Source organism: Manis pentadactyla, chromosome 10 (genome assembly GCF_030020395.1).
Source record: "Manis pentadactyla isolate mManPen7 chromosome 10, mManPen7.hap1, whole genome shotgun sequence".
Lineage (NCBI taxonomy): Eukaryota > Metazoa > Chordata > Mammalia > Pholidota > Manidae > Manis > Manis pentadactyla.
In genome coordinates this window covers 15,700,402-15,752,940 of record NC_080028.1, presented here as the reverse complement: position 1 = coordinate 15,752,940, position 52,539 = coordinate 15,700,402, and the positions used below count along the sequence as shown (strand labels likewise).

The window sequence follows — 52,539 nt, the reverse complement described above, 5'->3', positions numbered from 1 at the left end:
AAGGAAGGGCACAGGGGAATGGGGATTTGGGGAGTGAGGTTTGTGCCCTCTCCAACGTGACTCCCTCCAGTCTCACACACGAAACCTTCAGTTCCTGTAGAGATGTTGAAATCTCTACATCATACAAATATAGACAAAAACCTACATTTCTCTCTCATGTTTTGTGGAAATATGTGGAAGCATTGAGTCATGTTACAAGAATGGCACGGGGCAAAAAAACAAAGCCAAGGCAGGATGCAGACCTGGCCAATGGGCATGATGTGCAAATCCAGTCTCCCTGCTCCTTGAACGATGTCTTCCATGGGTCCCCATCCCCCATGGGGAGGTTGTTTGGCTTGGAATATTTTAGTGTAGAATACAAGATTCTTCCTGATCTATTCTAGGTCCTTTGCTTTCTTTATTTTGAGATTCCTTCAAGAAATGTGTAATGCTTACTTTATTATGAAATGGCAGCACATAGATTCTTTATTTTAATATTTGATTATCTACTTCTCTCTCCCATCCATCCCACTCCTGAAATGGCCCATTGTAGTAATGTGCTATCAATTCCCTGAGGATTTCAGCTTCTAGCTTTTTATATTAACTTTCTATCCCTCCAGGCCACATTATTATTATTATTTTTAAAAAAGACTTGGTTAGCTCTCTGTTACAATCGCCATAGTACCTCCTAACTCTCCTTTAACAGATTTCATATTATGAACCTGGCATATAGTAGATGCCCACTAAATATTTTCCAATGGAACATTTAGAGCAGAATATATAATGTTATGTTTGTTTTGTTTTTTAGGACATATTAGATTGTGACCCAATATCAGGATTCTTAGTGCGTGCTTAGCAAAATGCCCAGCTCAGAGTGGATGCTCAAAAGCTATTTGTTAAATGAATATCCACGAGAAAAATAATCTGTTCTCTACCTAGCCCAAGGGCAGATAATATCTATTTTGAAGGTTCTGAGGAGGATATAGGAAAACAATATCTTTGAAACTACTTTGAAGGTACGAAGTATCAATAGAAGGGACAAACATACTCTAGAGTTGTTTCCATTCTAAATGATATCATCCTGTTGATGAGTTAACCATGATAACCTAGAGAACTAAAACAACTCTGTACTTCTGCACTATTTCTCTGTAATGTCATGGTGGTTAGCGCCACAGATTCCACTGTGTCAGAATAGAAGGATCTGAGGGAGACGAACAGAAGACACAGATGGGGGTGGGGGTAGAGAGAGAGGGAGAGAACAAGACATGAAGATGCAAGAAGACTGAGCCCGAAGTAAAAGCAATGGCCGGTGAGAAGCTCCCAGTGGCAGGAATGGCTGCTCCATCCAGTTGTGTCAATTGTGCACTGCACAACCCCAGGGAGAGATATCAACCTCCTGGTTCATACTTAGTAAACAATTTCCCAACAGATGATGATACAGTTCTCAAGGAAGATAAGCTTTTGTTCTAATTCACGCAGAGTCCTCATTTACCTGGGTGAGGGGAGGAGCTGCTGTTCACTTTCACGTGCTGCCAGCACTGTAGCACTTCCAGGCCTGCTCTTCAGCATCACCCCCATAGTCACATCCTTATACTACACAGAATTTCCTTGTATGGGTGGGATTTTGGAAAAACCCAAAGAAAAAGCTCAGTGAGTGCTGGTTAGAAAGAAAGCACTATGCAGGGAGATACTGGTAAAAGATGGGGAAGGCAAGAAAAGCCTCAAGTCACCAGGAAAATAGTTAAGTACTTAGAGAATCCTGTGGGTGGGGGTTGGGGGTGGCACAGTGTGGTCCCTGCTATTTGCAAGATGTATGTTCAAACAGGTTTTAAAAAAAATATCGTAAGACAGGGTAACTCCAGCAGAATGGAGAATTGGGGTCTCTAATAGGTCAATATCTGTGTTATAATTCTAACCATATTAGATTTGTCTTTAAGATAAGTTCCCCTCCTGCCCCACAGACACTCAAGCCATTCTGCTGGTCCATTGTTTTTAAATGCACACACAAAAATGGGCTGCTGGTTTTGAAACTCTACCTACAGGGTAGGTCTGAGGAGTTTTGGTATGTAAATTTCCAGACAATGTTTCCAGGCAACTTGGAACCATCTTTCTCCCACCTGTAGTTCTTATGTGACTTTAGGAAAGATCCCTTAACCTCCCAGAACCTCAGGGACAAGCACCTGTCTTATGTATCCCATCAGTTCTGATTAAGATGAAACAAAGCAACACAACAGCAGGAACAAAAGGACACTTGGATGCAAACATCCCTGGAAAATCTAAAAAGCCATAGAGACAGAAGAGGGGATTCAGGCAAAAGCTGATTTTCTTATCCCTGGGCTTTGTGGGACCACATTCAGAGCTGCCAGGAACCCTGGAATAGGCCATCATTCCCTGCAGAGGGAAATGCAGGCTGACCTAAGTGTGTCCAGCTGCTCAGAAGTCTGGTGCCCACTGGGGCCCAGAAGGTGTCCAGCATTTCACAGCAAAGGTTCTCATTTTACTTGAAAGCACAGATTTCTCTGCCCCCTCACCAACCTCAGCATTTGTAATCTGGATTCAAAACCACGTGCAGTCATGCTGACCACTTTTTTTTTCCCTGAGATTGTCAAACTTTTGCAGCTAATTATCAGTTAGAGTTAGTGTCACAAAACCTGCAATTTTTTTTTGCTGGATTTTATTAAAATGCCTCTGACATCAGCCAGGGGCTGTGGTAAGTGTGCTGCTAGTACATGCACTGGGGTTTTTCCTTTTCCAGTGAGGAAAGCCCCAGCAGGCCTAATAAATCAGTACCATTAACTGGAATGGCAGAGACTTACTGTAAGTAAACGCTATCGCTTCCGCTTTTAAGAACAATGAACTTACTTCCTGGCTTTTCAGTTAGGAAGGCTTTTTGGAGCTATGAAGGAAAAAATGTAATGCGCAATTAATACACTAAGGAACAAGTATGATTAATGGCAGTTCAGAAGGATCCTCTAAGCTGATGCTTTATTGCCCAGGAATCTGCATTTACTGACATCCTCTGAAATTCTACCTTCTATGAATACTACAATGAGTACTCAGAATCCCAGAAAACACAAAAACATCATTTCACACTCTATGGACTTGGCTCAAGACTCAACTCTTCCTTGAATGGTGGAGTAGGCTAACAGACTGTGAATGTCTCTCAGTGTCTTCTTACTCTTTGCACTGAAAACTGCCAAGCGGTCAACTTCCTTCTGCAGACAACTTGCTGGAGTACAGGGAAAAGAGAGGGAGGGAAGGAAAGCAGCTTGTGTCCTAGTATAGAACTTGTTGACTTAGAAAATTCTAGAAGAGGTCATCACACCAGAACATATCCCCCACACCGCTCTCATCGGGACCCACCCCTCTCTCCGTCCATCCCTGGCCCCAGAGAACTAGGTTTCCCTTCTATCTGGAGCTCTGCATTTCTTGGCTTTTCCAACACAGTGTTTCACCATCTTCTTGGCTGTGTCCACATCTGACTGATCTTTTCTCCTTGGGTTTTTCCAAAATTCCACCCATACAAAGAAATTCTGTGTAGTATAATGAAGTGAATTTGGGGGTGATGCCCAAGAGCAATGGGCTGGAAGTGCTACAGTGCTGGCAGCACGTGAAAATGAACAGCAGTTTTCAAAACACCCCTCACCCAGGTAGTCCTGCCAGTCCAAATGAGGACTCTGTGTGAATTAGAACAAAAGCTTATCTTCCATGAGAACTTTACTATCATCTGCTGAGAAACTGTTTTAATAAATACATGAGCCAGAGCCAGGAAGTTGATATCTCCCCCTGGAGTTGTGCAGTGCACGTTGATACAACTGCATGTAGCAGCCATTCTGTCACTGGGAGCTTCTCACTGGCCATTGCTTTTACTTAGGGCTCAGTCTTCTTGCATCTTCATGTCTTGTTCTCTCCCTGTCTTTCCCCAACCCTGTTTCTTCCATTAATCTCCTTTAGGTTCTTTCTATTCTAGGTCCCCTTACTTTCTTCCTTTTACGATTCCTTGGAGAAATTTATAAATCTTTCTTATGCACTAACAGCACATAAAATTCTTGCTTTATTTTAGTGTTTTATTTCTACTTCTTTCTCCTGCCCATCCCACCCAAATCCAATGGTTACTGAAATGACCCATTGTGGTATTGTGTGAACAATTCCCTGAGGATTTCTGCTTCCAGTTTTTTACCCTAACTTTCTGTCCCCTCCATTCCACATTATAATAAGAGAAAAAAAGGACTTGTTTAGTCTCTGTTGTAATCCACATAGCACGTCCTACGTCTCCTTTAACAATGTTCATTTTATGAACCTGGCATATAGTGGATGTCCATTAAATACTTGCGATTGTAGACTGCATAATTCTATGTAGTTTTGTTTTCAAGATATACTGGATTGTGACCCAATATCGGGATTCATGGTGTGTGCTTAGCAAAGTGCCCAGCTCAGAGTGGATCCTCAAAAGATATTTGTCAATGAAATTTGTAAATTTGTTGTCTGTTATTAATAGATTTGTAATTAACAAAAAAAATTTTGTAAATTTGTTAAATGAATATCCATCAACAAAATAATCTGTTTCCACCCAAGCCCATGGAATCTGTGGAGCTAACCACCAGGATGTTAAACAACAGTGCAGGGGTTCAGGGTCATTTCAATTCTCCAGGTTATCATGGTCAGTGAATTCATTAATGGGATGAAATTATTTAGAGTGGAAACAACTCCAGAACATGTTAGTCCCTCCCGTGGACACATCATACGGTGAAAGTAATCTCAGGAACATTGTTTTCCTATTTTTTCAGAATCCTATGAAATAGATACTACCTGCCCCTCCCCCCACCACACCCCTTACAGATGAGGAAACTAAGGCCCAGAGAGATATAAGCAACCTGGCCAGGCCCTCACGACCACTAAATGATGGAACAAGAACTTGAACATAAATCAACTATGTCAAGTCTTCTACATTTTCCACTACATTATAGCTTCCCTGGTTCAGAAGCAGAACACCGTAACTCCAAGAAAGTTCTCTTTCCAATGTAGATGTTTAAAAAATATGTTCTCTTGCAAAAGCATAAAACACATTACTCAATACCAGTACAAGTCTTCAGTCTAGAATCCAGACCATCAAGTGTGCAGTGCGGCACACTTTGAAAGAGACCTCATAAAAACACAAAGTTGAAATTGTCTCTGAGGACTTGAGCTAAGTAGACTGAATCTAGTGGGGAAAATAAAATCTTTTCCCAGAGCTTCATGGGAGTGGAAAGTGAAAGATTGAGAGCTTGTGAGAAATAACAGATACTTTAAAAATGTTTGATTAGAAATAGAAGAATGGTAGAAGGGTTTTTTTTTAAAACAAAAATAAAAATGGTACCACATTTGGAACACATTTTTTAGAATCATGTAATTTAGAGCTGGAAGGGACCAGAAACAGCATCTAAAGATACCTTTCTTTGACAAAAAGTAGTAACATTTTGACTCACAACCAGGATCAGCTACATAATTTGTAGCCCCCCCACCCCAGTGTAAAATGAAAATGTGAGGCCCTTTGCTCAAAACTGATAAAGAATTTCAAGATGCAACCACAGATAATTAAACCTAGGGTGAGACCCTGATGAGCATGGGACACTGTATGATTACTGTGCAGGTCACACATATTTGAAACCAGCCCTGGTCACATTATTATTAATACCAGTACTTTACATTTTTATGATACAGTTTACACAGCCTTTTCAGATATCTAATTTGAGGTGCACAATGACTCCATGAAGTAGAATGAGCTTTGCTTTCATTTTAAAACATTTCCTCACAAGAATGAATTTACCAACCATGACATTCCAGTTGACTAAAATGATCCTATACCCTTTGCATCTTTTTGTTTAATATCATTATTCATTAGCAGTTTCTATTAGATTAAATAAGAAGCAGTTACATTCATTTGTTCATGTAAATTCATTCAACAAACTCTTTAGCGCCTACTATGAGCTGAGCACTTTGCTAAGCATTCCAGACATCTGATGTGAACTCAGCCATAATTCAGTGAAGCATGTGAATCACCATTCCAAATGTTCTGATGAGCATCCTGAGAATCAGAGAAATAAAGTTAGACGTTCAAGGTCACGGATTAGTTCCTGAAATAATTGGGATTAGAAAACTGGTTGCCAGACTGTTCTGGGATGTTCTTTTTAAAAGCATTCGAGTCTCTAAAATGAGACACAAATGTAAATTTCAAATTGTCTGCCAAGAAGATTAAAGCCAAATAGGAGAGTAAGTCACTCATCTTCCTTTTCTATCTTTCCTCTCTCTCTCCTGCTTCAGGTTCTACAGTAGAAAGTACAGAGGTATAGAGATGAAAGTTCCATACATTTTAGGAGATTGCCTAGCAAATGAATGAGAAGCACCGATTGCTCACTTAATATGCATGAGCTCATCCATACTTTGAGGCTGCCCTGCAAGGTGGGCAAAGCCATATGATTATTTCTGGCCAATGGACTACAAACAAAAGTCACGTATCTCATTTCCAAGCTGAGGTCACGAGAAGCTTCTTCGTGACTCTCTGACCCTCTCTTTGCTCGGTTCAGTGATCCCAGAGGGCAGGATGATGGAATTATTCACAGGGACTCTCAGGGATGGAAATTCTTTACCTTCTGAGGATGGCTTTAATGTTGGACCACAGGATGCCATCTGGAGTCAAAATAGCAGCATATGGCTCCCTGAATCACCACTTGGAAGGCCATGGGTCTTGCAGTGGATTTTATGTGAGCAAAATAAGTTCTCAGGTGAAAGTTACTGAGAGCTGAAGCTTTGTTCCTACAACATAACCTGCTTAACATAAAATATTCTCATCTGGTTTGCTTCCCCTTCCCCTGTTTTTGACCGTTAGTGTCTGTAATTAACATATGTAAAGACTTTCAAAATTCCTCCTAAGCTGCTTTTTTGTTTCCCTGGAAACTTCTGACATCTGGCCAGTTTCTGCTATTTTCGAAGGTTGATGCCTTAAACCATTTGATTTTCCATTAAAAACAGGCAAGACCCAAAAGGCTCAAGGACTTGAGAGCATCCAGACCAGGAGATTCAACAATTTCTAGGTCTTTCTAAAACAAATGATATGTCGGAAAAAAGTGGTTGCACACTGAAATGATAAGCAGATGATCAGCTATCTTACCAACCCAGGTACTTGTTTTCAGGGAAATTTTAAAAGGGAAAATGTTTTAGCGTGTTTTCTTTAGCCAGGGATGGTATAGGAAAAACTGAGCATCCCCAGGCATGACCATAAATCTCACACTTAAATTGTAATATAAAACAAATAGTTTTGAAAACATGATCACATGAGATGCGATCATTCTGTAAGTAATGAGACTGGCTTATATCTAAAGCATATAGAGGGCATGAGTTTTCCTCGGAAGGTGGCCAACCACAGGCTCAGAGCTTTGGCCAAAGAGATTGCTCCAGAAAGTTAGCATCTACAGCTGCTCTCTTTCCTTGCTCCACATGCTAACTGGACACAATTTGAGTGGGAAGCATGGCTTTTAGAATTTGAAGAACTGCCTGTTGCTAGTGATGTTCCCCAACTATGTAAGCTAACTCTCTAAGCCTCATTTCTCAGCTGGCAGGTGAGAGTAATAACTATGTCTACCTATACGAAGGGTGTGAGGAGTTAATGAGATGTAGAAAGCTCTTCGCCTGGTACAGAGGAAGTGCTCATTAAACACCAGGTATTATTCACAAGGACTCTCAGGGATGGAAATTCTTTACCTTCTGAGGATGGCTTTAATGTTGGACCGCAGGATGCCATCTGGAGTCAAAACTGGTGGAATAGCCTTACTCCTCCAACTCCCCAAACTCAAGGCCACGTAGGCCAACAAGAATGCTTCCTTTGTCAGTTAATTCCATGGGATCAAAGTGGCTGGAAGGGAGATAAGCTCTACACCATCTGAATTAGTCCTGGGAAACTAGTTGGGTTTCTAACAGGAAAGAAGGCGTTCGTGGCAGAAGGAGCAGCAGAGCAAATGTGGGAGCTGCTCGGGCAGGTGATAGGATGTAAAATAGTTTGGCTGGAACAAAGTGAAGGTGAGGCCTGAGACTTGACTGGGAGGTATTTTGCAGAGCATCTGGAATTCTTCCATGAAATACGGTTACCTCATTCCCTTGGCGGTGGGGAGCTGCTCAAAGTGTTCGAGGGACGCAGTCAGGGGCTGCCCTGACAGCGGAGGATACTGGAGGGGAAAGAGGAAAATAGAGGGTTTCTGAAATGGCCCTGCATTAGGGTGAAGGCAGTCAAGGAAGATGGATTTGAGATGGAATTCTCATGACTGGGAAGAAAGTGAATGGAGTTTACCAGGATCACCACGCTGACAGCCTGATACCTGGGACAATGTTGGTTCCACTTACCCAAACAGGGGAGATACAGGTAAAGATGTGCCCAGTACAGGAAGAAGAGGGGGAAGGGGGAGAAAAGAGTTTTACTTTGTGACATGCTCATCTTGGGATCACCGTGCGTTTGTGTGGGCTGCTCCAGGGTAACTGCAAAGTCCAAAATGTCCCTTGTTAAGAAGATAGCACTAGCCAGACTTGGGTGTGGGGAGAAATGGAGTCTGAATACAATGAATTTTATGACTTGCTGCTTTAACACCAACCTAGAGCTACCTGTGCTTGGACCTAACTCTTGCACTAGCAATTATTTGTGGCCTCTAAAGCGTTGCAGTCCTTGAACCGCTAACCTGGCCAGGGCAGGTGAAACAGATCTTTATCGCACCATTTGGTCACACAGTTACTAGTAACTATAATTTTTGTACATACACCAAGAACCCAGGTAAGAAGATTTGCCTGCAGGAAGACTAGGGGAAGTCAGCTGGAAACCTGGTCCAGGAAATGAAGAAAGTTAAAGAAAAGAAGTGAGAGCTACAAGCAGTGGCTATAATTAGATTCCTAAGAGAAAAGGGAACATGGGCTGACTCAACAATTATTAAGCTCCTTTTATATCCCAGGGTATGTGCTGACAATACTAAGATGCATGAACACATCCCTCGGCCCTCAGTCTAGTGGGAGAAAAGTCCAGAATAGATATGTTGATATGTTATAAGAAGGTATGCTGAGTTTCATGGTGATGGGGAACATTGTTTGGGCGCACACCATTCAACATGGCGCTTAAGAGTCAGGAAGTTCATTTTAAGTGAGACAACTGAGATTCCAAGAAGCTAAATGAGTTGCCTATAGTCACACAGTGTGATCATGAACTCTGCCTGGGTTACAAGTGACAGAAACCAAATTCAACTAGTTTGGGGGTGAGAAACCTATAATGAGTTTGTGATGGAAAAATACAGGATACAGGGATTGAGCTCGCTTCTTTCCTGGATCCAGATGCCCCGTCTAGATCTGCCTTTGACTCTGCCTTGTTTTGTGTGTTTCATCCTCAGAAAGTCTGTCCTCCATGGGTGGATGAGGGGGGGCGGCCCCCAGAAGCCACAGGCTCCCACGGTCCTTCCAGCTGAGAGCCCATATTGAGCCCCAGAGACATTCTGATGGGCCCTGCTCGGTTGCTTTGTACCAATCACTGGATCGAGTGGGGTTGTTGGCTCTGATCAGTGGCCTGCCACTACGGCGGGGCAGCTGATACCACTTCACTGGCATCCTACCCAGAATCACCTTCAGCAGGGACGGATTTTTCACAGTGAAATATATAGATTCCATCCCCAGAGGAAGGGGAAAAACAAATCCATGCTCATTGCACACACTTGAGCAAGATGCAGAGATGAGCTGAAAGCCCAGGTTGCCGTGCAGTGTCTGTGTCTTTCCCACCATGCAGAGCGCCCTCTCTCTGGATGCTGAGGCCAGGAAGAAGATCGGGTGACAGGGCAACTGAAAGGAAAGGCAGTAATCATCTGAGGGGGACAAAATACCCAAGAAGAAGTGAGTAGAAGAAGCAAGAGAAGTAGGATGTTGAGAGACTGTGGGAAACGAAAGCAAAGACTGAGGGGGAAAAAAGAGTGGCAGGGTCAGGGGAGCAATCCTGCAGCCTTCAGCACCCGCCTCTGGAATCCTGGCCAGAAGCTGCTGCTGTTTTTCAGAAAGCTTTTTCCCTTCTCCCCTGTTAAGAAGCTGGGAGCCAAATGCCCCATTAATCTTTCAAAAGGCCACTTTGGCTTCTCCTGGCAGAGCCGCGCGCATTTGGCTCGGCTCCCTCATATTTGCTCTCCTTCCCAAGAGCAATGGGACTTGGCAGACCCCCCAATACTTGTTAGGACTGCAGGGACCAATGGCCGTTACCACGGTGGCTCAGGTTTGCCTGAGCCCCGTGCAGGAAGGATCCTCCTACTGTACGCCTAGCCGGGCTGCACTGTACCATATTCTTAATTTCTCAGGCCCTTTAGCAGTGTGAGAAACCCAGAGTTCAAAAATAAATCAGAGCTCGATTTGCTACCGTCCCGTTAGGCAGCTGCCGCAAGCCTGCGGGCATGATGCAGGGTGTAGCCAAGGATGCTAGGAAGCCCCTTCTCCTAGCAGCGCTGACAGTCGGGGTGGACTAGGCAGAAAATACACGCATGAACTGAAGAGTCAGTGACAAAACAGTGGTGTAACCAAACCAAAAAAAACCCCAAATCAGTTTAAGTAATGTCACAAAAAAGATCATTTTGTCTCACCGAGTGTCTTTCATGAACCAAGGCCCTGCATGGTGAGGCCACAGGGTGAGTCACATGTGGACTATTTGGGGGACGCTTCCTCCCACTCCCAATGTTCCCTCCGTGTGGAAGGGAAACAGCGGGTGTGAAATGGTTGGCATTTCTTCACCCACTCCACCCTTGGAGAGGTCGGGGGGGGACAGTGAACCAGTTTAGAGAGTGCTGTGTAAGTAGCTCATTTGCAAAGACTAATGGGCCATGTTACTTTCAGAAACACCTTTCTGGCTCTCGGGGGTTGCATTAACCACTGGGAAGCCTCCTGGTATGTGAATTGTGTGCCCCCAAATTCATACATTGAAGTCCTGACTCCCAGTACTTTGGAAGTGAGTCCTGTATTTGCTGATAGGACCTTTAAAGAGGTAATTACAGTTAAATGAGGTCTTTGGGCGTGGGCCCTAATCCGCTATGACTGGTGCCCTTATAAGAAGAGATCAGGACACAGACGCACACAGAGGGAAGACCATGTGAAAATACACATAGGAGAAGACAGCTATGGACAAGCCAAGAGGAGAAGCCTTCGAAGAAACCAACCATGCTAACACCTCAGTCTTGGACTTCTGTCCTTCAGAATTGTAAGAAAATTAATTTTTGTGTCTTAAGCAGTGTTTGGTATTTGGCACAGCAGCCCTAACAACCTAATACACTTACTCTAGCTGGGCTACAATCCATGTCCGGACAAAGCTGTGAGACTTACACTTCCCCTTACTACCACCACTTCCATCACGCGGAAGGTTGCTTTGATTCAGCGTTCTCTGGATTACATTCACAATGAAGCTAAGAGCTGGGCCTCTATCTGCTGTTCTTTTTGTCCTATTTCTCACTTTGTTCAGATGTTGAGTGAAGAAGGAAGGATACTTGCTATTGGTTTTTCTCAAAAACTCTAGATGATTGAGTTGGGCAAGCCAGTTTAGACTGTGGTAATAAATAACCTCCAAATCTCAGTGGCTTAACAAAACAATCGATTATTCCTTGCCCACATTCTGTTATCAGCTTGCCTAGGTGGAACTTGGATTTTATGTGCCCAACGCAGCTCAGTGGGCAGACTCCACTCATCCTGGTCATTCAGTCACCCAGAGCCTCATCGCATTCTGAGGATCCATGGGCACCACAGTGGGAGGATGCAAACATGGTGAGCTGACCCTGACTCTTAACCATCCCTCCAAAAATAACACACATCACCTCCAATACTATCTCACTGGCTAGAGCAAATCAGCGGATCATGTCTGTCATCAAAGGAGGTGGGAAAGTGTAATTCCACCCTGCGACCAGAAGGAGGCGATATGGAAATATTTGTGAGCAGCCCTAACGACTGCCATACGGACTATCATTCCCACTCCCGAGGAGGGTACAGGAGGAGGGGGAGGAATTGTGCCCAGATTGTCATTTCTGAGTGAGAAAACTGACCTACTTGTGTGTGTACATGATCCTCCTGAAGGTCCTCAGTTGGGCAAGTTACTCCCCTAAGAAGTGAGGCTTTAGAAAGGGGAACTGCAGCCGTACCTCCGCTCATTCGGTTAACAAGTATTTGTCAAGCACCTGTTAATAGGCCAGGCACAGGCACTATCCTGAACCTTTAAGGATTTGGGGGATTCCTCACCTCCCACCCCCTAAATGCCAGTACAATCCCCTAATCATCGTGGAAAGAAAAATATCTCAACAGATTTCCAGTCTAAAGCAGGGTAGAATTATGGCAGAAGTGCCTTTTGTGCTAACTTTTCATGATAGAGAAAAAAATACCATTTTGGGGGAGAAACATTCATTTTATAGTGAGTTTGGTGTGGAGGAGAATTTGGGACAAAGGAAAGCAATACGTTTCCATCTCGAGGATCCAAAAATGAGTCGTGGAATATCCATGGAATGGTCATCACCACAGCTGGTAGGAACTTCAGAGAACTGCACCTTCAAATCCTTTATTTTACAGAGGACTGGGACCTGATTTCTGTAGAGACTTTTTTTTATCATGACTTCAGGAGGGGAATGAAAAAGCACCCTCTCTTTTTCTTTATTCTGATCACATAGTCCTCCTTCCAGCACTGCCCCCACTCCTGTACTGTACCTGCCTATACAAGACTTTGGGTTTGGATGGGTGGGGGCATGGGAGAGTGAGGGGAACAGCAGATTAAGAGGGAATATGGTGGCTGCCTTCTAGATGTGGCAAAGGGGAATTCAAACCACCGAAGGGCAAACCTGCAGTACAGTGGACCTCCGCATGGCCCATCCACGCACCCGGAGGACAGTGAGGCGATTCAGAAAGCACCTGTGAGTGCTGTTGAGGAGGAACTCAATGTAATCTCAAGCAGTATGATTACTCCTGTTCATATTTATAGTGTAGTTTCTAAAACGAGAAGCCTAAGGGGTCAGAAGAACTATGGAGAAAGAAGGCAGGAAACTGACTTGTAAGCATCATCAAACCTCCTTGGGTTTTCTCTTCCTCTTTCAGACTGACAACATGGTTTTTGAAAGGATGAGAAAGCACTTAGTTTGCATTAGCAGTTAGGTACTCCAGATGGTAGATCACCTGCTTCCAGATTTCAGCTGAGACTTGAGAATTTGTTTCATCTAAGTCCTTAAGCTAGTTTCAAGCCTTGGTCCCCGAAGCAAATGGAAGGTTATAAAAAAAACCTCCTGGTACAACTCCCAGGCTAAAAGACATATGCTACAAACCTAAGCTATTTTCATAGCTTCTACATTGGGGCTGCCCCAGAATTCTCAGAAATGGCTGAGTTGATCGGAAGGATCCTGGAGATTCATTAGGGGCAGGGTACTTATTTCTCTGCAGTATCTTGGGCGGATGTTAGCGGATCACGGGAAGGGTTTGTGGGATGGTTGCCAACAACACCAGGACGCAGGGAGTCGGTGCCGAAGTCGGTGCCAGCTGATGTGAGAATGCTCCTCTGCTCACCTCCGCAGGGACAGGCCTGGGGCTCCATGGACGCGTGCAGCGGGGAACACCACCCCTCCCTCTGCCACCCTCAGCAAGTGGGCACACACTTGCTCTGAGGAAGGAAGTCGAGTGGATGTTTCCATGTTCCTCTGGGTGACAAGTTCGTGTCCCATGTGCAGCTCTAATATGTATGTGGACATGGATCATTTCACCTGAGGACATTTTGTTCTAATTTTGGTGACCTTAAAACACCAGTTGGTGGAGATTCCTTCATTTCCTTTGGTCTAGGAAGTAGAACATAAGAGATGAATACCCAAAACCTATCACAAACTTTCTGACAGCCAGGAGTGAGACATACAATCCCTTTCCCTTAGTTCTATGCTGCAATAATTAGCAGAAAGAGAAAAATCAGTCTTTATGAGATAGGAGTCTGCCTTTGGAGCAGGCCAGTTCCCAAAGCCTTCTCTCAGGGTCCTGCCAGTTTTCCAAATTAGGAGCCAGTACGGTACTGTGCTCCCAGCACAGAGATGAGCGTCAGTTCCGGCTCTGCCACTTAAAAGCCCCATGGCCTTGGGTAGGTTCCTTTAGTCTTTATCCCTCATCTGAAAATGAGAATAAGGACCTTTGCTTATTCGACAGAGTTGCTATGGGTTAACGCGAAATGATTTTATGTAAGTACCACTTGCCCTAGATTCCATAAGGCTTTGCTACCAATAGGAACTGTGCAAATAAGCAGATTCTCCTGCTCACGTGTGGACCTGAGCCCCAGCCCTGGGCTAGGGTTCAGGAAGCAGGGCGGGTGGCAAGGTTTGCATGGGACTGGCCAGGGAGCTGCATCTAAGGGAGGGCTGAAGCAAGCAGAAGATCAACTCCAGGGGGCTCGGAGGGAGGTAGGATGCAGTGATGAGGCAGTGGGTTGGAAAAGAAATCCATCCAGTCTGAGCAGATAGGCTCCCAGTGATGGGTGGGAGGTAAGCCCTGTAGACTAGTCCCGGAGGCCCCAAAACACAGCATGAAGACTTTTCATAGAGCATCTGCAGACTGGATTCCAGCGAGGAGGGCGTTCTGGAGGACACTGAGTCAGCGTGAACGGTGACACAGGCTCTGTTGTTTGCACTTGCTCCCCTGTCCATCTGTAGGAAGAGGATGTAAGTTTTCAGACAATGTGTCCCTGGATAGGGCCAAGGTTCTTGCCATCTTGTTAGAGAAGTCCAAGGGTACTGTCAAGAGCCAGCTCAAGAAAACCTCATGAGGACTCTGACCCACCCATGTCACCAGGTTCTGGTCCCATCCAGCTTCACACCTTTGTGACTCAGGCCCATAATGAGACTGTGGTGTGTCTGCTCTATTTACCAGGACGCCTGCTGTGGATAGGAAAGCACCGTCCACCTGGAGAACCGCACAGGCAACGCACTGCCTGACCCACCCATCCCAGCAGCTCAGAGTTACTGATTACGGGACAAAGGGAGAAGAGCTCAGCAGACATGCATGCACAGGGCTTGTAACCAGAGGAGGGCTACCTGTGTTCCTGATTAGCGTTGTTTCCTTACTTACTCAGATATCTTGGTTGTTTTCAGGGCATATGGCTCTTGAGCCTTTAAAAAGACAACAACTCCAAGGATATCCACTAGCGCATTAATGCCAAGTACCAAGTGGACCCTTGAATTTAGTCCAGTGCCTCACTCATCCCCCAGGCAGCTGGGAGTCTACTTAATTATTTCCAGTGCTGATGGTGATAGCATGTTTTGTAAAGCAGAAATGAATCTTCACTGACCCATCTTTCATGATTGGACAGTTCCAAAACCATATGCCTGTCTTTGTTGACCCGAATGAGTTCCCCAGTTAGGGGCCCATGGGTGCAGGCTGACAGAAGATGCCATTCCCTCTCTGGTTCCACAGCTCCCCAGCCCTTCCTGCAGGACATGCCCTCTTTCCCGTCTCCACCCTGCTCTGGGTGGCCAACACCAATGGGCTTCCCTGCCCTCTGGCTTCCTGTTGGGTTCAGCCAATGGGAGACACCAGCAGGAGATGGAAGAGGAGAGAATTAAGTCGGGGTGTTTTTTCCCCCAGCATCCTCCTCATCAGGTTACCTTGGGCTGGCCACAGCCCTCTAAAGCTTCCCTTCTCTCCCCAGCCTTTTCAGGTTCCATGTTCAAGGAAATACACTTTCTCCTTGCCTAGGACAGATGGCAGAGTCTTAGTGTTTCTAGCTCCTGGGGAATTTGCTGTCTTCTGTGGTTTCCCCTACCTGATTTTTATTGAAAGTCCATTTATTTGACCCCTCCTGGTTCTAATGCCCACACTATCCCTTAACCTTGTGAACTTCTAGAAGAGTAAAAAATTAGCAATTTACTGAAAATGTTATGAGCTTCTAAAGAGAGAGGCAGTCCAACCCCTTCCTTGTTACTTCACCCTCTCTCCTCCGGAAGCTTGCTGCTGGCTTACTCATGTTGCCACCAGGCGTCAGCCCACCCAGTCCTCTGGGTCTTGGATATGGGCCCGGGCATGCCTGCAGAGTTGCTGCCCCCAGAGCCTCTGCTGAGGCGTGAGATTACCAGGCTTACTTGGGGCAAACGAAAGAAGTGCAGCCAGGCAGAGAGCCTGAACTGTGTTGATCAGGGAAGCAAAAATCAAAACTGGAGATCAACATCAGGCATCAAATCTGCAAGACAAGATGAAGCATCAACAGGGAGGTGAATCATCAGGGCAGAAGCGAGGAAGAGCAGAACTCAAGGCAGCTTGAAACAAGTTGATCAGAATAGAGGTCATGAAATGTGTGCAGGGGTCTGAGGCCCATTGCTACTTGATGGAGAGAAACTCTGAAGTAGGTGGGTGGAAGGAGACAGTTCATAAACCAGTGCATTTAATAAAAGCCAGCATCAATATATCTCACCCATGGTGGGGCTTGGGATTTTGTCAGGCTTCCAGTCCCAGGATTTGGTAGTGTGACCACGAGCCCTCAGCTCCCGGGTAATTCTTCTGGTTGCTGAGTAGACCAAGGGCCTCTCTGAGGCAGGGGGGAACCCTGATGTCCAAATCTCAGCTCTCCAGTCCCTAGTGGGCCCGGGCCATAGGATGGTCTTCTATTTAAACACCCTCACTAATCCTGAGCTCTTGCACTACTTAGTTTACAGCTACCCAGGCCACCTTCAGTAAGGCCCTGCTCTGCTGCCTACCTTCCCCCTCTCCCTGGACACAGGATTCTGCTTTGGTGACCCCACTTTTGGAAAGTGTCTTTCAGAATAATTTCAGGTGGGGAGTCCTGGGCCCCATCTCTCTGACTCCTGAGTAAAGAACAGGGATTTACTTCAACTTCCTCCCCCTTCTGTTGTGCATTATCCAAATTAACAGCCCCAGAATTTGGATAAAATCGTATATTATATCGTAATCTGCAAGTCCTCGGTATCCTCTGGAGGTTGGTCTTTTGCAGTAGGGTGAGTCTCCCACTCCACACGGGGTTTATGGGGTGGAGTTCTCCCTAGTCTCCTCCAGCCCTGTGTTGCTAAAAATATAGGATGCTTTGGGCCCAAGCCCATCCAGGTGAAAGTAATTTATAGCCTCCTTCCATCTACTTCTGTAAGGCTCTCCAAGCCTCCTGAGAGCTGTATGGGATGTTTTAAATATTTCATGGGGACTAAAATGAGTAATGTTGTAGCTCCTGGGGTTCCTTCGCAGTGGGGTCTAGCTCTCCCAGGTGTGGAGTACAGGGAGGATATCAACTTGCATTCCATTTTAACTGCTTTCCATACTCCAGTGCCTAGAGAGTTGGCCAGCAGCTATTCTCTCCCCTTAACATGCATAGAAATTGTAGAATGTCTATTGTTCTACTTACTCAGCAGATCTTTTTACAGGACCCAGGAGCAAAGTCCACAGGATGGGTACCACTCATACGCCATATCCCAAGAGTCCTGCAAGAAATCTCTGAAAAGAGAAAATTGTCCCAGGACTATGGCATGTATAGATCTGCATCTGTCTGGTCCATGGAATACCACAGCAGGCTCTGAGGTTACCTTCTTGTTGTGGCCACCCCTTGGGCAAGTTCTCATGGCTCCCAAATCCACACAACCTATGATGACAGAGTGTGAGGAATGGTCAATGGGTCAGCCCTAGTTGGCCACATACCTCTTTTCCTGCTCACTCGGTTATGTAGAAATAGGCTAGCTGGTAACCTCTATCATTCAGTACATTGCCTCTACCAAGAAATGGGAGCCTGTCAACAAACATAGATGTGCAATAACTTTATATGTATGTATTCCTTCCCCCCCAGGATAGGTAAGAACCTTATTTTTCCTTCCAAGTTAGGTAGGAATATTATTTTTATTTACTTCTTCAAGAGACACATTTGCTACGTTATACAATACACATAGAGCGGGAAATAGAAAATTTCTGGATGGTGATAGTGGAGTCAAAACCTACCTTTTGGTAATGTCCACTTTCCAAATATCATTGGTCTGCTTACTGGAGCCATCCAGAGAAAGCTTTCTCTCACAGAACAGCCTTTGCTATTAAAAAAAATAATGCTTTTTGTTTCCCTTCCGCTTATAGACATCATAATTGCTTTCGAAATATTTAAAAACAGCAATCATGTGGACTTTAGGGTAAGACAGGACAGAATTGAATCTGGAGCCCCTGAAGCCCATTCTCTTTCCTTTAATTGTCTTTAAAGCTGGGATAACAACCAGAAAGGCATAAGGCTGGTGAGAGGAGCTAACACAGGTAATCTGGTCCTGAGGAAGACTCAGTGATCATCTGGTGAATTTAAATGAGTGAACCAGATCTTAATCCCAGTGCATTTTAACTCCAAGTTTGGTTTATTTTCACTATGATGAGTTGCTACCAAACCCGATCAAATTGACAGAAAATGCTCTTTGGTTACTTATCCCTCCAACTATAATTTTTTCTCTTTAAAAAGTATAATAACACATCTGAGATCTATTAAATGGTGGTATACATTTCAGTATATGTTTCCGCTAATGCCTTAGTAAACAGAAACCACATGAATGTTGACTGCTCAAATACGGTAGCAGCTAGTCTGCCTTGAACGAGGCCCAATATAAAATTAAACATTGCAGGATTACAAAAAAAATGGGCCTATCAAAAATAGAATTCTAGTCCAGTTGCATCTGAATCAGTTTTCACAGTTAATGCTTTAAACCATTTCCTATTGTTTGGAATGAAGAAAGTTTTTAAAAGTCTAAGGTATCCTTATTTATATCCAAGGCAAGTTGTACCAGTTAGGAATACTTCTGGATGTCAATTTCAGTCTACTTAACTAATGTGGGTTAAACAATGGAAGAGTATTTTGTCATTATTTTCATATTTTCTCTAATAGAAACCTTTGTTCAGGGCAATATCTCTGTGTTTCATTTGGTCTTTTCCTCATGGTTGTAAGATGGCTGCCTTAGCTCCGGATATCAAGACCACCTTCAGTTAAAGAGCTAAGAGTCAGGAGGTAGGACTGGCCACATGCCACTATGTCCTTTATACCCAAAAAACAAGACATTATGCAGGAGCACAGAAGAGACTTACATCTCATGGCCAGCGTTGTGTCACAGGGCCATCACCTGCAAGGGAGACTGGAAAACTGAGGTTTTTACCTATGCCAGCCTCTGTAGTGGTGGCAGACAAGATAGAAAGAGATGGAGATGAGTGTTGGATTAGCCAGTCCCTAGTGTCAGTCATCCTGAACCTTTTAAACACGTTCACGGGCTGAGGCTTACTGCAAATCTCCCTAAATTAACTCTAAAAAGAAAAAACAGCATAGGTATCAGGCTACAGAGCAAAGGAAAACATCAGAATCAGACTCACCGAAGTTTAGGTGCTGGCTCTGTGGGATGGCTCTAGACAAGTCACTTCTCTTTGAACATCTATTTCCCAATCTATATATAACAATACTGTGTCCTAGAGTTATTGTAAAGATCAAATGAAAGAATATGAAAGCAGTTTTTATGCTGATTATTCCTCGGCACATGTGCATTATTATGGTAAAGATAATAGTGGTAAACAAGTTAAAAGAGGAAGGTGAGAGTCTGTTCTGTACTATACAGAATAGTCAGACCCATAGGTCTATGATAACTCAGGTCTTTTTTTCTTTCCTTCCATCACGCAAGTCATTATTTCACAGCCCACACCCCGAGGCTGTGACCTACGTGTGTCATGTTCAATTTCACATCTCCAGTGCCTAGTGCACAGTGGAAGGTGCTCAGGGAATGTTTAGTGAAAGAATGAGTTCCCCCAGAAGTGTGGACCAGTTGGAAAAAGAGGAAGTTGTTATTCTATCAAATGTGTTAGGAAAAGACAAAGTTTCTCAGAAAATTATTCAACAGCTATTTAAAAATAAATAGGCAAGGAATTCTGAGAAGTGATGGCAGGAGAAATATAGTTTCCAGATCTTCTCAAGTTTCTACAAAGCTGCTAGATACAAGAACAAAAACCCATGGTCTGCATTTACAAAAAAAAAAAACCCTAGGTGTTTTTCAAACATGAAAATACAGTGGGTGATGGAAAAACACCCACAAAACCACAAGATCTGCAGTGTGTCAACAGATCTGCTGGAAAAGGAAAGGAACAAGAGAATGACTGAAAAACGTGAGAACAGGAGAACCCTCAATAGCCAATGAGTATTCACTGAGAAGCACAGACACATAATTTGGGAAGAGCAGCTGAAATAGACATTCGAGAAGGATTCTGCCCCCTGGGATAAAGGCTCAGATTAAGAGAGTCACAGTAAGAACTGAAAACACTGGGTCAGTCTAGCCCCTATGAAATCTGGAAACTAACAGTCATTTCTCCCTTTTAGGACAGCCCAATGCTAAGAAAAATATGATGGGAGTGGAATCAAATTTAGAAGATCAGAGACAATAGTGATGAAGAAAGAAAGGTTCAGATAAAAGTAGAGGAAGGCAGGGTAAACACAGGAAATTTTAGAAAGAAACTGAAATTTTTAATATAACCTGAAAACTAGAGGAGAGAGCTCTGTGAAGTTAAAAATGTTATCTGAAGAAAGTCACCTTCTTTTATAAATCAGAGGGAACCAATTTCACATAAAAATGAGTGATATCAAACTATGAGATCAAGGTCCATGAAAAGTTATTTTAAGAAAAAGAAAATTAAGCCATATGTAATATCCCTATGGAATGAAGATATGCCAGAAATACATGTCGTCTGTAAAATAGATCAAAACTGTAACGTATTATTTCAAAATGAGTAAAAGACATTAAGAAAATGACATAAGAGATGAAAGAACAAAATACATCATAATTAGAAAACACCCTCAGAACCAGAACTGAAGAAATACTTCAAAATAAAGAATACATTTTGAAATGAGGACTAAATTATAAGGAACACAGAACACATAAACACAGCAAATGATGCTTTCAGGGAAATAGAAGGTGAAAGGAGAAATCTTTTTAAACCAAAAACAAATAAAGAGCTGAGAAGTGTTCGAGAGAACATTCTGACAAATATTGAAGACAGGTAAAGGAGACCCAATATATGAATAACCAGAGTTCCCTAAGGAAACCAAAACAAGGGAATAGAACAAATTCTAGAAACTCTAATTCAATAAAACTTTCCTGATATTAAATAACATTCAAAACTTCATATTTAAAGAGCATTTTGTATGCCTGAGAATATTAACATAGGCTGAGCAATAACAAAACATTTTACTAGATTTAAAAGACAAAGACAAAAAATCACTTGGGCATCCAGGGAAAAACAGCTAGTCACTTACCAAAGAAAGAAAATTAGACTACCTTCAGACTTTTGGGCCACATTTTACAGCAGAATAAAGTAGAATAACATATTTTAAATGGTAAGTCTAAATTTAACTATATTTACAATTAAATATAAATGGTCTAAAAAAGTTATTTCTCTAAGTTTGCCTTTCTCAGTATCCCTGCAAACCTTCACCTCCCCTCGCCTTGTTGCATTCAAACTCTGCCACGTGATGGTCGAGGGTCTTGGATGGGAGTGAGCTTCCTGTCCATTCCAATGGCAGCACACGTCTGCTTTGTATCAGTGCAGGATCCTGGGCTTGAATGTTTTCTTGCCGTTTCTCCAGCAGCAGAAGGGTTTTCCTAATTTCAGTGTAGCATATGAGGGTATGTTTTCTACTTATTCCCCTATTGCCAACCGTTGCATTAAAGTGGGGGAGCAGGACTCCCGGAAGATTCTTCTGCTTGTCTCACAGTAGTATCTGATCACCACCCTGCACAACTGCAAACCCAGAATGTAGGTAGGCTACTCCAAGTAATCATGCTCCAACTTTAAATCTGACAGAGCCTCCTCGCCCTCACTCTGTAGGGAGACTCTCACATCTCTTTTCAGGTCCCTGATCTTTCTCATAAGTCCTCTGTGCAGGCCCATGAAAAATAACTGTTGAGTACACAGGGGCTCCTATGTCTGTGACTTTGACACTGCAGCTCTGACCCACACTGGACATTTAAGAAGTTGTTTACATTTTAGTTGTTTTTACCCACGTTTGTGGCTACCACCCCTTCCTCCCACATTCTGACAAAGGTTAAATAAAACATGTTGCATGTCCCGTATCTTCTCAGAGGGGTTTATCAATCTTTGGAATTGAGTTTATCTGGTATGTTGAGATCTCGGATCTCTGATGGACTAAAAAGAATAAGCTTTTGTAGGTTATATGGCTTTTTGTTGTTTTTGTGAGGGTGGGAGTGATGTTCTCTCATAACTTTCTATATCATAAGTGAAAGTAAAGCTCCAATTTTAAAAAAACTTAGTTTTCATTTGGCAGTACAATATTAGTATTGTTATTCTGACTATTGGGTAATTACGTAATGTGAGATAAAGAAAATGAGTAATGATGGGATTCTCGCATTCATTACATCCTTAAGAACCAAGGTTTTTGGTATTAAAGAAAGATACATATATGATATGGAAGGAATTCAAGAAAAATCCTGTAACTCTGAATTTGAATTGGACACTATTATGAATTTATGAGATATTCTATATTTAATTATGTATTTATTTTCTAATTCCCAAAATGTCTAGAAACATGACTAATCTAGTTGCAGTAAACATCTGCAGTGCTCAAATTGTGATCTTCAAATATCATTTCCTACTATAAGAAACCAGGGTTTCTTGGAGAAATAGCTGATTTCAAGTTTGGGGTAGGAACTATGCAAGATGAGCCTAGAACATCTCATCCTCCCAAATAGAAAAGATTCTATCAAAGACTAATAGGATCATGTCAAGAGGACTCAGCTGCCAATCTTAAAGGGTTTCCATGGGCCTAAAATGGGACAACTTGAGTTTGAAAAAAGGTAATACAATGTATCCAAACTCATCAAATACGTTTACATTCATGAGTTCATAATGACATATTTTTTTTAAAGTTGAATTTCTCACTTTCAGAGGGTCATAGAGAACCAATTATCTTGAAAACAGGCATAAAAAAGGAAGGAATCAAGCATTTGTCCTAATTTTCATGTATGAACTATGCAACTGGGTAACCAAATAGTAGATGAGAAAAGCATCTTTTTATAAATTATTCCAACTACAAAATAAAGTGAGGTGTAGAATTAGAATGTCACCATTTTTCAATTTCCAATGAATTACTGTGTCTAGGCAAGAAGCCCCAGTGGCTGTTGACATCATAAAAAAGAGAGACAACCAGACATATGCTATCTAACGAAATAACATGCCACTTCCTACAGTCTTGCCAAAATGACTGAGGCAACGTTTTATTGGTCTCTGGATCCAGCTTCTGATTTGCAGATAACATAGAGGAGAGAGAAACATGTCGAACAGCACCAGGAGTACATAATCAGCAGAATCCAGACAATTCCACAGGTCAAACCACTACAGCTCTTTAACAGATAAATTATAAGCAAAAGCAAGGGATGGAGAGAAAGCCAACAGATTAAAAGAAAATTAAAAACTTACCCATTTTTTTAGAGTGTGTGAGAATAAATCGTAGTGCTAAGAATGTACACTTGGGTAACAAAATCATAAGAAACAGGGAAGCGATTAGTCTGAAAGTCAAGATAGTGGTTATTTTTGGAGAGGGGAAGGGGACACATGTGAAGGGCTTCTGGAGTATCTGGAAAATTTCTATTTCTGAGTCTGAGTGAGTGTTAGCCTTATAGTTCACTAAGCTATATGTTTGTTTTGTGTGGTTTCCTGCATGTGTATTTTATTTTACAATACGTTTTTTAAAAACCTGATTAACTTCAGAACACACTCTTGATTTCATCCCCCAAACAGAAAATTGCACATATATCTGTGTGTAAAAATAAAATACACTGTACATTTTTTTTAAAAGAATGAATAGGCAGGAAGCATATATTTAAGAATATGTTTTAGATCAAGTTGTATTTCCTAAATGCCTTTAATAAGACCCATTTCACAAAATCCTTTCCTTCCTTAAAAAATCCTTTTGGAAGATTCTGTGCACTTTTTTTCTACACTTGCCAAGCTAAATAGCTAGAAAGTATTTCCTTTTCAAAGTCCAAGGAACCTACAATCCTCTATATAATAAAAAGAAGGTGCATTAATGTTTCCATCTCCCACCCTTTCCCTCCATTTCAGAGAGGGAAAAATATATGTGCAGAAACATGCATACCCACGTATTTATGAAAGAAATGTGAATGCTATAATGCAAATGTAGAAGTGGCATTCAAAAGGGAAACCTTCTCCATGAAAAAGATAAATATCTTTCTCTGCAAGAGTTAGGGGGAAACAGTTCTATCCAAAGTTTAAAGGCAATTTTATTTGCCATCTGAGCTACAATTTCAAAGCCAAAATGTGAGCCTGATATGGGAATTTTAGCACCAACTGAAATTGCTGACATTTGAAAGGGGATTCCAGGCCTTCCTAAATCTTTTGAAGTTCCATTTTTCTTTGTTTTCAGATATCTTGACATAATCGGTCTATTGATGCCTGTGCTGTCTTGTGAATGAGGGCATTTGCTCACAATTCCAGGTCAGGGCAGGAGACAAGGAGAGGTTCAGATTCTTTTGACACCAGGGCGGCTGGTCAGGAAGTCCTCAAATATGCAGCAATGTGAACTTTTAGCTGAACTGTTGCCCAGTGGGACACCCGTTGGTTCAATCCCCATCTGTTCAGGTCTTCAAAGGCTGGGGGCATCTGTGCCCAGTGACCTGCATGGCTGGCCTGACACATCTCTTTCCCGTGGGGTGGTGGGGGTGAGAGACCAGATTGAAATAACTTACCCTCAGTTCTTGATTTGAGCCAGAACATATATAAGCCCCAACAAGATAGACAAATTTACCCCAGTTGCATTGGTCACTGAGGGAGCATTGGCTTGACCTGCTTGGTCCCCACATTTTGGGTTGGGTTAGGACCAATTATCATAGTAATGCTGGCATACACTTACATGGGTGTGAACATTATCCTTGTTTAATCATTACAACAACCATAAGGTAAATGGTGTTATCACCATTTTATAGAGGAAGGGAGGCACTGAGTGAATTCACTGAAGACCACATATTTGGTTGCAGAGCTGGGATTTGAACTCAGGCTGCTCTGGCTCCCCAATCTGTTCCTTAACCATGATGCTACAGTGCCTAAGGTTGAGGGGTAAACACAGGCATAGACATAGCTATATAGAGTACTGTCGATAATAGTTACCATTTTTTGAGCTTCTCCATGTATCAAGCAATATGCTAAACTTTACAAGTGCTTCATTAATTGTATACAGATAAGTGATAGATATAAAGATATGGATAGATAGGTATGGACATAGCCATGAAAGCTTAACAATTAAGAGCTAGCCTCCAGTCAGACTGTGTAAATTTAATCCCAGCTCCACAGTTTACCAGCTGTGTGACCTTGAGCAAATGATTAAATACTCCTAGGCCTCATCCAAAATATCCCCCTCATAGGGCTACTGTGAGAATTAAATGAATAATGTATGCAAAGCACATGATACAGTTTCTGGACAGACTAAATGCCCAATAATTAGTATTTTATTATAGATTATATATATAATATCAGATATGATATATATTAATTATTCTTTAATAATATTATTAGTAGTATTTTACATATACATAGATGGTCTATTTCTCAAGCAATTCAGAAAGCTTGGTAAAGAGGAATAACGTTCTTCAAAATTTGTCAGGGTCAAAGATTTCATACAAAACATATTTATGCTGACCTTGCCCATAGAGATCAATATTTGAGATATAAACCACCAAAGTAGAATGAGGAGGCTACAGTTGAAAATCAGTGTTAGGATTATAGACCACCCACATTGCTCAGGAGCACTGTTCTGGGCAAGGCAGGCCCCCAGCACTCTAGACAGAGGGCAGTTAACATTCAGCCCTCATTGCCATAGCAAGTGCCCCCCATCGGAGGATGCATGGAGGCCAGGGGATCAGATCACACTCTCCATTTCACCGATCTTTCATCACCTGGACTCTGGGCCATCTAAGGCCAAGTCTGTTTCTGTCGTTACAGGCCCTGCACAAGCATCTAGTATCCAAATCCCATTTGGTGTTTGAACAATACATTCCTATGCAAAGTAGATCTGATGGAATGGTAATGTAAGAGCAGGTAAAGCATATTGAGCAGGTACTTTGAACTGGGCTCCGTGTGTGTAAAATACTGTAAAAGCACTGTCTCTTTTGATCCTCATTGCTCGGACTCTCCTCAGGTCCCAAATCCATATATGCTGAATGGCAGAAGTGTCCTCAAGCCCAGAGCCAGCCATTTCTAAGGCTCTTGCAGGAAATCCTGCATTATAAGTTGTCCTCATTCTTCTCTAAACTACTGTTCACTATCTCTGCCTTTACTGCCATCCACACTCTACTTAAGGAAAGTTTCCAAAGAACTTCCTTCTCTGGGGATTGATTACTGGAAAATCGCTTATATGTCCATTTTTTCCCTCTGAGCACCCATAGCTCTTAATTCATAGCTTCAATATAACAGCACACTGAACACAGTCTTTTTCTCTTAGTAGGCAGTGACACTTTTCTGTCTATTCATCTTTCTGGCCCTAGCACTTAGCACAGTGCCCAACATATGTCAGGATCTTCATAAATATTTACAGAGAGAATACACATTGGATGAATGGTTAGATGCACATATGAAGAGATGTCTCAAGTGACTTCACTCTCTTTAACTGAGAAGTCACTACTAAGTCCCCTGTTGTTGATAACCAACAAGTGATTCAGTGAGTATAGTACTTAGCATAATATCTGACATAGAGTTGAGTAAGTTTTACTGAGTGAAAAAATACATGCATAATTCAGGCCTTAAGACAACAAAAATTATCTGGGAGATATATGTAAGCACCATTCTCCTAGTTCTGAAATATGTCACAAACGAAGCCAGATTAGCCAGATGCTGGGGACCTGGACTGCACCCCAAGAGGGCCTGAGGTGTGCTGTGCCGGCGTCAGCCTCTCCTGAAGTAGCTACAGGACTATGACATTTGCCGTCACCTGCCCTGTCAGGCTGCCATTGACGATCTTGCTCAGAACATGCAGAGCTGGGGTCCTGTCTGGTTTCAATACTAGGACTAGTTCTATTGCTGAGAAGCTGGTCATTTTTATCTCATATATTTGGTGAATTATGCAATTATCTTTATTCCTCCCTTCCTTTTATTTGGCTACTAAAAAGTTAGAGTTGGTTTTTAGCCAGTCATAAAAAATGGAAAGGTAATAATTTTTACCTTTAATAGTTTTTGTAATTTACTTTTTCAGTATTAGTCTTGGCTCACTTTCATTTCCTTCTTTCTTCCTTCCTCCCTCCCTCTTACTCCTTCCTTCCTTCCATACCTCCTCTGTTTCCTTGTTCTTTTACCTCCACTACTAATTTTATTTCTTCTCATTTATTTATGAATGGTGGTAAGCCATAAGGGATCATAAATGAAACTAAATTTAAAACAGCTTATGTCATTGTCCACAAAGCAAATGTGTTCAGCAAATATATTCTTATCCAGATACACAGTGATTTTTTTACCTCTTCTTGGTGTATTTAGTGTAGCCAGAACTAGAATCTTCCCTGGAAGGAGACAGAATGAAGGTATAAAATATTAAGAAAAATATATTTTAACAAGTCAATATCTCTCCCTGTGCATCGGTAGGTTGGATTAGCTCTCTTCTGACTCAGGAAAGGTAGTCACCAAGTATTTGTTTGCAGGAGGCAAAAAAAAGAGGAGGAAAGGAATATACTGGAAGAGATGAAGGGAGAAGGGAGACAAGGAAAAGGGAAATGGAAAAAGAAGGCAGGGGCTCATGCAGGGAGCGTGAGGGGAAATGCGGGGCATAAGGAGAAAGGTACAAAAAAGGTACGAAACATGAACTAATGGTTGAGTTTACCTTATCAGCTAAGAACAACACACTTGGACCCTCAGTTGTCTTTGAGAAGCTCTTTGGTGACCAGAAATAAGGGGGGATATCAGAGGTTATATTATCAGAATTTACACTCAAAGCTTTCTGCTAAAAGGTGATGGATCTACCCTATTCGATTTTAATACTGAACTAAGGAGAAAAGTCATAACCAGATTTTAGAACCACCGACTCAGACCTCCAACTCAGAATCTATCTTTTCACCCCACAATTTCCTGCCCTGAGAAATAAAAGCCAAAGCTTTTCTCTTCTAGTTCTCCTTGTGATAAAAATGCAGCCAAGTTTTCTAAAAAGTAATCTTAAATCTTCATATTTGTTTTATATTTTTATTAAATTCATTTCTGTCTGACAATAGTAGCAAATGAATTCATTGTAAAAAAAAAAAAGGCAAGACTGTATTAAAATAATATAAAAATGGCCTTTAACCTATCATGAAACAACCACTGGAAGTATTTTCAATTATTTCCTTCTAACTTATTTTCAGATACACAGGGTGAACACATGCAGCTATATGTACAATCAGTCCTTTACCTTCTTAAAATTTTAACTTAGTATGTCCCTATGTCAAAAAATATCCTTCAAATTTTTATTTCTTAATGTACGAGTTATAGTTATAGAAATATATTTTCTATTTTATCTGTTATTGAATTTTAGATAGCTTCTAAGGGGTGAAAATTCTGTATTTTCTTTAGTTTCTCTAATTGTAAGGTACTCAAATAATGGGGTTTTGGTGTGAGCATTAATAAGAGAATTGAAAGTCAGGTGGAAATACAGAAAACAGGGAACACTGTAGGATTAGGATTTAGAGACCAGAATAGGATTCAAGACATCTCTTGAGGTAGTGAATAGGGCTGCTCATCAATACCTATGGTTCTTCTCTCCCAGGGACTTGGTATAGATTGTATTTCTGCACTTTTCTACCTTCTGATTTTAGGCATGGCCATGCGACTTGCTCTGGCCAATGAAATGTGAGAGGAAGTAAAATGTGCCATATCCAGGTGGAAATATTGACTGTGTATGGGTCTTCCCATGCTCTTCCCATGCTATAGTGGATGTTTTGGGGTGTCCTGCCCCATTCTCTGTTACCAAGCTACTTCAGCCTCCCTCAGGGGCGGTAAGTGCTGCTTCCTGAGTTACAGCTCCCCTCTTCTCCAGAGAATTGCCCTAAATCCCAGAGGGACTACACAGTCTCTCCACCTTGAGGGACAGCCAGCTATGAATGACCAACTCCATGGTGTAATTAATGCTTATGAGCTCCTTATGGGACCAGGCTGAAGCTAGTCTCCAGCAAAGTCCACATCTTTGCTCAGTTTGCTTTTCCTGCCTAGCCCTGTTTCTCTTATACCCCTTTCCAAACAGAACTCCCTCAATAAGTCACTGCCACAAGAATCCACATCTCGGTCTTGGCTTCTGGTATCCCACCCTAAAACACCTTCCCAGGTGACATGGGGGCACAGTGTGGGAACCTCAGTTGGAGGACTTTGCCCTCAGTGCTGCCCAGAGTAGACTGGACTTTCAGTGTGCACATGTAAGTGAAAGGTAAGACTTGTGGTGCTAATACATCAACATTTGGGGGAATGATGAGTCTCTTCTGACTAATAGAGTGTTACAGATCGACCTTAATAGCAGGAGTTTCTAGATCTTCTTCCTGGACTCATGAACTGATTTGGCTCAGCTACGCACTCCGTCTCTGCTTCTGTTTTGTGTGTCTCACTTCACCCACTGCAAACTAGCTACCTCTTCCTCTTCTCCGCCCTCTGCCTCCTCTTCTATAATCTTAGTATTAGATGACTTTTAGATCCAGCTTGGGCATGACTCCTTAGGCTTCCTGGTCTACCTCATGGATGCTATCTATTGCATCAGCTTCAGCTCTATTTCCAACCTAGTTTTCTATGAGTTTTCCAATTCCAATTCCCAAGAGTGAGAATCTGAATGGCCAACTTCATTCTTGGGCTTCTGGGGAGTCTCTGTCCTGGCTACCTTTGAGTGAAGTCAGCAATAGCCTAGACATGAAGCACATGGTTATTTAGTGTTACCCCAGATTTCCCAGAAATGGAAACATTCTGATATGGATCTATGACTTGAAACTGGGCCATAGCTCCAAAAGGAAGAGCTAAATGGTTTTTGGTCTTATACGCAAGCAATTTTCTCTTTGGATTACTTCTTTGCCATGGAAGTCACTGTCAAATTGACAGTAGAGTCAGAAGAGACTAGGGACTCCTTTCATACCCGAGGGAATTGCTGTCTCCTGCAAAAGGCCAACTGGGAGCCAGGCATATCGAAATCCATAAACAGAGGCATGTGTCCTCCACAGGCAAAAGAAGTCCTCATAGCTCACATGATAAAATGAGCCCAGATAAGAAATTAGGAATAATGCTCAAGTGTCTGAATTATGCTTTAGAGCATCTCTTCATGGCAGATCGTGCCTGAGAAAGCATTCCAAGATTAGGGACCCTGTCCAGGTGCCTGTTACCAAAGATATCCCTAACAATCATGGTCCTGTACATGCATGCACCATCCATCCATTCAGTCATTCATTAAACAGATAGTTATTGAGCACCAACCACATGCCAGGTATGATTCTTGTTCCTGTAGACAAATCAAATAACAAGGCAGGTAAAACCACTGCCTTCACGGAGCTTACGTTCTAATTCAGGAGACAGTCAATGAGCAAAGAGGTAAATGATAGGTCAGTTTCTGATGACTACACAAAAGAATGAAGCAGGGTAAGGAAACTAAGAGCAATTGAGTTAGGGGTGGTATTTTAAATAGGATGGTCAGGGAAGACCTTATTGAGAAAATGATGTGAGCAGGCCTGAGTGAAGCAAGGGAGAGACCCACTGAAAAATCCAGAATAGAAGGATGCAGGCAGATGGTATAAATGCCCTGAAGCAGGAGCATATCTGGAAAAACAATGCAGGGAGAAACACACAAGGCAGAGTGAACAGTTTGAGTGAAGATCCTGAGGCAGGAAAGTACTCAGCAAATTCAAGTAACCCAAGGTGAGGTCTTCTGAGTGCAGCTCAGGGAGTCAAAGGAACAGTCAGCAAGTTGCTCATCTGGTAATAGGCAGGGAGAAAGCTTTGCAGACCCCTTTGTAGGCCATGCTATGGATTTTATATTTTATCTTACTGGTAATATGTGTCAAAAATTATTTACTATGGTTGAGTTGAGGGTTAATGATGACTTGGTAGGGAAGGAGGGAACTATGGAAATGGAGAGAAGTGTTTAGGGCCAAGGTCCATTTTGGAAGTATGATGGACAGGACATGGTGATTGATTGCAGGTGGGAAGTGAGAGGAGGGAGGTGACAACAATGGCTCTCAGAGGTCTTTAGACAGCTGGTGAGCAGAGATGTCATTTACCAAGAAGGGGAACTGTCAAGGGGAAATAGATTTGGAGAGGGAAGGGACATTAATCAGGTTTAACTTTATTAAATATAATAAAGTACTCTTACTCATATTTGATGACATGTAAACACACTTAGAGAAGTTATTTCATTCGCTCAAGATCACATACCTAGTAAGCAAAGGAGAGTGCTCTCATACCCCCATTCATCTGACTGATTTAAAAACCTGTGTTGTTTCCTCTATGATTTTCACACACCAACTTAAGCAGGAAGAAAAGACCAGAGCACCTTATGGAGCATAATAGAAACAGTGACACAGTGAGGCCAGCCAGAGAAGTGACCTGAGCACACCCTGCAGGTGCTGAAAGGGCTACACCAGGATCCAGGGCAAACACCCGGATTGTGTGGTCACGCCCTGCAAGATGTGGAGACTGGAAGTCAACCACCAGTCACTACAATTCTGGCCAAAATGGCTTCTCCTTTCGAAACGTTCTTGGGGACTAAAAACTGTTAACTTTGAGTGGTGGTCTCCAAATATGGTCTCTGGACCAGCGGCGTCAGCTTCACTTGGGGACTTACTAGAAATGCAAATTCTCAGGCACCAGCCCAGACCTCCTGACCAGAAACTCTGGGGTTGGGACCCAGCTCTCTGTGTTTTAATGAGCCTTGCAAGAGATACTGATGGATGCTCAAGCTTCAGAGTCACTGAATGAAAGCATCTGGTTACTTGATCTCAGTTTTTGCCTCCGGGCAGTCCTTGCCCAAATGTGTTCAGTGTCACCCCAGCAGCAGTCCCAGTTTGGACTGACAGGGAAGCTACCGCTACAGCTGGGTGGAAGCTCATTTTTCCCCTTGTCTGATTCTCTTACACAAATCCCCATCCAAAAAGGAAATGGCCCTTTTTTAAAGGGACTGTTGTTTTGTGGCAAAAGGAATGCTTTGCAAATTCTAGGAAGATGGCTTCAGTTATGGACAAGAAGTCTTGAGGGGAGGGGAAACTTTGACATGACTTTTCTTTTTTTAAGTTGTGTTCCTTTATTTTTCTTTGAAAAAGAAAAAGAAAACATTAACAGAAAACATTAAAAAACCTCAGCTGGCTGAAATCCCTGGAAGAAGAGGAGCCATGTGCGAGCCATTTGCTCAGTCCCCTCGGCTACAGTTGAATAAGCCTATAAGACAATGGTCCTCAAGGTCTGGCTTTGAACAGAGAATCTTTGCAGTGTGAACTGGCTTTAAGAAGAAACAGCAAGTGGCTCTTTGGTAAGACTGGTCCTCAAGAACATTCCTCATCCCTGTCTCCTCTGTGATATGTGTGTACCTGCACAGGGACCCTCAGCGTACCATTTTGGTAACCAAGTGCTTGGGAGCACATGAGGCTTTACTGTCTACAGAAGGCTTGCACATTCTTTATCCAGTTTACTTGACAGCGAGTGGGGTAGATCATATTTTCCCCACTGCACAAACAAGAAAACAGATATACAGAGGAGGAAAGTGGGCTCCTCAGATGAATAAAAATCATGAACAATGTAAATTTTAGATATTCTACCTCACTGAATTCTTGAAGTGAGAGTAAGTCTTGTCTCACCAATGGGTTTCAGGTCCTGGGCAAGTTCGCTCTGGATTCGATGAGACCGCAAAATGACAATGGAGTATTCTTGGGGTGAAAGGGTTTATGCCCGGCTTTGTTCTCATGGTGGCAAGTCAAGCATTAAAATCCCGTCCGCCTCAGGGCAAGTCTGCATGCAGCAAGCTGGTCTCTGCCTCTGGGCCTCTCTGTCCCCGCAGCCCTCTCAGCCTCTGTCCTAGGCACTGCCACCACCCCAGCCTCTGCAGCCGTGCAGCCCAGAGCCCTGGATGGAGATCTTTATATACAGTTAATAGTACCATATTGCCCACACTTGTGCAGTGGGCCAGCCGACCAGGGTCAGGGGAGAATCCTGGCCACAGGAATGTTCATTTTCTCTACAGTCTTGTTTTCATTTCACAGATGATGAAACCTTCAAAAACAGAAGCACCTTCCCTAAAGTCACAAAGCAGGAAGTCTGGGAACACTACTCAAACTCAAGGCTTCTAATACCCAGCCCTCTTCTCTGGGACTGAGATAAGGACTTTAAAGCTCTCACAGGTCCAGAAGCTTTCATGGATGTCATACTGATCTCTGGAAAACTGAACAGTTCAAAATAATTTTGCTTAGTTAAAATGCAATTGATCCCAACAATGAACCTAGCCAGAAAAACATCACTGGGCAAGTCCTTGCATTAGGAACGTTTGTGATAATAAATGCAACATTCAGGGAGCTGACCAGGATGGGGTTGGACCACTGAGGGGAAGCTTTGCCCAGGGCTCTAAATCCCCTTTGCAGCCTCCGGCCTGCCCCAGCCACAGTGAACATTGACACACCCTATTTGATGACTCAAAAATTCCACCCACAACACCCTGGAAAGTGTAAGTGAGGTGTTCCCTTTCCTTTTCAGCACAGAGATGTGACCTGTGGCCATCTCTCCCTTTGCACTGTGTGAGCCACCAGTGGTATGCGATCAGAGGTGGCTGTTGGGCCTGGGAAGAGCGCTCCTGCCCAGGAGGTGATGCCTTCAGACCACCTTCGGCAAGTCCGGATCAGCCCACATGTCCAGCAGGCAGGCCTCTTCAAGACAATTTGCTTCACCCCGATTTAGACTGCGATCCTGTGAGGGTATCTCAATTACTTTATCTTCCCAGCAGTTTTGACCCACGTAAGTCACTGGACTATAAGGGAGAGTCTGTCTATCACCTTCTGCTGAGAAATGTGTGATGACACCCCACTGCTTTCAGGATGAAGTCCTAAATGGAATGGGAACAAGATATTTCGAATTTTCCAGCAGCAAGAAAATCTGTCACTCAACAGTCATAGATGCTCTTCTTTTCTCCTTCATGATTCATTTGTTTAAATCATGGTTAATTTCCAGATGATGAAACGGGGGTGGGAGGTAATCCATAGAATAAAGCAGCAATGCCCTGGCAGAAACCAAAAATGAAAATGGTTTTTCCTTGCAAGTTCTGGCTTCTTTGGTTACAAGGAATCCAGCCTGTGTCAATCATCTTATGCTATCTCTCAGCCTCTGGGACTGGCTCAGAAATGGACCTGCATCCTGAGTCAGGCCAATAAGGGAGAGCTACTATGAGAGATGCTACCTCGTTCCCAGGGGCTTGTTGTGTGTGGGTTGGGGCAGTCACGTTTCTTCGAGCCAGAGGACAACAGCAGGCCGCAGAGAAGGACAAAGCCCAGTAAGTCACGAAGAAATGACCCAAGACCGCACTAGGCCTTATGACGTGACTCCTTCCTTCATGCAATGGCGAGGGCCCCACAGGCAGGAGCTGGGTGTTGCTCACACGTGTCTGGCACAGTGGGCCTGGTACAGCCCCTGGCAGGGAGGAGGGGTCTAGCTCAGGAAGCAGAAACTAAACAAATAGACAGCAATTGAACATGGGGTTTTCTCAAAGCTTTCAGCTAAATTGTAAGCTTAACCTCATGCAGGAATATACTTGCCAGGCTGAAATGCTGGGACATACAAATGCAATTTTTGAAGAAGAGATTGGTAGCATGTTGAGGAGGAAATCGGCAGGAGAGGACAGGGGCAGGTAAGTGCAACGGGTCCTAGCTTTGGTGCAGTGCCCCGGCCAGAATCACATGTGTGAGGCTGTCCAAGCCACGGACACAGCGTTCTCTTGTGGGTTTTTACACGCTGAGCCAGGGAGGCGCTTGTAAGGAGTCTGGAAGAAGCATTAGACCTTTATTAGCTTAAGTACTTTACCAGAGTCTAGATTACATCCAAACCTGGAAGTTTTCAACAGCAAACTTGCAGCAGCTTTCCAAAAGCTTGAGGCTTGCTTTTCCTTCAGTCAAAAGGGGGGATGTGCCAGTTAAAGCTGAGAACCAGAAAATAACCATGTAGATTTTGAAACTCATATTGGATGAGATTTTTCATGCCTTTCTGCTATGCAGACGTCCAGCAGTGCTGTAGAAATAGGTCAAATCCAACCCACGGGCTCTGGCTCTTTCTAAATTAGTGTGGCTGCCTTATCTTAAAGGAACTTCAAGGTCTAGCTGAAAACAACACTGGACTAGATTTAACTTGAGCACTAATTGAACTTGGCTAAGATGCTTGACCATTCTGGGCCTACAGCCTCTCATCTGTAAAGGGAAATGTGGAGCTAAACCAACACTGAGTTTATCTGTATCAAGAAAGATCATGGCATAAAATGAAAAGTCCAGACAGTACTTAGAGAAAAAAGAGCATGGGATCTGGGGATAGCTGAGGGTTCAATTCCCAGCTCGTCCACTGAGTAAATGTATGATCTCCAGTTAACTCACTGTTAATGAATGAACAGAGGAGTTGGGATAAGAATTAGCATGTATTGTATCTGTGTCACAGGACATCTTTCCTTTGTAGGTCTTATCTCATATGGCAATTATACATCCTTTATTTTTTGAAGCTTAGTTTCATTATCTACAAAATAGGAATAATCTCATTTCCATTATCTATTTCACAGGGATTTTGAAGGGCTTCGAAATGGTGGTATAGACAAAGCAACCAACATGGAGTAGTCCTTTAATAAAAAGTGAATTCAAAAATATTTATTGAGCATATACTATGTGCCAAGTATCACCCTTACCTTCATGGGATAGACAGATAAAAACTTAGAAATCACGTTTATGGATGTATAATTGCCATATGAGATAAGACCTACAAAGGAAAGATGTCCTGTGACACAGATACAATACATGATAATTCTTATCCCAACTCCTCTGCTCATTCAGCAGTGCCACCAAAGCCACAGTCCACCAAATATTTCCCTCATAGCCCTTTTCACGGCTCACTGGGGAGAGTGCATCAGTCCACAGCAGATTTCCCACTAGGTTAATTTTCTAGTGTCAGAGGCCTTTGGGAGATTAGCTGATTTCATTTGCAAACCATGCATAAAATTATGCAAGACTATTTCCGGGAGTGGGAGGTAAACTTTGAACTAATGTTGCCAACCTCATGTTTTCCTCTCAAGTCCATAGTACTGCTCATCCGCTGAGGTAGATTTGATTAATCAACACTTCCTACTACAGTCCTCATCAACAAAGATGTCCAAGTCAAAGAATGAGGGCTTTCTGCCCAGTCTGACACCCACCTGGCGCCATGTAGATGTGGGGGCCCCAGGAGAGCAAGCCAGCTGGTGTTGAACATGTCCAAGAGTCAAGGAATAGGAGAAATCTCACCCCAGGAGCTTAGGAGTTTAGCTTTGTCGGGCAGATAATGTTTGGCATCTGAGAGAAACTTGGACGTGTGTCACCTCTAATATCCGTGCCACTGTTTTCTCATTCACAAATAGGAACAATCATGACCCAAGCTGTGCATTGCGCAGAACTTCTGTTTGCATCATGTGAGATGAATGTAATCACTTCTTTCAAATCCATCACTTTGCTTACACATCTATAATCGCAATTCTAGCTCCAGTCATACATCTCATGTCTGGATTATTGTGTTAACCTACTAACAAATCTCTCCTCTCAGTCATGTTCCCAAGTCCCTTCTAATTTACTTAAGTTATTGCTTCTGAGTTTAAAATATAAGTGATACCTATCTCCTTCTGCTTGTTCGATGACATCCCACTGCCTTCAGGATGAAGTCCAAAATGTTCAGCATGGCATTTGTGGCATATACTATGAATTGTCTACCCACAAGCCACTTCTTTCCTCTTCCATACCATCAGAATCCAATTTAAGGTCCGACCACAATGTGCCTAGACCAAGGCAATAAACTATGATTGTTCTAAGCCAACTAACAGTGATCTCATTCCTCTTTGGACTAAGGGTGGGCATGTTACCCCATCCTGGTCAATGAGCTATCAGGGAAAGTCCACTGGTGCTTTAGAGAAAGATTATTTTCTTCTTGATAACAGGGAAGTATGTGAAAACATGACCCATTTTCTGTGTGATGCTTGGGGCTGTGGCAGCCATTTTGTGACTGAGGGAGGAGGTATTAAGATAACTAACTCACCCCAGTTCACCTGGGACTTTCCCACTTTTAGCACTTAAAAGTCTCATATCCTGAGGGTGGGGTAGCTCAGCTGGGAACAGAGAAGGTGCTCTCTAGTCTGGCTTTTAGAAAAGCAAATAAATAATATAAAATAAATTTGTTGCCCTTCCAAAAAAAAAAAAAGGTTCATATCCTGGAAAACTCATCAGTCCCAGAATAACTGAGACAGTTGATCACCCTAGGAAACATACTGGTATTCTGAGTAAGAACAAACAAAATGATGCAAACACTTTGATGACAATCACTGAGCTGCTGAACCGAGTCTGAGGTTGCCTTTCGCAAGTCTTTGTTGTTTGTACAAGTTGCCTGAGTGCCCTTGTCACGTGTTTTGCAGCTTGCAGCTGAAACTTGTGGCTGGAATACAACATTCAAGGTCTTTCTTCCCATGGCCCACCCTGCCATTCAGATGTGATCTCCTACCATTCCTACCCCTCTCCCGTACACCCCCAATGTAGATTACTCACTCTCCCTGAGTTTACCATGAATCCGCATGCCTCTGTGTCTTTGTTAATACCATTTCCTTTGCCTGAAGAACCTTCTCCTCTTTCCATCACTGAAAATTTCCTTAACTTCCTCCAAGGCCTGGCTTACTGGGTTACTTCCTTTTGATGCCTTCCTTCCCCCTCTGACTCCCATGTTTTTGCAGTCTGAGAAACTCAGTGTTTATGTCTCTCTTGTCTTACATTTTAGTTTTTCAAAGGCAGGAATTATGTCTTACTTAGGAATATATTTTGTATCTACAGTCATAGATACAAAGCCCAGTACCTGCATGCTTGCTTATGGAGTGAATAGCAGTGCTTATGGGATGAATAACTAAGTCTATGGAATGAATACATTTATTTTGTAAAAGTAGATCTCATGGAAAGTGCAAGGTGTTGTCTTTCTTTTTCTAATGGGCTCTGCCCAAGAATCTTCCCTGGAGAACTCTTATTCATATTGAGATTCTCTTCTTTTGAATTTATTCAACACCCATATTGTTACTGAGTCCATACTAGATGCCACATACCTCTCAATATATTCTGACAATTATAGATGACTGGCTACTGGGACTTAACTCTTATCTCCTTAATAAAAAAGTGCAGGAAAATGGCTTCCATTTCCTATGAAGGCGCCTGATTCCAGTCCCAGTGCTCGGAATGAAGTTTGGGTGCCATAACTGTTGCCTGAGTATATGTAACAAATGCTGTAGCCTGCTATTACATCAAGAATGCCTTTGGCTGCAAGTGATAGAAAATCTACTAACTGTGGCAGACAGAACTAGCTGACTACTAAAGATCTGTGTTCGCCTCCTGTACCACAGAGTTGTTAAGCAGCTTTCTAGGCAGGGAATTCATTTCTCAGTTGTGTTGCATTGAGGTGAAGCCATTGGAATATGAACTGAAGTACATCCCTTCCCAGTCAACAAGGTCAAAGAAGCTTTACCCACACTCTCATCTCCTTCAGCAATGACCTTGGAGGCTACAAGCTGAAGATAGCAGCATCCCAAGCTGGAAAGAATCTGAATTCCTGAGTCACCAATTGAAGAACAACCTCCTAGGAAAGACCCAATTAAGAAAAGTTTCATTGGATTTTCTTTGAACAAAATCTCAACAATTATTACATCATGACATTGAGATTTGAGGAGCTGTTTTTAGAGCCTATATTTTTAGCCTATCCTGATAAACACAGTGGCCTAAAAAACTGGGATATCATTTTCTCATGTAATAGAACGTCTGAAGGTGGATAGTTGCTGGTATTGCTGTTTAAAGAGGACTTTAAAGTCGCAAACACTTTTTATGCTTTTAGTCTACCATCCATAGCTCTCTGCTTTTTTCTCATGGCTGTTGCTTTATGGTCACAAGACGATTACAGATGCTCCAGGCTTTATATAATCATGCCAGTCAGGGAAAGGCCAAAGGGCCTGAATTTATGATTTTAATTCAAGTGGAAACTCCTAGCCAACTTCCCTTCCTGTGCCTTTTGCCAGAAGTAGCTCATGTTGTCAGCCTTAACTGCCACAGAGGCTGGTTAAAGGACTATTTACCTCTCACCTCTTCTCTAGATGAAAACAACAGGGAAGATCGTGGCAGAGAAAGGCTCTTTGGACAGGCCAACCAACACCATCTGCCACAGCTTTTATTCTAATTTCCAACCATTTAATTTATAAAAGTTTGTTGTTTCTTATATGAATTCCTGTTAACAAGATAGGATTTACTGGCCAACCTCTTAATGGTGGTGATTTTAAGTTACCAGATCTATTTGAAATATGGATAGGTCCATTGCATTAGTGTTCCATAAGGGCAAATTCATCCAGGGCATGTGACAGGCATCAGGAAATGCTGTCTTATGAATCAAGGCTGAGCTCCAGGAAGTCCTTGGGCTCCTTAAACTCCAGGGCAGTAGTGCTACTGCCGCCCCCACCGTGCACATTACCACTTTGTACCTTTCCTTCTTCATTTAGTTCCTCCATCTTGCAGTGCCATTCTTGTGAACTTGGAACCAGGAGACCCAAAGTCAGTGTAGCCAAGTCATTATTCCTCTCTGGACCTCAGTGTGCTCATCTATAAAATAACCGGTTAGAGTGTCAAGATCTCTAAGGTTTCTTCCATGTCTAGCCTGTGATCCTAAGACTCTTTGGAAAGATGCTCATCCTTCAAGGCCAAGTTCAAGGGCTTCCTCTTCCACACAGTGTTCCTTGATTCCCAGCAGCCAAGTTATAATTCCTTCTCCCACGCTTCCACTATGACATTAACTATAGTGCTTACCCATCATTTTACAATAAATGGTTATTCACGTGTCTGGCCTCCAATCAAATTGTAAATTCTTTGAGAGGAGACTCCTTTCATTCCCAGTACTGCTTAGCACAAGTGATTTCTGAGCAGTAATTGCTAAATGAAATACTAATAAATTAATTGGTTGATTAGCTAATCAAACAATGACAAAGCATGGGAAATAACATAATAAAATGCACTGATTCTCCAATGTTTCTTTAACCAACAAACCCTTGTTTTAAACAATTTCTCAAGCAAGAGCTCCAAGGAAGAAGAGGAGGAGGAGCTGTTTGTTGGTTGAAGTTCAGATGAGAGCCTTGGAATCCAAGTGGATGAGCCTCCACCCTTCTAGGGACCCTGAGGCACCTCTCTGGAGAGCACCCACCAGGCTCCATGAAACATCGTCTAGGAATCTGCACAGGAGGCAGAAAACTGAGGAGTCAGGAGATAGGGGATCCAGTTTGAGTTTGGCTTCAGTTTGTCAAACTATTACTCTTGGCTTCAGGATTCTTAACTGTAAAATATCAGGAAAGGCAAATAGATGACCCCTAAGTGGCCATTTCCCTCTTGCTTTTTCCTGTGCTTCTCTCTGTAGGTTTCTTTCTCAACACGTCACTCTGGGGAGTCCTTAGATGTCCAGTAGACTTGGCTCTCCACATGAAACTGATTTGCCACCTTTGGCAAATGCCCACGTTTGCTTTGAGCTCTAACATCCTTGAATTCTCATTTAAAAAAAATACTACTTGTGTGACTGATACTGCTACTCTGTAGCCTGTGACATTGGTAAGCAAATTAAGCCCTGAAGGTATGTGCCTAGAGACTCCATCTCCTCCAAAAAAAGTATATCTGGAATGGGTAATTGGAGGCTAACAAAACAACTGAGTCTTGTGATTTGAAATGGGTCATTAGCAAGAGACCTCTTTGGCGAACGTGAGAGCCATACAGTGCAAATATGGATATAAGCAGATGACTGCTTCTCTTCTACTAGTCGAGTTTGAAGGGTCCTGGGTCTGAGGGGATGGTGATATGGCTGGAGGTTATGGAAAAGAGGGAAGTGAAACTTTGCTAGTGATTTTTACCCTGGAGATGAAAATATCCAGACAGGTCACAGAGATGCCTCCGAATCTCCGAAGGCCCATCTTACAGAGCAGAGAAAGGACTGTTTCCACTTGGCCCTCAAAAGCAGAGCTAAGGCCCAGGGTGGCAGTTCCAGGGCAGCAGAGATTGCGGATGGTGGACCACACTCACCTCCCTTAGACTATTTTGTTTGGCTCGTAAGACTTTATAAAATGTTTAATATAAAGCTAACTTTAAAATCTTGAAATTTTACATAAAAATAAAGATTCCTATTGTCTCTTAAAAATTAAGGCGATCTGGAAATACTATCCTTTGGAAGGGTAACTGGGGTTACCACCTTAGAATCTGCATTTGGGGAGAGACACCCTGTTGGGGAAGGTCGTTGCACCTTAGTCATCTTTCTGGCGAGTCAAAGTTTCTTAAAATTATTAAAATCCAATTTTAGTTTCTAATATTGATATTTAACACAATCCTAAAGTATAACCTCCATCCAAGTGTGACTCTTTGGCCAGTCCACATATGTGAGCATACCCCAGCCCCAAGGGGCTGGGACGTCTGGGCGCTTAGTCCTGCAGGGCAGTCATTTATTGGTGCAGAGCAGCAGCTGCTGCTTTGGGAGGGCATCTCTTCTCCGGTGAACCACTGTCCTCCAGGACTCCCTGTGCTTACCAGGCCATGCCATTCATTATTTTACCTTCCTCATGTGTCTCAGTTTTTGAGCTCTGCTACTATAGGGAAACACATTTGGCCTTCATGTAAGGAAAAATGAATTCTTAACTACCTCAAATTTTAAAAAGTGGACTTGCTTTTAGAATGAGATCTTGATAACTAAAAAAAAAAAAAAAAAAGCAGTTCCTGTGTGGTGACCTCCAATGATTTCTACACAATGGTATAAAGGGCATATAAAAGTGTAGGCAAAGGGTCTGTTTGTGTTTATACAGAGGATCAAAGCCTAATTTGGCTACCCTGAAAATGAACTAAGATACGATATGAAAAAGAACTTCCAACATCAGCACTCTCTGGAAGACTCATGCCAGATGATGATCATCAAAAAACCCCAACAAAGATCCATGCACTGCTACAGCTGTAGATGCACTCATCCCACCAGTTCCTGGACTTGCCATGGGAATGAGGAAGGAGATATCTAAGCTGGCCTGTGCATACAGTAAAACAACAAATTTGACTGGATCTATACTGTTGGAACTCAACCAAGAATTTGGAGAAGTGCAAATTGTAGCGCTCCAAAGTCTTACAACTACAGACTATCTACTGTTAAAAGAACATATGGGATGTGAACAGTCCCCAGGAATGGGTTGTTTTAATTTGTCTGATTTCTCTCAGACTGTTCAAGTTCAGTTGGACAATATCCACCATATCATAGATAAGTTTTCACAAATGCCTAAGGTGCCTAACTGGTTTTCTTGGTTTCACTAGAGATGGCTGGTAATTACAGGTACGCTTTGGTTATGTAACTGTACTCCTATTATGTTAATGTGTGTGTGCAATTTAATTAGTAGTTTAGAACCTATACATGCTGAAGTTACTCTACAAGAAGATATGTCAAAGAAATAATCAATCTTCCCAAGTTTTCTTCCGCCTGCTACTTCTATAGCTTTTCTTCTTCCTTCCTAATTACAACCCTTAAATAGAATTCGTGCCTCATATCGAATTTACCGAGTATCATAATTCTTCCAAGTGGTAAAGATACCTCAAGACAAATGCTGGGCATAGAAGCTACAGGGCATAAATATGCAAAGAAGTAAAAAGCTAACCTTTTCAAACAATAAGGCTTCTCTCTCACTTACCAACTTCACATTTCCCTGTATGGCCCCGGAAGATGACTGGTTAGCCAGAGACGGGTAAGATTCCTCAAGGGAGGAACAACCTAAGACAGGCACAGTCGCAGGGGGGCCGTCAGGTGAGATATTGGAGACCAACAGAGGTGAGGCTTAGAACCTCACCCCCCCTGTTCTGAGAGAAATCTTCTGCATATGTGGATGTTTTATTGCCCTTGTCTAGCTTGGATTAACACATAGTCTACAGGCACACACCTGATCATCTACATTTGCTCTCTTACAACACTAAACTATATTTTCTACCTTTATCTTGTATCTACCTACCACTTCAGCATTTTATTAAAAATAATAATAATAAAGAGAGAAATGTGGTATCCACATATAAATCAAGTATAAAAATAAAATGAATATTCATATTATAACTGATTGTTTATAGTTCATAATGCATGAGCAAAACTGAAAGTTTCTGTGATGACTGCCCTTGTACTATTCACCATGTAAGAATTTGTTCTCCATGTAAGAACTTGTTCGTTATGCTTCAGAATTTTATTGTTGCTAACAACCATTTGATCAATAAATATGCGAGATGCCCTCTCAAAAAAAAAAAAAAATGTACACACTTCCAATTGTAAAATAAATAAGTAACCGGGATGTAATGTATAGCATAAGGAATATAGTCAAAATATTGTAACAACTTTGTATGGTGATAGCTGGTAGCTAGAATTATCATGTATATAAATGTTGAATCACTGTGTTGTACACCTGAAACTAATGTAATACTGTGTGTCAACTACCCTTCAATAAAAAATAATTATCTACACAAAAAAGAAAAGGAGGATATTGAAAAAAAATGGGCCCTTTGGGTCAAGGGCCTGAATTTTAATCTTATCTCCAAGTTTTGCTATGACAATTTATAAATCTTTCTTATGCAATATAAACTATACAATGGATATTATATGACCTGTCCAACAAGTCTGTAGTAAGCATTAGCTCTATGTACAAAAAGGCATAATATGAAATGGGCACCTAGTAAATATTCAATAAACTACAAAAAAATAAAAAAAATAAAATGAGATCTTGAGTTTCCCCATCACCAGAGGCATTCAAGGAAAGCAGACCGCCCCCCCCATAAAAGGGAAACCAGTGTGGATTGGAAGTTGGTGCAGAAGATGCTCTTTGAGGCCCCCTGCATCCTTAACAGGTGCAGTTCTATGGACAGCTGATAGCAAGAGCAAAGCAGGACTTGTTCAGAGGGGAGCTTGCAGAGAGAGCCTGAGAGCTGAAAGAAAATAATTCGCACAGTATTTCAAGGTTGGGTCCAAAGCCATCTGGCAACTTTATCCAAAACAGGAAGAAAAATTTTAGTGCACGCTGGACTTGAAAAATAATCAGCCTTTACTCCAGGAAAAATAATGTCTTTCATTTGTTCCATGCCGTGTGGCTTGACGTGCATTTTCACGTACATTATCCCGGTCCATCTTCGTAATTCTATGTCAGGAGAGCCACGTGGGTATCATTAATCCAACCACACAGATGAGAACACTGAGGTACAGGGAAATTCAGTCTCTTATACCCGACAGGTAAGCAGTGATCAGGACCTACAGCTCGGTCTCAGCACTCTTTGGCTAATTTTACTCTCCCGATTTTATCTCCTGACAGCAAATCTCAGAGTCATGAGGCTGAAGAAAGCCTCTAAGGGTTGCCAGCCACAACCTCCGTTCCTCATGAGCCTCGACCGGGGTAGGGGGGGTCCCACTGCGGGGCTACAGAAGCAGGAGCCGCTGGCGCTACGGTCCAGTGCTCTTCCCGTCGGGCTCTCTTGTATCTCTTTTCCTCCACAAAGGCTGATTCTTCTTCTGCGTTGGAGGATGGACAGGTGGTCACCATCTTCCCCAGAACAGTCCTTCATAGACCTGAAGCCTGTTATTAAGCTCACTCTCCATCTTTTTCATCTCCAGACAAAATAATTGACTTAACCTTTCCCCCAAATGACAAATGCTCTCTTGAGTATCAAACACCCTTTTCATATAAATGGAGAATTCCAGAGTGCCCACTTAACAAACCCCTCTTCTTTAAAAGCTCCCCTTTCTGAAAGCAGTAGGGCTTTTAGCTAGGGAGTGCTTCAAGTAGCCCATTAAAGGTCTGAAAGAATCCACAAGAAATACGATTAGACCTCTGACCTCAGGTCTGAGCCAGCGCTTTGAAGGAACAAGAGGAGAGTGGCCAGGCCTTGAAGTCAGGTCACTCTGCTCCTCTCACCCCATAACCCTGGGCCTGGGCCCTGGCTTCTCCCTTAGAAAGTAGAGGCAGGGTCCCAGGGCTCTCTTGGGAGCCTCTTCTGCTCTCTGACCTCTTCCCATGTCACATCCCGAAGCCCATTGCTGGCGACACCTCAAGGAAGTTTCACTTGCATCGACAATAATTCTCGGATCACAAACACATTGCTTCTTTCTCTCCACAGAAAAGACTTGTGATGAGTTTCAAATCTTGTGCCCATACTATTTTTTCTTCTGCTGCTGTATAATAGTTTAACAACTAACTTTCTGGGCTTCTGTGTCCCTCACTATAAAAGGAATTAAACGTTACACTACATTTGAGTGGTTACTGTGAGAGTCACACGAAATAACCTATGAAAGGTCTTCATGAACCGTGACGTGCCTCGTGAAATGTACAAGAATGGTAACATTACCATCTCAGCCACTCTTAAGATGCCCTCCTAGCCAGCAGGTCCCCATGGGGATGAAACAGACAATGTCTCAGTCAAACCTGGTCCAAAGCAGGACACAGGCTAAGAGAGGCTCAGCCGACAGCTGCCTGAGTGGCTCCCTTTGTTCTTACACACCTGTCATCTCAGACATCTGACATCAGTGTAAATAAGCCTCTCACAGAACTGCTTCGGTCACAGAGCCTGCCTATTTCAATTTACCTGCTGTGATCAGAGCCCATGGTTCTTGATGGCTGTTTATCATCTAAAGGCACAAAAGAAAGCCTCTCCCTGGGCCCCCTTTATTTCTACAGGCTGAGATGCCCCAGCGGCTGCTTATCCACAAATGCGGCATTTGAGACCCCAGCTTGCTCTTCCTTGGCACACCTTCTCCTTGAAGTCTGATATCTGAGCCAGAGGCTGCTTTATTTTTTTTCTTCAGTCAGTTGGTCTAGAACTGGTGTTTCCCTTTGTGAAATATTTAGGGAGGACCCTATATCAGTCTGTAGGGGACGATTTGTAAGAAAAAAGACAATTTTTTTTGATAAACCAAACCAGACATAAATAGACAGCTCTTTGTAAAGTAAGTAAAGAGGAAATCTATTCTTACCTGTAGTAGACTGATTGCATGATTGAACCCGGTTCTTTATTCTGCTTTCATGTGATTTTGGAGTTCTTCCCATACAGGCAGAATATATTTCCCTAACCCACGTGACTTGCTTCATGGGAGAAAGGAGAGTATGCCTAGGTCTCGAGGGGCCTTGTGCATTTACATTTGCCTTCTTGAGCTCTTCTTCCATTGTCAGATGAAGAACACGGCTGACGTGGCTGTTGGGTCCCAGGAGCAGATTGCGAGGCACATGGAGCAGAGCCGCCCCAGCTTAGCAGACATGTGAGAGAGGCCAGCCGAGATCATCTGACCCCCCAGATGACCCACAGTGAGTTATAAATAACTACTGTCTGAAGCCACTGTGTTTAGATTGATTTGTCACATAACAATTGCCAATGACAAATCCGTGGAGGATTCAAAAGATTTATCTCTTTCTAAAACAAACTTTATGTTACAAAAGAAGAAAGTTTAGGAAATACATTAAAGTTTTCCCTTATTACAGAAAATTAATTCATTACAGAATACTCCGAAAACAGAAGACAAAAAGGGAAATGAACCATCTTTTAATCCTGAAAAAATCAACATCTGGTAGCATTTTTGGTGTTTACAATCTTTTAAAAACTAAAATGGCTTTGTTACTAAGTTTCTAAGTTTAAAAGCAATAGCACTAAAATACAAGGAAAACATCAAGGGACTTGAGTGAACAAAAATATAATATATCTGCATGTTTCAAAGGAATACTAGAAAAGAAAGAGCAAGGGTAGTGGGAGCAAGTATTTGTAAGACATACGACAAAAATGTTACTATCCGAAGATAGTAACATTAATGTAAATATCATATAAGAAGAATGTGTGATCCTAAAAGCTAGATGGTTAAAGGACCCATATAAAACACTGACAAAAAGAGAAGTATAACTGGTAAGCATAATGTGGGAAAATGCCCAACTTTATAAGCAAGCAATGAAATGCAAATTAAATGACACAAAAATGTTACTTTCCTTGTGGCATTAGGAAGCAAAATTTAAATCACACTTAGGGTGGGAGGTAGTAGGATGTAATAAATACATGCACATTATTGATGAAATGTTAAATATATGTAACCCCTAGGGAAATAAATACAGCTTATAAGCCTTCAAATATGCATACTTTTGACCCAGTAATTTCACTTACGGGAATCTATCCTAAAGGCATGATCCAAAACACAGTCAATGCTCTCTGTGTAGTCGGACAACACTAAGGCAATCCTTAAGTAAAATGTCACATGCTCTAATGAGAGAGTAGTATGCAGCTAGTGAAATAGGAAGCATAAGACATTTTAAGAACTTAGTAAAATGGCTTACATTTAATAGTAAGTGAAAAATCAGGCCACTAATTTATATATGCAAAGTAATTAAAATTGCATACAATAAAAATCATGAAAGAAATATGCCAAAATGCATATAGCAGTTTGTTTTGCTTTGTTTTGGACAATGCAACAATGAATTGCTTTATAATTTGTTTCCATCTCTTTGTTCAATCCTACTGAAAAATTTTATCAGCTGAGTTCAGATATGACATTAACCCTTTGAGCATGTGCCTGGGAAGTGTGGCTCTTGATGCTGTGGTCAGCACAAATCAGGGAAAATGCTAGCAAATTACTCCCCCGACAGTTCTTGCTCAATGACACATATTAAGTTATTTTCCTAAAAATGTATCTTCCTCTGTGACCCTGATTTTGTCCTCAGGTATTTGGTGCCTGTTGTGTAGAGGGTTCTCTAGCACCACAACCTAAGGTAAGGATTCATGAGGAAATGGTTTACAGAGGGAGAGCTCTTGGGTGGAAGGAGTGAGAAAGCAGGACAGGACAAGGGGAGAAAGCTAAGCAAGGATTCTGTCCCTGCTGGAGATGGGCTTCAGCCTGGTCTTGGGAGCTCCGGAGCATGACTTAGAGCTCCATGTCTCCATGCCCAGCTGACTTAGGTTCTGACTCCCCACCTCATGCCTTTCAGGGTGGGTGTTTCCTGTTCGGTGAGCCCACTTTCTGGAGAAGGAGGCAGCTGTAGTACGTCAGCAGCCTCATGGTGGCAGCGTAGGAGTGGGTACAGGGGATCTAGGAGGGGCACCAACCTCAAATCCATAGCACCTCTCTCCAGTCTCTCCTGCTGCCCGCTCACTGTTGACCTTTATCTTTCTGGATCTGGACCCCATTCAGGGCCGAACTTTCTTTGTTTCTTGGCTCCCCATCACATTCTGCCACATCTCTCTGACCCAAAGTGTTACAGTGACAACGTCTTATAAGGTGCAGGCATGGACAGAGCTGGGACTACAGAAGTCAGCCCACTACGTGCAGTTGAAACTGGGGACTCTGTTCACCATGGAGAGTCCCCAACCTGACAGCTGAGGCAGAATGGGCTGGGGTCTTCCGCCCAGCCAGAGAGTCCTCACTTACACTTGAGTTCAGGACATAAGTCTTCTAAAGGTTGTTATCCCAAAGCCTGGGGCCACCTCACCTGGAACATGATGGCAGCCACGTCAGCTAAACAGAACAAATGCACAAATGTTATTTTCAAAAGCATGTGAGTACAAAACCTGGGACTTCAGATCTACTAATTCTGCTGGTGAGTTTCCAGCCATCTGTTATCTCTTCCAGGAGCCACCATCTAATGATCTGTAAATATTTACTGAGGACTAAAAGGATGGGGGAGAGGAGAGTTTTTTAGGTCAATCAGTCATGAGTAAAGTGATGGGACTCCGTGGGGGAGCAGTGGATTCAGTCAACAGGAGATATTATTGAAGGAATCTCTTTAAAGTTTAAACTTATCATACACACACAAACACATCATGCCCACTCCTGCTATTTTATCTTTCCTCTCCTGTGTTTCAATGTGCTGAATCTACTTGAAGTTTTTGCTCTTGAATTCTAGAAATCTAGCTACTGCTTGTCCTGCCAGGTAAACCTATTGAGAGAGTGACTCTCAGGGGTCTTTGCCAAGTTACATGGCCCTGAACATGCAGTTTTCCAGACAGAATTAACCATGGCAATTATGCAATTACCAGTGTAATTAATAGTGATGATACTGTTTATTGATTCTTTTTATACTATGAACTGACATTGTGCCGAGTGCTTCACATGTATATTCTCATTCAATTTTCCATCCACTCGATAAGTAAAGTGTTATCATTATCCCTATTTTCCAGGGGAGGAAACTGAGACTTAGATTTGGTGACTTGCCCAAGGTTAAATGGCTAGTTGCAAACTGGGGGAAGAGGCTAGTTACGTGATAGAGCAAGCATTTGATTCCAAGTCCAGGTGGCTCTAGGACTTAGGTCTCGAACCACTTTCCTACCATCACATGCACTCACATTTACTGTACGTTTATTATGTCCCAGACATTGTGTTCGTTGCTCAATGTAAGTTATTTCATTTAATCTTCCAAGGAAGCACAGTAGGAGGGAGTGGCTGGATTATGGTACAGAAAACAGCCAAAAGAGAAGAGTGTGTAATGCAAGGCATTCCTGGGGTGGCCAGAGGAAGGTGCAGGCACAGGATCAGGGGCTAAGGGGGCTTGGGGCAGGCTGGGGTGTGAGGCATGAAATAAGCTGGAGTAAATGATTTGGGTCGAGGACTGAGGAGGTTCTGAGTGTGCTGGAACCCACCTTCCTGTGTTATTGGGTGCATATGGAAGCTAGATGGGTAGATGCAAAGGGCCAGGCCGCACCATCAGCACTGGAATGTACCCTGCTGGGTCCACCTTTCAGGTGGTCTCTCCTTTAAGGGATAACTGGATGCCACACACCTTCACTGTAATTTCTTCAGTTGCATGAGAGCATGCCTGGAGGGGGCATTTGGTAAGACCAGACCAATACCAATTTTGGGTCCACAGACCCCAAGTTCCTTTCCTGGTTCCGTCTCTTACTAGCTGTGGCATCCTTAGGAACTAATTAACCTCTCTAAACCCTGTATTCTTATTTGTCTGTGGAGACGGTGGCATCTACTCCACCGGGTAGTTGAGGAACTAAAAGGAGTACTATACAGCAAGCATTTAACCCAATGTGCACTTAAAAGGTCTTTAATACACATTCACCTCTTGCTCCATCCGCCCTTTGATGACTCTCCTTTTTATCCCTTCTCTCCTTCAGTTGTTTCATGCACTTGATTCTGTATCTCCAACTACGTTGTGAATTCCCTCAGGGCAAGAACTATGACTTTTATTGTCTTGGTTTCTTTATTCATACACTATGTACTACATGTTACACACAGTTTACCCACAATTTCTATTATAGCTTTCATCACTTGACAAAAATAATGACTACTACATGATCAATTTTTTAAAAAGGTCCTTCACAGGCATCTAAGTGTGAGGTTATGTCAAACTCAGTTTATACAGCAGAAAACTGTTGCCTGGGAGAGGCTACTGGGTATGTGACATTGTCAAATGTTGGATCAGCACACTGAACAGTTAAAAGGAACCATCCCCAGAAGATTTGTCGTTTCCCTCACTTATTGAATACATTGCCTTAACCTCCACCCTTGGCATCAATCACCCCTGCCTTTTACACATTTTGGTGGAGTAAATAGTTCAATCAGTTTCATATACCAGCTTGTCAAGTTTCTAAATTAAAAAAATATTTTCCAGTTACAGAGCAGCTCATGTTCACTTACAAAAAAAATATTTTAATAAAAACATATAAGAAAAAAGAAAACGTATTAAAAGTATTTCTAACTCTTCTGTGTAAAGGTAACCCTTGTTAAACTTTTGATATAAATCCTTCCCAATTTTTGACATGTGTATTTGGGTGTATTACATATGCCTAAAATAGGATTCTACTATGTAATATTAGTTTGTCTTTCGCCATTCTAATTTCCATTTTGGATTCTATCCATCTCTATTTGTTTGTCAAAAAAAGAAGAAGAAAGAAGAATTTTCATATTAAAGTCAAGTCAAACCTGGCTGTATTTATGCGACTTGAGTTCTTGGCTAAAGCTTATGTCAGCAAGGGTCTGTCCTCATAGAGAGGAAGGTCTTTGTCCTTTCAATTCCACCGCCCCAGGCGTGAAGCCATTGCAAATACTATTTGTCTTATATTTTAGTTCATTCTATTTCTTTCTTCTTCTCCCCCTCTTTCTTGGCTCTTTCTTCTCTCTTGGTCTGCTGAGAGTTACGGACATTAGCAGTGTCACCTCAGAGAGGGGTCAAGGCTGTCGAGATCCGTGCTCTGGGCGCGAGTCTGCCTGCAGCCCTCGTGCTGACATGCACCACAGCTGGCCCCGCTGGAGTGGATGGCGTACTGTACAAAACAAGGAGGCAGGCCAAGGACATTGTGTTCTGCCTATAATCACATCCCATTAAATGGCGAATGCTTCAATTCACAAGTTTTGAATAGGATGGTACTTTATAAAGAACTCCAGCTGGTTAAATTTAGAGCCTGAAAAAATTCCAGTCTAATAATACACTCTGGCTCTGAGCCCACCACATCCTTTAGATGGGGAACTGGATGAGTTTTCATTCACTTGGGGTTGCGTCTCAGTGCTGACTGGGGGGCAGGCCCTTAGGTTCTTTGCTCACGTTGGCCTTGGTAGGACTGGATCGTTTAATGAGACAAGCAGCTTCTGGTGGGTCTCTGATGGTTAAAGGAGCCTCATGCTTGCTGATGCATTTTCAGAGGCTGATTGTGCAAGAAATATTGCTATTTTTATAAATGGTTTGGCCTCTTCAGTCATCAACCTGGCATGTCTCCCCATGGCCCCACCACAACGCCCATCCACTCCTTCTTCTGTTTGTAAACTGTTTGCAAAAGCGAGTCCTCAGAAAAGTCTGTCCTCCCTTCATCTTGTTGTTGAAGCCGACAAGGAATTTCCTCTGGCTATGTTTATCAGCTTTATAGATATTTTCAGGACATTTAGGAGTATTTTCCTAGTTCTCCCAAGTCTCTTAACTTCCCAGAGCCCATGGCTCATTCCAGACCCGTTTATTGCTTAGTTCTATTCACAAGTACAAGTCAGCCAATGTTTCAGAAGTGCCTTCCTTCTGTGGGCAGGGCACTTTGCCAGTACCTGGGTGAAGGGGAGTGAAAGAAATTCCCAACCCCATGGCTTAAACAATTGCCCATGCCAAGCCCCTCCCACACCCCTCCAGGCTGAATTACTTGCCCACTCCTACACTTGCACTTAGATCACAGTACCCACCGATCATTGTCTCTGAGCTAGGCACTGCAGACTTGCACATAGTTATCCCAAGTCTCCCAACATCCTTGAGGTGTAAGCATCATCAATCCCATTTTACAGATGAGCAAACTGGGGCTAAGAGAGTAAAAAATATGGCCGAAATCACACAGTTAATAA

General features: G+C 42.6%; 2 long non-coding RNA genes across 2 annotated transcripts; one reads left to right on the top strand and one right to left on the bottom strand.

Moving 5' to 3' along the window:
• The first annotated feature begins 11,633 nt into the window (after positions 1-11,633).
• LOC118915476 (uncharacterized) lies at positions 11,634-34,218 on the top strand. The gene is made up of 3 exons (XR_005026089.2): positions 11,634-11,769; positions 32,271-32,476; positions 33,204-34,218. It is a non-coding gene; the product is annotated as an uncharacterized LOC118915476 (long non-coding RNA).
• On the bottom strand, positions 12,466-46,478 carry LOC130678948 (uncharacterized). The gene is made up of 8 exons (XR_008991921.1): positions 46,219-46,478; positions 39,704-39,821; positions 38,708-38,814; positions 17,941-18,026; positions 17,535-17,590; positions 17,357-17,445; positions 16,080-16,186; positions 12,466-14,657 (listed from the first exon to the last, which is right to left on the bottom strand). It is a non-coding gene; the product is annotated as an uncharacterized LOC130678948 (long non-coding RNA).
• Positions 46,479-52,539: the final 6,061 nt, after the last annotated feature.